Here is a 55,613-nt window from a genome sequence, read left to right as displayed (position 1 = left end):
ATATAAATCTTCATTAAAACGTTTAAATGATCGTTTTTTAAAAACATTAAAATCATCATTAAAAGGTTTAAATTTTCATTAAAACGTTTAAATCTTCATTGAAACATTAAAATCTTCGTTAAAACGTTAAAATGTTCATTAAAACTATAAATTTTTCAGTAAAACGTTTAAAAGTTCATTTTTAAAAACGTTAAAAGGTTCATTAAAACGTTAGAATTTTCATTAAAACGTTAAAATGTTCATTAAAACATTAAAATGTTCATTAAAATGTTAAAATCTTCATTAAAACTTTAAATTCTTCATTAAAACGTTAAAATCTTCATTTTTAAAACATTAAAATGTTCATTAAAATGTTAAAATCTTCATTAAAATGTTAAATTCTTCATTAAAACGTTAAAATCTTCATTTTTAAAATGTTAAAATGTTCATTAAAATGTTTAAATGTTCATTAAAACGTTAAAATCTTCATTAAAACGTTAAAATGTTCATTAAAACATTAAAATCTTCATTAAAACGTTAAATTCTTCATTAAAACGTTTAAATGTTCATTTTTAAAAACGTTAAAATGTTCATTAAAATGTTAATTTCTTCATTAAAACGTTTAAATGTTCTTTTTTAAAAACGTTTAATGGTTCTTTAAAACGTTAAAATGTTCATTTATTGAAACAAGCAGTCTCCTTCTGACATCATAAAGAAACAAGCAGTCTCCTGACATCATAAAGAAACAAGCAGTTTCCTTCTGATATCATGTAGAAACAAGAAGAAACAAGCAGTCTGCCTCTGACATCATAAAGAAACAAGCAGTATCTTTCTGACATCATAAAGAAACAAGCAGTCTCCTTCTGATATCATGTAGAAACAAGCAGTCTCCTTCTGACATCATAAGGAAACAAGCAGTCTCCTGACATCATAAAGAAACAAGCAGTCTGCCTCTGACATAAAGAAAAGAGCAGTCTGCCTCTGACTTCATAAAGAAACAAGCAGTATCTTTCTGACATCACAAAGAAACAAGCAGTATCCTTCTAATATCATGTAGAAACAAGCAGTCTCCTTCTGACATCATGTAGAAACAAGCAGTATCTTTCTGACATCAAAAATAAAAAAGCAGTCTCCTTCTGACATCATAAAGAAACAAGCAGTCTCCTGACATCATAAAGAAAAAAGCAGTCTGCCTCTGACATCATAAAGAAACAAGCAGTCTCCTCCTGATATCATGTAGAAACAAGAAAGATATGTCTGATATATATCAGAATATGTATATGCTTGTTGAATATAAATCTTCATTAAAACGTTTAAATGATCGTTTTTTAAAAACATTAAAATCATCATTAAAAGGTTTAAATTTTCATTAAAACGTTTAAATCTTCATTGAAACATTAAAATCTTCGTTAAAACGTTAAAATGTTCATTAAAACTATAAATTTTTCAGTAAAATGTTTAAAAGTTCATTTTTAAAAACGTTAAAAGGTTCATTAAAACGTTACAATTTTCATTAAAACGTTAAAATGTTCATTAAAATGTTAAAATCTTCATTAAAACGTTAAATTCTTCATTAAAACGTTAAAATCTTCATTTTTAAAACATTAAAATTTTCATTAAAATGTTAAAATCTTCATTAAAACGTTAAATTCTTCATTAAAACGTTAAAATCTTCATTTTTAAAATGTTAAAATGTTCATTAAAATGTTTAAATGTTCATTAAAACGTTAAAATCTTCATTAAAACTTTAAAATGTTCATTAAAACGTTAAAATCTTCATTAAAACGTTAAATTCTTCATTAAAACGTTTAAATGTTCATTTTTAAAAATGTTAAAATGTTCATTAAAATGTTAATTTCTTCATTAAAACGTTTAAATGTTCTTTTTTAAAAACGCTTAATGGTTCTTTAAAACGTTAAAATGTTCATTTATTGAAACAAGCAGTGTCCTTCTGACATCATAAAGAAACAAGCAGTCTCCTGACATCATAAAGAAACAAGCAGTTTCCTTCTGATATCATGTAGAAACAAGAAGAAACAAGCAGTCTGCCTCTGACATCATAAAGAAACAAGCAGTATCTTTCTGACATCATAAAGAAACAAGCAGTCTCCTTCTGATATCATGTAGAAACAAGCAGTCTCCTTCTGACATCATAAGGAAACAAGCAGTCTCCTGACATCATAAAGAAACAAGCAGTCTGCCTCTGACATAAAGAAAAGAGCAGTCTGCCTCTGACTTCATAAAGAAACAAGCAGTATCTTTCTGACATCACAAAGAAACAAGCAGTATCCTTCTGATATCATGTAGAAACAAGCAGTCTCCTTCTGACATCATGTTGAAACAAGCAGTATCTTTCTGACATCAAAAATAAAAAAGCAGTCTCCTTCTGACATCATAAAGAAACAAGCAGTATCCTTCTGACATCATAAAGAAACAAGCAGTCTCCTGACATCATAAAGAAAAAAGCAGTCTGCCTCTGACATCATAAAGAAACAAGCAGTATCTTTCTGACATCATAAAGAAACAAGCAGTCTCCTCCTGATATCATGTAGAAACAAGAAAGATATGTCTGATATATATCAGAATATGTATATGCTTGTTGAATATAAATCTTCATTAAAACGTTTAAATGATCGTTTTTTTTAAAACATTAAAATCATCATTAAAAGGTTTAAATTTTCATTAAAACGTTTAAATCTTCATTGAAACATTAAAATCTTCGTTAAAACGTTAAAATGTTCATTAAAACTATAAATTTTTCAGTAAAATGTTTAAAAGTTCATTTTTAAAAACGTTAAAAGGTTCATTAAAACGTTACAATTTTCAGTAAAACGTTAAAATGTTCATTAAAACATTAAAATGTTCATTAAAATGTTAAAATCTTCATTAAAACGTTAAATTCTTCATTAAAACGTTAAAATCTTCATTTTTAAAATGTTAAAATGTTCATTAAAATGTTTAAATGTTCATTAAAACGTTAAAATCTTCATTAAAACGTTAAAATGTTCATTAAAACGTTAAAATCTTCATTAAAACGTTAAATTCTTCATTAAAACGTTTAAATGTTCATTTTTAAAAATGTTAAAATGTTCATTAAAATGTTAATTTCTTCATTAAAACGTTTAAATGTTCTTTTTTAAAAACGCTTAATGGTTCTTTAAAACGTTAAAATGTTCATTTATTGAAACAAGCAGTGTCCTTCTGACATCATAAAGAAACAAGCAGTCTCCTGACATCATAAAGAAACAAGCAGTTTCCTTCTGATATCATGTAGAAACAAGAAGAAACAAGCAGTCTGCCTCTGACATCATAAAGAAACAAGCAGTATCTTTCTGACATCATAAAGAAACAAGCAGTCTCCTTCTGATATCATGTAGAAACAAGCAGTCTCCTTCTGACATCATAAGGAAACAAGCAGTCTCCTGACATCATAAAGAAACAAGCAGTCTGCCTCTGACATAAAGAAAAGAGCAGTCTGCCTCTGACTTCATAAAGAAACAAGCAGTATCTTTCTGACATCACAAAGAAACAAGCAGTATCCTTCTGATATCATGTAGAAACAAGCAGTCTCCTTCTGACATCATGTTGAAACAAGCAGTATCTTTCTGACATCAAAAATAAAAAAGCAGTCTCCTTCTGACATCATAAAGAAACAAGCAGTATCCTTCTGACATCATAAAGAAACAAGCAGTCTCCTGACATCATAAAGAAAAAAGCAGTCTGCCTCTGACATCATAAAGAAACAAGCAGTATCTTTCTGACATCATAAAGAAACAAGCAGTCTCCTCCTGATATCATGTAGAAACAAGAAAGATATGTCTGATATATATCAGAATATGTATATGCTTGTTGAATATAAATCTTCATTAAAACGTTTAAATGATCGTTTTTTTAAAAACATTAAAATCATCATTAAAAGGTTTAAATTTTCATTAAAACGTTTAAATCTTCATTGAAACATTAAAATCTTCGTTAAAACGTTAAAATGTTCATTAAAACTATAAATTTTTCAGTAAAATGTTTAAAAGTTCATTTTTAAAAACGTTAAAAGGTTCATTAAAACGTTACAATTTTCAGTAAAACGTTAAAATGTTCATTAAAACATTAAAATGTTCATTAAAATGTTAAAATCTTCATTAAAACGTTAAATTCTTCATTAAAACGTTAAAATCTTCATTTTTAAAATGTTAAAATGTTCATTAAAATGTTTAAATGTTCATTAAAACGTTAAAATCTTCATTAAAACGTTAAAATGTTCATTAAAACGTTAAAATCTTCATTAAAACGTTAAATTCTTCATTAAAACGTTTAAATGTTCATTTTTAAAAATGTTAAAATGTTCATTAAAATGTTAATTTCTTCATTAAAACGTTTAAATGTTCTTTTTTAAAAACGCTTAATGGTTCTTTAAAACGTTAAAATGTTCATTTATTGAAACAAGCAGTGTCCTTCTGACATCATAAAGAAACAAGCAGTCTCCTGACATCATAAAGAAACAAGCAGTTTCCTTCTGATATCATGTAGAAACAAGAAGAAACAAGCAGTCTGCCTCTGACATCATAAAGAAACAAGCAGTATCTTTCTGACATCATAAAGAAACAAGCAGTCTCCTTCTGATATCATGTAGAAACAAGCAGTCTCCTTCTGACATCATAAGGAAACAAGCAGTCTCCTGACATCATAAAGAAACAAGCAGTCTGCCTCTGACATAAAGAAAAGAGCAGTCTGCCTCTGACTTCATAAAGAAACAAGCAGTATCTTTCTGACATCACAAAGAAACAAGCAGTATCCTTCTGATATCATGTAGAAACAAGCAGTCTCCTTCTGACATCATGTTGAAACAAGCAGTATCTTTCTGACATCAAAAATAAAAAAGCAGTCTCCTTCTGACATCATAAAGAAACAAGCAGTATCCTTCTGACATCATAAAGAAACAAGCAGTCTCCTGACATCATAAAGAAAAAAGCAGTCTGCCTCTGACATCATAAAGAAACAAGCAGTATCTTTCTGACATCATAAAGAAACAAGCAGTCTCCTCCTGATATCATGTAGAAACAAGAAAGATATGTCTGATATATATCAGAATATGTATATGCTTGTTGAATATAAATCTTCATTAAAACGTTTAAATGATCGTTTTTTTAAAAACATTAAAATCATCATTAAAAGGTTTAAATTTTCATTAAAACGTTTAAATCTTCATTGAAACATTAAAATCTTCGTTAAAACGTTAAAATGTTCATTAAAACTATAAATTTTTCAGTAAAATGTTTAAAAGTTCATTTTTAAAAACGTTAAAAGGTTCATTAAAACGTTACAATTTTCAGTAAAACGTTAAAATGTTCATTAAAACATTAAAATGTTCATTAAAATGTTAAAATCTTCATTAAAACGTTAAATTCTTCATTAAAACGTTAAAATCTTCATTTTTAAAATGTTAAAATGTTCATTAAAATGTTTAAATGTTCATTAAAACGTTAAAATCTTCATTAAAACGTTAAAATGTTCATTAAAACGTTAAAATCTTCATTAAAACGTTAAATTCTTCATTAAAACGTTTAAATGTTCATTTTTAAAAACGTTAAAATGTTCATTAAAATGTTAATTTCTTCATTAAAACGTTTAAATGTTCTTTTTTAAAAACGTTTAATGGTTCTATAAAACGTTAAAATGTTCATTTATTGAAACAAGCAGTGTCCTTCTGACATCATAAAGAAACAAGCAGTCTCCTGACATCATAAAGAAACAAGCAGTTTCCTTCTGATATCATGTAGAAACAAGAAGAAACAAGCAGTCTGCCTCTGACATCATAAAGAAACAAGCAGTATCTTTCTGACATCATAAAGAAACAAGCAGTCTCCTTCTGATATCATGTAGAAACAAGCAGTCTCCTTCTGACATCATAAGGAAACAAGCAGTCTCCTGACATCATAAAGAAACAAGCAGTCTGCCTCTGACATAAAGAAAAGAGCAGTCTGCCTCTGACTTCATAAAGAAACAAGCAGTATCTTTCTGACATCACAAAGAAACAAGCAGTATCCTTCTGATATCATGTAGAAACAAGCAGTCTCCTTCTGACATCATGTTGAAACAAGCAGTATCTTTCTGACATCAAAAATAAAAAAGCAGTCTCCTTCTGACATCATAAAGAAACAAGCAGTATCCTTCTGACATCATAAAGAAACAAGCAGTCTCTGACATCATAAAGAAAAAAGCAGTCTGCCTCTGACATCATAAAGAAACAAGCAGTATCTTTCTGACATCATAAAGAAACAAGCAGTCTCCTCCTGATATCATGTAGAAACAAGAAAGATATGTCTGATATATATCAGAATATGTATATGCTTGTTGAATATAAATCTTCATTAAAACGTTTAAATGATCGTTTTTTTAAAAACATTAAAATCATCATTAAAAGGTTTAAATTTTCATTAAAACGTTTAAATCTTCATTGAAACATTAAAATCTTCGTTAAAACGTTAAAATGTTCATTAAAACTATAAATTTTTCAGTAAAATGTTTAAAAGTTCATTTTTAAAAACGTTAAAAGGTTCATTAAAACGTTACAATTTTCAGTAAAACGTTAAAATGTTCATTAAAACATTAAAATGTTCATTAAAATGTTAAAATCTTCATTAAAACGTTAAATTCTTCATTAAAACATTAAAATCTTCATTTTTAAAATGTTAAAATGTTCATTAAAATGTTTAAATGTTCATTAAAACGTTAAAATCTTCATTAAAACGTTAAAATGTTCATTAAAACGTTAAAATCTTCATTAAAACGTTAAATTCTTCATTAAAACGTTTAAATGTTCATTTTTAAAAATGTTAAAATGTTCATTAAAATGTTAATTTCTTCATTAAAACGTTTAAATGTTCTTTTTTAAAAACGCTTAATGGTTCTTTAAAACGTTAAAATGTTCATTTATTGAAACAAGCAGTGTCCTTCTGACATCATAAAGAAACAAGCAGTCTCCTGACATCATAAAGAAACAAGCAGTTTCCTTCTGATATCATGTAGAAACAAGAAGAAACAAGCAGTCTGCCTCTGACATCATAAAGAAACAAGCAGTATCTTTCTGACATCATAAAGAAACAAGCAGTCTCCTTCTGATATCATGTAGAAACAAGCAGTCTCCTTCTGACATCATAAGGAAACAAGCAGTCTCCTGACATCATAAAGAAACAAGCAGTCTGCCTCTGACATAAAGAAAAGAGCAGTCTGCCTCTGACTTCATAAAGAAACAAGCAGTATCTTTCTGACATCACAAAGAAACAAGCAGTATCCTTCTGATATCATGTAGAAACAAGCAGTCTCCTTCTGACATCATGTTGAAACAAGCAGTATCTTTCTGACATCAAAAATAAAAAAGCAGTCTCCTTCTGACATCATAAAGAAACAAGCAGTATCCTTCTGACATCATAAAGAAACAAGCAGTCTCCTGACATCATAAAGAAAAAAGCAGTCTGCCTCTGACATCATAAAGAAACAAGCAGTATCTTTCTGACATCATAAAGAAACAAGCAGTCTCCTCCTGATATCATGTAGAAACAAGAAAGATATGTCTGATATATATCAGAATATGTATATGCTTGTTGAATATAAATCTTCATTAAAACGTTTAAATGATCGTTTTTTTAAAAACATTAAAATCATCATTAAAAGGTTTAAATTTTCATTAAAACGTTTAAATCTTCATTGAAACATTAAAATCTTCGTTAAAACGTTAAAATGTTCATTAAAACTATAAATTTTTCAGTAAAATGTTTAAAAGTTCATTTTTAAAAACGTTAAAAGGTTCATTAAAACGTTACAATTTTCAGTAAAACGTTAAAATGTTCATTAAAACATTAAAATGTTCATTAAAATGTTAAAATCTTCATTAAAACGTTAAATTCTTCATTAAAACGTTAAAATCTTCATTTTTAAAATGTTAAAATGTTCATTAAAATGTTTAAATGTTCATTAAAACGTTAAAATCTTCATTAAAACGTTAAAATGTTCATTAAAACGTTAAAATCTTCATTAAAACGTTAAATTCTTCATTAAAACGTTTAAATGTTCATTTTTAAAAATGTTAAAATGTTCATTAAAATGTTAATTTCTTCATTAAAACGTTTAAATGTTCTTTTTTAAAAACGCTTAATGGTTCTTTAAAACGTTAAAATGTTCATTTATTGAAACAAGCAGTGTCCTTCTGACATCATAAAGAAACAAGCAGTCTCCTGACATCATAAAGAAACAAGCAGTTTCCTTCTGATATCATGTAGAAACAAGAAGAAACAAGCAGTCTGCCTCTGACATCATAAAGAAACAAGCAGTATCTTTCTGACATCATAAAGAAACAAGCAGTCTCCTTCTGATATCATGTAGAAACAAGCAGTCTCCTTCTGACATCATAAGGAAACAAGCAGTCTCCTGACATCATAAAGAAACAAGCAGTCTGCCTCTGACATAAAGAAAAGAGCAGTCTGCCTCTGACTTCATAAAGAAACAAGCAGTATCTTTCTGACATCACAAAGAAACAAGCACTATCCTTCTGATATCATGTAGAAACAAGCAGTCTCCTTCTGACATCATGTTGAAACAAGCAGTATCTTTCTGACATCAAAAATAAAAAAGCAGTCTCCTTCTGACATCATAAAGAAACAAGCAGTATCCTTCTGACATCATAAAGAAACAAGCAGTCTCCTGACATCATAAAGAAAAAAGCAGTCTGCCTCTGACATCATAAAGAAACAAGCAGTATCTTTCTGACATCATAAAGAAACAAGCAGTCTCCTCCTGATATCATGTAGAAACAAGAAAGATATGTCTGATATATATCAGAATATGTATATGCTTGTTGAATATAAATCTTCATTAAAACGTTTAAATGATCGTTTTTTTAAAAACATTAAAATCATCATTAAAAGGTTTAAATTTTCATTAAAACGTTTAAATCTTCATTGAAACATTAAAATCTTCGTTAAAACGTTAAAATGTTCATTAAAACTATAAATTTTTCAGTAAAATGTTTAAAAGTTCATTTTTAAAAACGTTAAAAGGTTCATTAAAACGTTACAATTTTCAGTAAAACGTTAAAATGTTCATTAAAACATTAAAATGTTCATTAAAATGTTAAAATCTTCATTAAAACGTTAAATTCTTCATTAAAACGTTAAAATCTTCATTTTTAAAATGTTAAAATGTTCATTAAAATGTTTAAATGTTCATTAAAACGTTAAAATGTTCATTAAAACGTTAAAATCTTCATTAAAACGTTAAATTCTTCATTAAAACGTTTAAATGTTCATTTTTAAAAACGTTAAAATGTTCATTAAAATGTTAATTTCTTCATTAAAACGTTTAAATGTTCTTTTTTAAAAACGTTTAATGGTTCTATAAAACGTTAAAATGTTCATTTATTGAAACAAGCAGTGTCCTTCTGACATCATAAAGAAACAAGCAGTCTCCTGACATCATAAAGAAACAAGCAGTTTCCTTCTGATATCATGTAGAAACAAGAAGAAACAAGCAGTCTGCCTCTGACATCATAAAGAAACAAGCAGTATCTTTCTGACATCATAAAGAAACAAGCAGTATCCTTCTGATATCATGTAGAAACAAGCAGTCTCCTTCTGACATCATAAAGATACAAGCAGTCTGCCTCTGACATAAAGAAAAGAGCAGTCTGCCTCTGACTTCATAAAGAAACAAGCAGTATCTTTCTGACATCACAAAGAAACAAGCAGTATCCTTCTGATATCATGTAGAAACAAGCAGTCTCCTTCTGACATCATGTAGAAACAAGCAGTATCTTTCTGACATCAAAAATAAAAAAGCAGTCTCCTTCTGACATCATAAAGAAACAAGCAGTCTCCTGACATCATAAAGAAACAAGCAGTATCCTTCTGACATCATAAAGAAACAAGCAGTCTCCTGACATCATAAAGAAAAAAGCAGTCTGCCTCTGACATCATAAAGAAACAAGCAGTATCTTTCTGACATCATAAAAAAACAAGCAGTCTCCTCCTGATATCATGTAGAAACAAGATAGATATGTCTGATATATATCAGAATATGTATATGCTTGTTGAATATAAATCTTCATTAAAACATTTAAATGATTGTTTTTTAAAAACATTAAAATCATCATTAAAAGGTTTAAATTTTCATTAAAACGTTTAAATCTTCATTGAAACATTAAAATCTTCGTTAAAATGTTCATTAAAACTATAAATTTTTCAGTAAAACGTTTAAAAGTTCATTTTTAAAAACGTTAAAAGGTTCATTAAAACGTTACAATTTTCATTAAAACGTTAAAATGTTCATTAAAACATTAAAATGTTCATTAAAATGTTAAAATCTTCATTAAAACGTTAAATTCTTCATTAAAACGTTAAAATCTTCATTTTTAAAATGTTAAAATGTTCATTAAAATGTTTAAATGTTCATTAAAACGTTAAAATCTTCATTAAAATGTTAAAATGTTCATTAAAACGTTAAAATCTTCATTAAAACGTTAAATTCTTCATTAAAACGTTTAAATGTTCATTTTTAAAAACGTTAAAATGTTCATTAAAATGTTAATTTCTTCATTAAAATGTTTAAATGTTCTTTTTTAAAAACGTTCAATGGTTCTTTAAAACGTTAAAATGTTCATTTATTGAAACAAGCAGTCTCCTGACATCATAAAGAAACAAGCAGTCTCCTGACATCATAAAGAAACAAGCAGTCTGCCTCTGACATCATAAAGAAACAAGCAGTATCTTTCTGACATCATAAAGAAACAAGCAGTCTCCTTCTGATATCATGTAGAAACAAGCAGTCTCCTTCTGACATCATAAGGAAACAAGCAGTCTCCTGACATCATAAAGAAACAAGCAGTCTGCCTCTGACATCATAAAGAAACAAGCAGTCTGCCTCTGACATCATAAAGAAACAAGCAGTATCTTTCTGACATCATAAAGAAACAAGCAGTTTCCTTCTGATATCATGTAGAAACAAGAAGAAACAAGCAGTCTGCCTCTGACATCATAAAGAAACAATCAGTCTGCGTCTGACATCATAAAGAAACAATTAGTCTCCCCCTGATATCATGTAGAAACAAGATATATATGTCTGATTTATATCAGAATATATATATGCTTGTTGAATATAAATCTTCATTAAAACATTTAAATGATCGTTTTTTTAAAAACATTAAAATCATCATTAAAAGGTTTAAATTTTCATTAAAACGTTTAAATCTTCATTGAAACATTAAAATCTTCGTTAAAACGTTAAAATGTTCGTTTTTTAAAAGCATTAAAATCATCATTAAAACGTTTAAATTTTCATTAAAACGTTAAAATCTTCATTAAAACATTAAAATGTTCATTAAAACAATAAATTCTTCATTAAAACGTTTAAATGTTCATTTTTAAAACGTTACAATTTTAAAATGTTTAAATCTTCATTTTTAAAACGTTAAAATGTTCATTAAAATGTTAAAATCTTCATTAAAACGTTAAATTATTCATTAAAACATTAAAATGTTCATTAAAACGTAAAATCATGAATAAGCACTGCATTCTGTGTAGTCCTCCTATAATCATGGTTGTTTTCATAGGGTTTCTGTTTATTGTTGGTTTAGCCCAAATTTTGACTAGATGTAAACCTGATCTGTGTCAAAATTGATTAATATGCAAGAGTACTTTTTATATTAGTATATTTTTTTTATTCTAATACAATTTAGAGTTCAGTGATTGAGGAATCCTCTGAGGAAGAGTTTGAACCTCCTATTGCATCCTCAAGACGTGGTGCAAAAAGGAGATGCCCACCATCATCTCAAAGCCATGGTGCATCCAGAGGCCGTGGTGCGTCTAGAGGCCGCGGTGCATCCAGAGGCCGAAGAAGTGTGAGACGCTCAGCTGTGGACCTTGGAGATGAAGATCTCTCTCGAGTTCGGAATCTTTGTTCCGAGCGAATAGACTTTGAACGTGTAAGCATAACAACATTACACTAAATTATCCTAAAAACTGTTGCTGTAGCATCTCTTTCCACTTTTGTAGCAACACATACAGAACCTGAACCCTCAGCAGGCTATTGACATCCTTACCATGGTGCTGGACAGACACTGGTGTTCTCTTTGATGTACTTGCCCTCTCTGGTCCACCTGCCACAACACCTCCAACACCCAATCAACCTTCATGGTGTGTATGCTCCCACTGCAGAGAAAATTGGGTCAGATGGTCAAAATCAAACATTGTTAAAGTTATTCTACATTTAAATTTTGCAGACTGTGCCTTTAAATGTTCATTTTTTAAAAACAATAAAATCATCATTAAAAGGTTTAAATTTTCATTAAAACGTTTAAATCTTCATTAAAATCTTCGTTAAAACGTTAAAATGTTCATTAAAACTATAAATTCTTCAGTAAAACGGTTAAATGTTCATTTTTTAAAAATGTTAAAATGTTCATTAAAACATTTAAATGTTCACTAAAACATTAAAATGTTCATTAAAACGTTAAAATCTTCATTAAAATGTTTAAATGTTCATTTTCAAAAACGTTAAAATGTTCATTAAAATGTTTAAATGTTCATTAAAACGTTAAATTCTTCATTAAAACGTTTAAATGTTCATTTTTAAAAACATTAAAATGTTTATTAAAACGTTAATATCTTCATTAAAATGTTTAAATGTTCATTTTTAAAAACGTTTAATGGTTCTTTAAAATGTTAAAATGTTCATTTCTTGAAACAAGCAGTCTCCTGACATCATAAATAAACAAGCAGTCTGCCTCTGACATCATAAAGAAACAAGCAGTATCTTTCTGACATCATAAAGAAACAAGCAGTCTCCTTCTGATATCAAGTAGAAACAAGCAGTCTCCTTCTGACATCATAAAGAAACAAGCAGTCTCCTGACATCATAAAGAAACAAGCAGTCTGCCTCTGACATCATAAAGAAACAAGCAGTATCTTTCTGACATCATAAATAAACAAGCAGTCTCCTTCTGATATCATGTAGAAACAAGCAGTCTCCTTCTGATATCATGTAGAAACAAGCAGTCTCCTTCTGATATCATGTAGAAACAAGCAGTCTCCTTCTGATATCATGTAGAATCAAGCACTATCTTTCTGACATCATAAAGAAACAAGCAGTCTCCTTCTGATATCATGTAGAAACAAGCAGTCTCCTTCTGATATCATGTAGAAACAAGCAGTGTCCTTCTGATATCATGTAGAATCAAGCACTATCTTTCTGACATCATAAAGAAACAAGCAGTCTCCTTCTGATATCATGTAGAAACAAGCAGTCTCCTTCTGATATCATGTAGAAACAAGCAGTCTCCTTCTGATATCATGTAGAAACAAGCAGTCTCCTTCTGATATCATGTAGAAACAAGCAGTCTCCTTCTGATATCATGCAGAATCAAGCACTATCTTTCTGACATTATAAAGAAACAAGCAGTCTCCTTCTGACATCATGTAGAAACAAGCAGTCTCCTTCTGATTTCATGCAGAATCAAGCACTATCTTTCTGACATCATAAAGAAACAAGCAGTATCTTTCTGACATCATAAATAAACAAGCAGTCTCCTTCTGATATCATGTAGAAACAAGCAGTCTCCTTCTGATATCATGCAGAATCAAGCACTATCTTTCTGACATCATAAAGAAACAAGCAGTATCTTTCTGACATTATAAAGAAACAAGCAGTCTCCTTCTGACATCATGTAGAAACAAGCAGTCTCCTTCTGATTTCATGCAGAATCAAGCACTATCTTTCTGACATCATAAAGAAACAAGCAGTATCTTTCTGACATCATAAATAAACAAGCAGTCTCCTTCTGATATCATGTAGAAACAAGCAGTCTCCTTCTGATATCATGTAGAAACAAGCAGTATCTTTCTGACATCATAAAGAAACAAGCAGTCTCCTTCTGATATCATTTAGAAACAAGCAGTATCTTTCTGACATCATAAAGAAACAAGCAGTCTCCTCCTGATATCATGTAGAAACAAGATATATATGTCTGATATATATCAGAATATATATATGCTTGTTGAATATAAATCTTCATTAAAACGTTTAAATGTTCGTTTTTTTAAAAACATTAAAATCATCATTAAAACGTTTATATTTTCATTAAAACAATAAATTCTTCATTAAAACGTTTAAATGTTCATTTTTAAAACGTTAAAATGTTCATTAAAATGTTTAAATGTTCATTAAAACGTTAAATTCTTCATTAAAACGTTAAACTGTTCATTAAAACGTTAAAATGTTCATTAAAACGTTAAAATGTTCATTTTTAAAATGTTAAAATGTTCATTAAAATGTTAAAATCTTCATTAAAACGTTAAATTCTTCATTAAAACGTTAAAATGTTCATTAAAACGTTAAAATGTTCATTTTTAAAACATTAAAATCTTCATTAATACGTTAAAATCTTCATTAAAACGTTTGAATGTTCATTTTTAAAAACGTTAAAATATTCATGAAAACTTTTAAATGTCCATTAAAATGTTAAATTCTTCATTAAAACGTTTAAATGTTCATTTTTAAAAACGTTAAAAGGTTCATTAAAATGTTACAATTTTCATTAAAACGTTAAAATGTTCATTAAAACGTTAAAATGTTCATTAAAATGTTAAATTCTTCATTAAAACGTTAAAATCTTCATTTTTAAAATGTAAAATGTTCATTTATTGAAACAAGCAGTCTCCTTCTGACATCATAAAGAAACAAGCAGTCTCCTGACATCATAAAGAAACAAGCAGTCTGCCTCTGACATCATAAAGAAACAAGCAGTATCTTTCTGACATCATAAAGAAAACTTTTAATGTTTTTAAAAATGAACATTTAAACGTTTTAATGAAGAATTTAATGTTTTAATGAACATTTAAATTTTTTGATGAACATTTGAACGCTTTTTAAAAATGAACATTTAACCGTTTTAATGAAGAACTTAACAGTTTAATGAACATTTTAACATTTTAATGAACATTTTAATGTTTTATTGAAGATTTGAACATTTTAATGATGATTTTAACGTTTTTAAAAACGAACATTTAAACGTTTTAATGAAGATTTATATTCAACAAGCATATGCATATTCTGATATATATCAGATATATCTTGTTTCTACATGATATCAGAAGGAGACTGCTTGTTTCTTTATGATGTCAGAAGGAGACTGCTTGTTTCTTTATGATGTCAGAAAGATACTGCTTGTTTCTACATTATATCAGAAGGAAAATGCTTGTTTCTACATGATATCAGAAGGAGCCTGCTTGTTTCTACATGATATCAGATGGAGACTGCTTGTTTCTACATGATATCAGAAGGAGACTGCTTGTTTCTACATGATATCAGAAAGAGACTGCTTGTTTCTACATGATATCAGAAAGATACTGCTTGTTTCTACATGATATCAGAAGGAGACTGCTTGTTTCTACATGATATCAGAAGGAGACTGCTTGTTTCTACATGATATCAGAAGGAGACTGCTTGTTTCTACATGATATCAGGAGACTGCTTGTTTCTTTATGATGTCAGAAGGAGACTGCTTGTTTCTTTATGATGTCAGAAGGAGACTGCTTGTTTCTACATGATATCAGAAGGAGACTGCTTGTTTCTACATGATATCAGAAGGACACTGCTTGTTTCTACATGATATCAGAAGGACACTGCTTGTTTCTACATGATATCAGAATTAGACTGCTTGTTTCTTTATGATGTCAGAAGGAGGCTGTGGCAAGCCAAATGAGCATTTATTCCGATATCAGGATATCAGCCAGAATTGTCATGAACATGTAAGCCATTTCTGTCCACTAGTTAACTAGTTAGACATGTTTGTGTCAACTAGTTAAATATCGAGGGTAAAAATGTGCCCACTAGTTAACTAGTGACAGCAGAAATGCGCACTAGTTAACTAGTGAACACATTTAGGCTTCAGTAGTTAACTAGTTGACACAAAAACTGCTCACTAGTTAACTAGTAAAAGCAGAAATGCATACCAGTCAGCTACTTGAAGGTATTTGTCTCACTAGTTAACTAGTGAGGGTCAAAATGTGCACACTAGTTAACTTGTGGTAGACATAAATGTGCACTAGTTAACTAGTGAACACATTTTGGCTTCACTAGTTAACTAGTTGACACATAAATGGCTCACTAGTTAACTAGTAAAGACCAAAATGCATACCAGTCAGCTAGTTGAAGGTTATGGTGTCTCACTAGTTAACTAGTGATGGCCAAAATGTGCACACTAGTTAACTTGTGGTAGACATAAATGTGCACTAGTTAACTAGTGAACACATTTTGGCTTCACTAGTTAATTAGTTGACACATAAATGGCTCACTAGTTAACTAGTAAAGGCCAAAGTGCATACCAGTCAGCTAGTTGAAGTTTTTTTGTGTCTCACTAGTTAACTATTGATGGCCAAAATGTGCACACTAGTTAACTAGTGAAGGCATAACTCCTAACTAGTTAACTAGTTGGAGTAGGTCAGTGCCACTAGGTAACTAGTGAACCATTAATGGCTCACTAGCTAGCTAGTTGATGGCAGCAGGCTCACTACTTACATAGTTGATGCATCCATTGTCCAAACTAGTTAACTAGTGAGGACATAAATGTATACTAGTAAACTAGTTCAATTCTACATTCACACTAGTTAGCTAGTTGCGCAGAATTCTAATTAGGAGGCGGAGAATTTCTCAAATTAAGACTCTCTATTGGCTCCCTGTGTCAAAATAAAATATGACAACCAATCACAGTGCGGAATTTCGTAAAATCGCACCCCAAACATTTGCATGCGGCACACAAGTTAACATGCTGGCCAGAGGAACCTCAGCTAGTGAACTAGTAGTGGCTTCAGTGTGACACTTACATGTAAACTTGTGAAGGCAGAACTGCTCACTAGTTAACTAGAGAGGGTACAAATGTCCACTAGTGAACTAGTGAGGTGCAAAATAAGTGTCACTAGTTCACTAGTGGGTCCCAAAACGCCCACAAGTTAACTAGTAAGGTGCGGATATGCTCACTAGTTAACTAGTGAGGTGCAGATTTGCTCACTAGTTAACTAGTGTGCCCTAAAGCGCCCACTAGTTAACTAGTAAGGTGCAAAAAAGCATCACTAGTTAACTTGTAAAGTGCAGATAAGCTCACTAGTTAACTAGTGGGCCCCAAAATGCCAACAAGTTAACTAGTAGGGTGCGGATTTGCTCACTAGTTAACTAGTGAGGCACAGATATGCTCACTAGTTAACTAGTGATGTGCGGATTTGCTCACTAGTTAACTAGTGAGGTGCAGATTTGCTCACTAGTTAACTAGTGAGGTGCAGATTTGCTCACTAGTTAACTAGTGCGCCCTTAAGCGCCCACTAGTTAACTAGTAAGGTGCAAAAAAGCATCACTAGTTAACTTGTAAAGTGAAGATATGCTCACTAGTTAACTAGTGGGCCCCAAAACGCCAATTAGTTAACTAGTAGGGTGCGGATTTGCTCACTAGTTAACTAGTGAGGCGCGTATATGCTCACTAGTTAACTAGTGAAGTGCGGATTTGCTTACTAGTTAACTAGTGAGGCGTGGATTTGCTCACTAGTTAACTAGTGAAGTGCGGATTTGCTCACTAGTTAACTAGTGAGGTGCGGATTTGCTCACTAGTTAACTAGTGAGGTGCGGATTTGCTCACTAGTTAACTAGCGAGGTGCAGATTTGCTCACTAGTTAACTAGTGAGGCGCAGATATGCTCACTAGTTAACTTGTGCGCACAAGACGCACACTAGTTGCTGTTTTTGGAGCAATCTAGTTTACTTGTTATGTAAAAATGTGTTCTTACTAGTTAACTAGTGACACATTTACCTTCACTAGTTAACTAGTTGACATATTTGGCCTTTCTAGTTCACTTGTAATGGGACAGGAAGCACTCACTAGTTAACTAGTGAGCATATCTGCATTATAATTTTTTCTCAGTAGCTTATAGAGGGCAAACTGAGCCTTACATGTTAAGTAGTGAACACAAAACACTGTCACTAGTTAACTAGCTGCAGAAAAATGCCCCTAAAACTAGTAAATTTGTGGAATTTGAATAAATACACACTTGGCTGGCATTCTGTGTAACATGTTAACTAGTTCGACCGCTGTACTGCTCACTAGTTAACTAGTGAGCAAATCCGGCCTTTACATGCAAATGAAGAAATGCAGAACAGCAATGTGATTGGTCCATTTAGGACTGAGAAACAGAGAAAGTATGGCGGACTCTGTTCAGGCTGTTCTAAGAGAAAATTTGATAAACTAAGATCGTTTGAGCATATAAATATGTTTTGACGACATTTGTGGCGAGAAAGTTGTGGTGTATTGCTGTAATCTTTGTCCAGTTAACGTGTACAGTCTTTAGTTTTCAGTTATTAGTCTGAAAAAGCCTGGAGGCAGAAGGCAGCGGCAGACAGCATGTCTGTTTCTGTTGACAGGAAAGTGCAGAAACTCCACAGAAATCTCCGTCAGATATATTGTTTCACATTTGTACGGAAGCGACAAGTTTATAATAATAAAAAAGGCTCTATTTTACATACGTTGCTGTAAAGCCTGCCAGCACTCATGGTGTTTTGAAGGTATGAATTTGCAAACAGATTTAGCATCCAGTTCTGGTGGTCTAGTGACTAACACGTTCGCCTGCAATGGTGATGATTGCGGGTTCGATCCTGGTTCGTATACTTTAGTTTTGTACATTATTTCGCTTCTTTTCTTTTGCATAATTTTTGTATTTATGTCAACAAGAAACAAAATACATAACGGATTAGTGGGCAGAGTCACACACACACACACACACGCACACACACACACACACACACACAGAGAACATGAAAATAAGTAATTTATGAGTATGAATCTGATTATTGCCGACAGTCGATATTTAAGCATGTGTGTCCCCCTTCCTCAATCCATCCTCGCTGCAGCTCCTCATCGGCACAGCACAGCAGGCTTTCTCTTGATCCAGAACTAGCGGGTGGTTATCAGAACCACCAGAATCTACAGAGCAGAGTTCTGAAACATGCTCACTTCGAAATTGATAATGTCCGCGGCCATCTGCTGCACAATCAGCTGCTCGCATCGCGGGAAACATTGAAAACAGCTTCATGAACTGAGACACAACAGGGTCAACATCGACAATAAAATCCACAAATAAATCTAAATAATTAATGCTATTTCCGTCTTATTCGTTGAAATATACAAATAGTAGATCATAAATCTAGAGCAGAAAAAGCTGCTGCAGGAAGCAGGGTCTGTAGTTATTCATGCACCAATTCATCAATGTGATTATTGATCAAGATCAGGTAAACTGATATTAATGTTGCAACATTTCATTTGATCATCTGAATGATACCATAAAACTGAATGACCTGTTGAGTCTCTGCATTTTCAGGTATTTACTACGGAAAAAAAACAACAGCAGGCAGCAGCAGGACTCCCCATGTTATTTCTCGGGTTGCTGGCCCGCGGTCGTTGGGGCCGCTGCGGTCAGCTCTTAGGTAGAGCCGGGAAGCCCTCGTTCGGCTGCGTGGGCTGCTTCACCGTGGACCAGCTCCCAGCAGCCGCTGGTCGGGAGAAACGCTCTGGCTGCAGCTCCGATCAGACCCTACCAACACCTCGCCACAGACAGCACCGCATTAAAAGCCCACAATTACGACCCGCTCCCCAAAGTTACAGTTCTCAAGCACTGATGAACACATACATAACCCACAACAGCTATGAAATGTCTGTTATTTACGGCAAAAAGGAGATATTTGTCAAGCCGACGTGCCAATGTTAACCGCAGTTGGCTTGGAAATGTGCTGATTTTATTATTTTTGTCAATTAAAATCCCCCTTGTTTGCTGTTACGTTTTACGAAAACGTAATATTAATTAAAGCACGCTTTAGTGATCAGCATGTAAAGCAAAGAAGAAATGTGAACATTTCAACCCATTTCGAACCAACCAGTAATATGATTTCTTAACACGGTGCAGCGGCAGCATTTAAAAACCAAAATATAGTTTTTACTCTCCAAAAAAAGGAGAAGACAGTCACGGTGCAGCAACCCATTTTAGTCCATTAATCTCCACAATAAATATCCAGACAGAGAATTTCTACGGCCTCGCTGTAAACTCCAATGTCACCCAGGACCGGTCTTAAAGAGACAACGCGCTTAAAGGGAAAGTGTGTAGATTTCTGGCAATAGGGGGTAGTAAATACCAAAGTCACTGCAAACAAGCTGTATTTTTTGTTCAAGTGAGGACCTTACTAACTAATGCTCATAAAGCCAACAAAACCCTCTGGACTCTAGCTGTAACTCTCAAATTAGGATATGAGATTAATGACTCTGGTTCACGCTCCAATACATTAATTGTTTCAGAAATGCATCTTTTTATGTTGAGTGCCATCCGCCAAATAACACACAAGAAAAGGAAGAAGAAGAGTGTTGTTGCACAGTTTTCAAAGGAGTCAAAAACCACCAGCAAAACCATAAATACAGCTAAATAAACATAGAATCCAACATGGCGTCCTCCAGAGAGTCGGACCCTCACCTGTGTATTTTATTACTATGAAGGGTACATGAACTGATTAGGAACACAAGGTCATAGGGTCAAAGGTCAAGGTCGTGTGAGGTCATATATATATCAAAAATTGCCTGAACGGGTTGAATGATTTTCACCAAATCAGAGGTGATAGCTCCCTATCAAAGGTAGATAAACTGATCAGGTCACAACCTCATAGGGTCAAAGGTAAAGGTCGTGTGAGGCCGTATATATGAAAAATTGGTTTTTGTGTGCAATATCTTCTGAACAGGTTGAAATACTTTGACCAAATCGCAGGTGAGAACTCCCTATCTAAGGTAAATAAACTCATGAGGTACAAAACCTCATAGGGTCAAAGGTCAAGGTTGTGTGAGGCCGTATATATGAAAATTTGGCTTTTGTGTGCAATATCTCCTGAACGGGTTGAAGGATTTTGACAAAATCAGAGGTCATAACTCCCTATCAAAGGTAAATAAACTCATCACATACACAAGCTCATAGGGTCAGAGGTCAGTGTCATGAGAGGTAATATATATGACCAGTCAGGCATATCCCGCGACGCTCTGCGTCGATTTGCGGGGCTTTCTTGTTTCTACAGAGTTTATGTAGGGTGCTGCTGGTTTGGGGTGTTATGTCAGCAGGCAGAGTTTAGGAGTCTGACAGCTGTGGGGAAGAAACTGTTTCGGGACCTGGTAGTCTTAGTCCATAGGCTCCTGCAGCGCTTCCCAGAGGGCAGGAGGGTGAAGAGTCCATTCGATGGGTGACTGGAGTCTGATGGTTTTCCCTGCCCTTTTCAGACACCAAGAAAAGAGGAGAGTAACTTTATTTTGTTTGTGTGATTTTATTTTGTTGTGTGACTACTGGTTGCAGTTCCCTGTTCAATTGATTGGTGTTCCCTGTTAAATTAAAAAAGAAAAAAGTCTAAAGTTTTGTTTTGACTGGAGATAACTAAAAAAGGTTACACTGTCTTCTGGTACTAGCTCAAAATAACAAGTGGTGCTCGCTGCAGAACCACAAAGGCGGAGCTGCACCAGAAGGTGGAGCTGCACCAGAGTCAGCCCCGCCCATTCCAGAATCAACCCTGCCCATTCCATCAGAGTCAGTCTAATTCCTTCCAGTTGTCAGACTTGATAGCATTCTGGAACCAAAGAGGGTGTTGTAGCTAAAAAATGCGAGATTGAGGACGGAGTTGAGAAGTTAATTGAACAGTTTTTGTAAAGGTTCCATATAATTAAAAATCTAACTTTTGGAACTTTTAATCATGTTATATTGTCATTTCCTCATAAGAAACACGCCAAAGCCATTTTTAGCCTCATTCATGTATTTTCCTCCCATCTCAGCTTCAATTTGGTCTCCTCCCCCGAAGCGGGTCTGGTCTTGGTTCTCAAATCTGGATATTCTGTGAATTTTCTGACAAATTATTTCTGAAATGACTTTTACTGAGACACCGCCAATTTTATAGTTTACAACCTCTTTTCTTCATTTCTAGCTACACTTGCCAGTACTATGTTTACAACAATTTACTGGTATACCGTTTAACATATAATGTGTTTTTTTATTTATTTATTATTTATTCGTTTATTTAGCCAGTGTGAGTCCATTTGTGAGCAGAGTTTTAGACTTTTAGAGACATAAATATTTTGCTGAAAATAAACATTACAACTAAAATATAAACAAATTAAATGTTTCAGCTGGCTAAATAGACTGCTGACGACCCCACCGAGAATCGAACCAGCATCAGCTGAGGGGAAAGCAAAAACAAACTCAGACAATTTTACCACTAGACTGCCAGAGCCCATTTGATAGACTGATGTGCTGTTATGAAAAACTTTTGTTAGACCAGCTGTAGGCAGATATTCGCTAAAAGAAACCTTTTCATTTCGAGATATATTCAGTCTTTGTCATGTAGCAAGTTATATTTATCTTGTTTAATTGGAGCATAGAACATAGCATTAACGACTGTAAACTAGTAACAGCCGTAATTCATGTGGGTCAGGTCAGTTTGCGATAAAGTTGAAAACAAAAACGGAAGTCAGTGGGCTAGGCTGAGTTTGCGTGAATGGGCGGGGTGCAGCTCCGCCTTTGTGGTTCTGCAGCGAGCACCCTCTCCAAAATAACCACAGTTTTTTCCCTCAGTGTCATTTGATCTATTTCTTGGGAAGATGGATGGATGGATGGATGGATGGATGGATATATATATCAATAATTATTTTTAATATAGCCTTTTTCAATACCAAACTTTCAATACCAAACAAAAATGAACTACAATAAAATAGATAACTGGCACACTAAATTCCAATTCTCCTCAATGGGACTTGAACTCGCCAACTGATCTCCCTTACACGACACCAAACGAGGTGCTTTACTTGATTTGGGAGGGGGGAATTAAAGCAGTAAAACAATAAAACTTTGAACATTACAACACAAAGAGAAAATAAATAATGTTACTGCAATTGCAGAATGCCATCTGCGGGATTCGAACCCGCGGCAATGACCAACCAGTAGGTGTCAAACCATGACTAATGAGTGCAAGCCTTGGCACTCAGGGGCACCCATCAGTATGTGATTGTGAGGCCACAGCACATACATTTTAGACTGGGTGGGATTCTTATACCCAACAGGAGTCTTCTGCCCGCCTTCTCATTAGAATATGCATAATTTGTGTTTCAGGCACTAGTTAACTAGTGAGCTGCTGCACTGCCACACATGTAAACTGGTGAAATTTCAATTGTTCCACTAGTTAACTAGTGGACAAAAATGGTCAGCTTGTATGTGTTTTAGATGTAACTAGTTAACTAGTGAGCAAATCCGCACCTCACTAGTTAACTAGTGAGCAAATCCGCACCTCACTAGTTAACTAGTGAGCAAATCTGCACCTCACTATTTAACTAGTGAGCAAATCCGCACTTCACTAGTTAACTAGTGAGCAAATCCGCACCTCACTGGTTAACTAGTGAGCATATCTGCGCCTCACTAGTTAACTAGTAAACAAATCTGCACGTCACTAGTTAACTAGTGAGCATATCTGCACCTCACTAGTTAACTAGTGAGCAAATCCGCACCCTACTAGTTAACTAGTTGGTGTTTTGGGGCCCACTAGTTAACTAGTGAGCATATCTGCACTTTACAAGTTAACTATTGATGCTTTTTGCACCTTACTAGTTAACTAGTGGGCGCTTAAGGGCGCACTAGTTAACTAGTGAGCAAATCTGCACCTCACTAGTGAGCATATCCACACCTTACTAGTTAACTTGTGGGCGTTTTGGGGCCCACTAGTGAACTAGTGACACTTATTTTGCACCTCACTAGTTAACTAGTGGACATTTGTACCCTCACTAGTTAACTAGTGAGCAGTTCCGCCTTCACAAGTTTACATGTAAGTGTCACACTGAAGCCACTAGTTCACTAGCTGAGGTTCCTCTGGCCAGCATGTTAACTTGTGTGCAGCATGCAAATGTTTGGGGTGGGATTTTGCAAAATTCCGCACTGTGATTGGTTGTCATATTTTATTTTAACATAGTGAGCCAATAGAAAGCCTCAATTTGAGAAATTCTCCGCCTCCTAATTAGAATTCTGTGCAACTAGCTAGCTAGTGTGAATGTAGGCTTGAACTAGTTTACTAGTATACATTTATGTCCTCACTAGTTAACTAGTTTGGACAATGGATGCATCAACTAGGTAACTAGTGACCCTGCTACAATCAACTAGCTAGCTAGTGAGCCATTAATGGTTCACTAGTTAACTAGTGGCACTGACCTACTCCAACTAGTTAACTAGTTAGGAGTTTTGCCTTCACTAGTGAACATGTGGACACTTTGAACTGTCACTAGTTAACTAGTGAGACACAAAAACCTTCAACTAGCTGACTGGTATGCATTTTAGCCCTTACTAGTTAACTAGTGAGCCATTTTTGTGTCACCTAGTTAACTAGGAAGCCAAAATGTGTTCACTTGTCAACTAGTGGGCATTTCTTCTGTCACTAGTTAACTGGTGTGCACATTTTGGCCATCACTAGTTAACTAGTGAGACACAAAAACCTTCAACTAGCTGACTGGTATGCATTTTGGCCTTTACTAGTTAACTAGTGAGCCATTTTTTGTGTCACCTAATTAACTAGTGAAGCCAAAATGTGTTCACTAGTTAACTAGTGAACATTGCCGTCTCCCACTAGTTAACTGGTGGGCTCATTTTGACCCTGACTAGTTAACTAGTGAGACACAAATACCTTCAACTAGCTGACTGGTATGCATTTTGGCCTTTACTAGTTAACTAATGAGCCATTTTTGTGTCAACTAGTTAACTAGTGAAGGTCAAAATGTGTTCACTAGTTAACTAGCGTGTACAGTTTGACCCTCACTAGTTAACTAGTTGACCTGTTGACAAGATATCAGAATTAATGCTCAAGCGGCTGGCCAAATTGGGCAAAGTTAACAAGTGGGATTTTTACATTCAGTAGTCAGCTAGTACGAGTTTTTGTACCTTACTAGTTGACTAGTAAAAACTAAATGTGTTTTAACTAGTTAACTAGTGGACATTGATTTGTCCACTAGTTAACTAGTGAACACACTGAGCAATACTAGTTAACTAGTAAGATATGAAACATTTTACCTAGTTAACTAGAGAGAATTTAGGCCTTACTAGTTAACTAGTTGGCATTTAGGCTGTCACTATTTAACTAGTTGACACAAACATGTCTAACTAGTTAACTAGTGGACAGAAATGACTTGCATGTTCATGACAATTCTGGCTGATATCCTGATATCAGAATAAATGCTCATTTGGCTTGCCTTAGGAGACTGCTTGTTTCTTTATGTCAGAAGGAGACTGCTTGTTTCTACATGATATCAGAAGGACACTGCTTGTTTCTACATGATATCAGAAGGACTGCTTGTTTCTACATGATATCAGAAGGAGACTGCTTGTTTCTACATGATATCAGAAGGAGATTGCTTGTTTCTTTATGATGTCAGAAAGAGACTGCTTGTTCCTACATGATGTCAGAAAGAGACTGGTTGTTTCTGTATGATGTCAGAAAGAGACTGGTTGTTTCTACATGATATTAGAAAGAGACTGGTTGTTTCCTTATGATATCAGAAGGAGACTGCTTGTTTCTACATGATATCAGAAGGAGACTGCTTGTTTCTACATGATATCAGAAAGAGACTGCTTGTTTCCTTATGATATCAGAAGGAGACTGCCTGTTTCTACATGATATCAGAAGGAGACTGCTTGTTTCTACATGATATCAGAAGGAGACTGCTTGTTTCTTTATGATGTCAGAAGGAGACTGCTTGTTTCTACATGATATCAGAAGGAGACTGCTTGTTTCTACATGATATCAGAAGGAGACTGCTTGTTTCTACATGATATCAGAAGGAGATTGCTTGTTTCTACATGATATCAGAAGGAGACTGCTTGTTTCTACATGATATCAGAAGGAGATTGCTTGTTTCTACATGATATCAGAAGGAGCCTGCTTGTTTCCTTATGATATCAGAAGGAGACTGCTTGTTTCTACATGATATCAGAAGGAGACTGCTTGTTTCAAAAAATGAACATTTAACGTTTTAATGAACCTTTAAATGTTTTTAAAAATGAACATTTAAACGTTTAATGTAGAATTTAACGTTTTAATGAACATTTAAACATTTTAATGAACATTTTAACGTTTTAATGAACAATTTAGTGTTTTAATGAACATTTTAACGTTTTTAAAAATGAAGATTTTAACGTTTTTAAAAACGAACATTTAAACGTTTTAATGAAGATTTATATTCAACAAGCATATATATATATTCTGATATATATCAGACATATATATCTTGTTTCTACATGATATCAGAAGGAGACTGACATGACTGAGGGGAGTTTCCTGACCCAAGACATGCAGAATGATTCGGAGACAGAGGTAGGAAAAAAGATACAATTTTATTTCTTTTAACTGAACTAAAGAGGCACCACAAAATGTGGAGATGGGTAGCAAAGGCGCAGAGCACTCTTTCCGGTGGCCGGGGTCTGTAGGATAGACAGAGGTGAGGATCTTGTGGCTGAAGTGGAATAAATTCTTCGGAGGAGTCTTACGGTAGGAAGCTGGCTTTGATGTCTGGGCAGATCTGGGGTGAGCTGTGGCAGAGGTGTTGGTACTGAGGAGTGATCCAAGAGGTGAGCGGAGGAGAGCGGTGGGGTCCACCAGGAGGAGGGAGATCTGTAGCACGGTTCCAGATTATGGCTGAGGTTGGATGAGGCAGGTCTGAAGATGATCCTGAGGAAAGCAGGGCGAATGATTACTACGCTCATTAAGAGCACAAACACCATCTGTAGCTACTAGGACTGAGATAACAATAACTGTAGCGATCTATAAACTGTGACAAGAACTGTAGCTTGTACTAAAAGGCAAGACAGAACTACCCAAGTTGAGTAATCTTCCAGCGAGGTGAAGTGATCTCCCAGCTCCTTATAAACCCTGGCAGGTGATGGGAAACACACCGCAGCTGGCCACTCTCCGGCACCGCTCACCTGCAACGACTTGGTGGTAATTAGTTGAATGTGCAGACTCACCCCAGATCCTGACAGAGACTTCTTGTTTCTTTATGATGTCAGAAGGAGACTGCTTGTTTCTTTATGATATCAGAAGGAGACTGCTTGTTTCAAAAAATGAACATTTAACGTTTTAATGAACCTTTAAACATTTTAATGAACATTTCAACGTTTTAATGAACAATGTAATGTTTTAATGAACATTTTAACGTTTTAATGAACATTTTAACGTTTTTAAAAATGAAGATTTTTGTTTGTTTTTGTTTGGTCTCTTTTTGTTTGGTTTGTTTTTGTTTTGTTTGTTTGTGTTTGTTTTGTCTCTTTTTGTTTGGTTTGTTTTGTAACATTTTTGTGTTTGTTTTTAATCTGTGTATCATTCGTTCTTTCTATTTTCGATTGAAAACAAACAATCGAAAAAGGAGAAATGGATTTGTTTTTTTGTTTTTTGTTTTACAAACGGATTTAAAAAAAGAAAAAAAGTCGTATTTTTCGTATTTTCTATTTTAGTCTCGGATCAAATATGAGAAATGGAAAAACGGCCGCAGGACCGATTTTGATTTTAATATTTCATCATTTGGGATTACGTGACCCGGAAGTTGAGTAGAAAAGTGCGTGTACCCTATTTTGGTGACATCGTCAACATGGCAGCACTAGAAACACACACTAATTTGATTACGAGTTTATTCAACACCGGTTTGACACACGCACAAATCGCCCACACGCTGCAGCAGATGAACATCCTACCGTGCTCAGAAATGAGCGTCAGAAGATTCTGTGCTCGGCATGAGCTAAAGAGAAAAAGACAAGTGTCGGACCAGGCATTAGAGCGAGCTGTGGCTGGATCGATTTACGAAGTAAGTTTATTATCAGATTTCTACTGTTTATTTACCAAAACATTCAGTTAAATGTATAATTTCCTGACAGACTGGACCCTCATATGGCCGTAAGTTCATGACTGGCTATCTGTCATCAATGGGGCTGCATGCAGGAGAAGTTCGGGTTGGAAGAATCCTAAGGGAGCTCCATCAGCCCTACCATGAATTCCGGCGTGAGCTATGATACTTAAATTAATGCAGTTGACAGAAAATTGAAACGTGGCTGTAAAATTACATACTAAATTAAGTACTGAGACTGACTAATAACATTAACTTGAAATGAACGCCCCATTGGGTGCTGGAGAGCAAAACAGCGTTGCTGCCATATTGGACGGGTCTCATCACTCTCCAAAGTCTATTTATCATATTCATGTCATATTAGAGCGAGCAACTAGGCCTGTTTCTGTGCCACCTACGGTTACAGCAACTGGCGTACAATAGAAAAAGGGTCATGTGGGATTACTAGTGACTTTTCTAGCCTACCTGATAGGATTTTATTTAAATAATTTTAAGTATATTTATATTTTAATTATCATGCCATATCATGTGTCTGATTTTGTGAAAAAACATTATATAATGTGTTTTTTAGCTGTTTTAAGCACCTTCCTCAGTAGAAATGAATGCACTGAGGGTGAATGGAGGCCCATCAAAAATGGCAGCAGGCCACTACGGCTGCTCCAGTCCACGGGGCATCTATGTATATATGTCTGTGGGTTTGAAAACAACATGTAAATTAGAGGTCTGCAACCTACAATCCAAATAGGCATTCCCCCATCCAGTCCACCGAAACTGGTTTGGAGCTGAAACAGTTACAAGACCTTCTGAAAAGAGACCATTTATATATTTTGATAAATATCTGAAAGAGGATTGGGGAAACATTAAATAAAAAAAAGAAAATTTTCTTAGATTCATGACAATAAAAAGAGTATTATGAAAAAATGGAAAACTTGGATGAAAGTCAGACTGCCCCGCCTACATACAGTGCACAAAGGCCAAAAATAAGCTATTTGTTATTTTAGAAAAACCACAATTTTGATTTTTAAAGAAGAAAAAAATCCAATGTTTTTTTTCTTATGTGGAAAATTGTAATACTGGTACTGCTTTCGAGTTTTGCTGGTATAAATTATACAACTGTGCTCAATCCAAGGGTGAACAAAAAAATTGCAATGTTATAACTATTTCCTGTACAACAGTTTCTAAACAAGTGTTGTTTGTAAATGTAAACATTGATTATTTAAAAAAATTTCATGAAGATTGTTAGCTAATATGGAAAATATGGGAGTTAGCATTAATTGAAACTATTTTTTCACATAGGGTGCTCGAAATTTGAATCCAGTTCCCTATCATGCCGAATATATGGGTCATAAACTTATGAGGCCAGAACAGTCTCAATAAGAATTAAGTCACACAACGTTTTCCACAAATGCACACGTTCATTCGGAAATCCACATTCTGTGTTTCACAAATATAATTCGGAGGAACACAAATGCACACGCTCATTCGGAAATTCACACTCTTTGACTCATAAATATAATGTGAAAAAATAAGTCACGCAACATTTTCCACAAATGCGCACGCTAATTCTGAAGTTCACACTCTGTGGTTCACAAATATAATTTGTAAGAACACTTGTAATATAAACTCAGATCATGCGAATTGCTGAACGTGCATTTACGAACAGCTTCTCATTTGTGAACCTTTCTGCGTTTGTGAGTGAAATCTGTGTGGTGCATTCACGGACAGCTTCTCATTTGTGAACCTTCCTGCATTCGTGAGAGAAATCGGTGTGCTGAATTTTGAGACTCTCCTAACGTCGCAGGTCAACAAACGTCACCATTGGCTAATGAACCTGTCAATCAAATATATGCTTCTGCCAGGGCTGTTCGCTTTCAGCCAATCATATGGCTCCTTATGTCACAGAACAGATCTGCTGTGCGCATGCGCATTGCAATTCACACGGCAGAGCAGGATGGACCGGTCACGATCTGTGAGTAATAGTTTTATCTTATTCCCTCGTTGTAATTGATGCAATGTTATAGAATTATGAGTAGAAGCGTTCTTCATGATCAAGTAAAATGTTTTATGTTAAATTCAGTCCAGACGTTACGTGAAGTCTGGTCCATTCTTCATCTAGTTTAACATCAAGCTAAACTCAAGTGAACATTTGTTTAGTTAGCGTATCTAGGTACCATTTTTTTAGGCCACGGTTGTCAAACTCAAGGCCTTGGTCTATTTTTATTTGCCCCGCGAAATCAAATATCAAATATATAATATTAAACTGGCCCGCCGGGCGATTTTGCTAATAAGACTACTAATCCCATAGTGCTTTGCGGCGTTAGCGCGCGAGACGAAGCAAGCCCTCTTTTATGTTTACATCATTAGCATCCATGCTAGTCGAATCAGCGTGTGCAGCGTTACCCTCAGTCTTAAACAACTGAAGATACTCCTCTAAGCACCCAGTTTACTCAGCGAGTTTCCGACTTTGAACGCCTAGAAAGAAGGTATCTGGCTGGAACAGGTGACCATCAGAGTGGAGCGAAATGAGCTTGAAATATTTAATTGTCATGCACTTTTTCTGCTCCAAAGCATGAACGTTAATAACTGAGATATTTTCATAGAAGATAATTGCTATTTTTGGTTTTCACAGATCTTAACTTATTTAATTATCTAACATGTTATTGTATGGCTGTTGTACCTTTCATTTGGTAATTGATTGTTTTGACCCCTATAAAAATGTGTCATATGAGAGTGTTTGTGCTTGAATTACATAGATCATGTACCTGAAGGTAGCTGACAACAACCGAGCAGACACCCACCTTGCCTTCTTCAGTGAAGCTGTGAATGAGCATGGCTTTCCTCTGAGGTATTCATGTTATTCCCAACTTTACCCTCTGTTACCCTGTTACAAATCTGCTTTTGCCTAAAGTGTGTTATTGACCAAAGATAACATGCCATTTGAGGTCATATAGTAAAATCTATGGGGGGGTTGAACATTTCCCTCTTTCAAAAAAAATTTCCCCAGCAGAGGGTTAATAATGCCACATTGTTTACTCACTTAGTAGCAAGGTACATAAGGAAATTTCTGTGAGACTCAAATTGATGTAGATTGTTATAGATGTGCATTAAAAATGTTTGAAGCAAGATTCTAATGTTTTTTTTTCATGGTGAGAGGAGATCATGGCGGAGAAAATGTAGGTGTTGCAGAATTAATTTTCTCAGTTCGTGGAACTGACACCAACAGCTTCATTGCAGGAAAAAGTGTACACAATCAACGGTGAGTTTAACCTAATTTGGAAGCTTTGTGTCTGTGCGCGCGTGCCTGTGCCTGTTGACCTGCCCAGGGTGTACCCTTCGTCTCACACTTTGACTGCTAGAGATAGGCACCAGTCCTCCTGCGACCATTCAAAAGATAACTCAAGTTGAAAACGGATGTATTGACATGTAAATTTGTGTGTATATTATAATTTTCTTTTATTTAATCCCCCTCCAAATCCAGGATCGAGCGCCTGTGGCGTGATGTCTTCATGAGTGTTACTGGTCTATATTACAACATCCTGCACTCTCTGGAAGACCAAGACTTGCTCGACATCAGTAACATCCTTCACATGTTTTGTTGCCACTGTATTTTCTTGTCTCGCATCCAGGCCAGCCTGGATGTCTTTAGAGATGCGTGGGACAACCATCCAATCAGGACAGAGGAAAACATGACACCAAATCAGCTGTGGCATCTGGGCCAGGCTCTGAATCCTGTTTCTGATCCAGGGGCAAATGTATGTTCTGTTAAAATGACTGATCACATGTCAAGTTGATCCTTAACTAAAAATCAAATGTTCAACACTTTGATAATCTACCTCTGCACTATGCTTCTTGGATTCAAGACAAAATGGCTGTTGAAATTACAGTTCTGTTTGTGTGCACCTCTACTGAAGTGGACACTGTCAACTATAATGTCATGACATTACAAAGTCATGACACATCTGCAAGTTCAAAATGCAAGGCATTAGACCTTCCAGATGTGATATTCTCACTGCTGTTTTAACATAAAATTTGCCCATTAATTTAAAAAAATAATAATAATTTATGAAATAATGGAGATGCTAGGTTCTGCCTGACATCATTGATGTTAAGTAATTGTTAAAAGGTCATGATAGGGCTTTATTAAATGTGTTTTCTTGAGATTCATTATGCACAATGCTCATACACACTTTCTTTTTCCAGGGTATACCGACACCAGAGATTGAATGGGAGGAGAACGGATACATGACTGAACCTCATCCTGGGATCAGTGTCCCTGTACTGGACAGTCCTCTTTCAGATCATGAAATGCTGGAACTGCAGGACAGCATTAATCCATTGCAACATTCAGACTCTTTTGGAGTGGACATATATCTTCACACTGTCCAGTATGTTGAGAACTTACTTGAGGCTAGATGATTACATGTGTGAAGAAGGAAGGAGAGAGAAGGTAGGGAGTTAGGAAGAAAGAAAATAATTAATGAGACAGGAAGGAAGGAAGTTAAAAAGTGAAGGAGTGGTCCATTTTAAGGTTAATGTACTGTATATTGTTATTCAATGGATTTGCCTTTGTAAATATGAAATGCTAAAGGATAGACCCCAAAATAGATGTCTAAATTCATTTATAGTTGTGTATTTCCTTAAAGTCTTTGTCAGCCTGATTTATTTTAGACCAGGAATGTATTTGAAAAGGCTGCTGTTCACTTCATCTATGCTACAATTCTTCAAAATGTAAATGTGCTATCATTGCTAGTGTTGGTTTAGTAACATGCATCTTCCTGTGTATCCAGCTCTAATAAAAACATTTAAAGGTGAAGCACCTACTTATCAGGAGATCCATTTATTTTTACATGTTATTGTTTGAATTTTGTCTCGTTTCATAACTTTTGCTCAACATTTAAGGGGAACTGTTACCCTGCGATCATCTTCATTACACTTGAAAACTTGTACTATACCTCCGTCCGTCTACTTATTAAATGGAATAACATGACAAGATTCTATCTACTGGTTTTTTGATCAAGGGATGATTAGGTGTTGTGAGAAGATTCTCTATGCTTCTGAGTCTGTGTTAAGTTGCAACTGGACACACATACCCACACACAGTTTGTTCATTTGTTCTCAGAATGAGAATAATGTCTTTTAGAGTTAAAAAGTTATTTTTTTTCTTGATGTCACTGAAGGCTGTGTTAGAAATATACGCAGCTCATTAAAAGGAAAAGTAACTGATGTAACCAAGAGCCTGAACACAGGAGAATAGAGACACCTGCCAAGATAAAGAGCTGGAGCTTTTGCTCCTTTTCAGAGTCACTCCCATGGAATAGGCCTGATGATTTACTAGCTTCTCTTACCTTCTCTGCAGACAATGTTTAATATGAGCTTCAAGAGGTCTCTGCCCCTAATGGGGTTTGCTTTCACTTAGTAAAAATGCATAATTTTTCTGAATAAGATTAAGAGGCCACCCATATGGTGGAGCGTTGGTAATGTAATGTAACCGGTTAGATTTGTGTCCGACTTGATGCCAACTTGCTCTGACGTCATGCATACGTAGGCAACGATAACCACTTGAGATCAAGGCGGCTGCAGATTTTGGAGCAAGGCGCTGCAGTTGTTCTCCCTCGGCTGCAAAACCTAGGGCATGACGGGAAGCGCCTGGCTCTCACCTGATCTAAGATCTGATTGGTTCATATTTTGATCCAATCATCCAGTGGTAGAACATGAAATGTTAGTTGGTCACATGTATTCTGTAAATCATGTAACGTTGATGATGACAACTATATAGGTCATAAAGAGAAATGTGTTTTGTGTTCTTTTGTCACGTTTCCTATGAGCACACTGAAGCTATAGCTGACAACCTTTACTTATTATTACAGTCATGTCTTCATATACAATATATGATATCCACGAGCACGTGAGGATGTGTTTCAGCTGCTAACAGGCACCAGAATTAAAATTGAAAATTGAACAAGTGTGAACGCTAACGCGATATCTTCATCCATCATCACCCCCGAGCTACACATGCAGGAAATTGTGTCCGACTTATGCGCACAGCAGATCTGTTCTGTAACATAAGGAGCCATTGGCTGAAAGCGAACAGCCCTGGCAGAAGCATATATTTGATTGACAGGTTCATTAGCCAATGGTGACGTTTGTTGACCTGCGACGTTAGGAGAGTCTCAAAATTCAGCACACCGATTTCTCTCACGAATGCAGGAAGGTTCACAAATGAGAAGCTGTTCGTGAATGCACCACACAGATTTCACTCACAAACGCGGAAAGGTTCACAAATGAGAAGCTGTTCGTAAATGCACGTTCAGCAATTCGTATGATCTGAGTTTATATTACAAGTGTTCTTACAAATTATATTTGTGAACCACAGAGTGTGAACTTCAGAATTAGCGTGTGCATTTGTGGAAAATGTTGCGTGACTTATTTTTTCACATTATATTTATGATTCAAAGAGTGTGAATTTCCGAATGAGCGTGTGCATTTGTGTTCCTCCGAATTATATTTGTGAAACACAGAATGTGGATTTCCGAATGAACGTGTGCATTTGTGGAAAACGTTGTGTGACTTAATTCTTATTGAGACTGTTCTGGCCTCATATAAACTACACCTGGACCAAAATTAAAAGCTGGTGATGTTTGGTGTGACGCACGTGTTGGCCGTTGATGGCTACAGCAGCAAGATTGTTGCAAATTCCACCATGCCAGTAAAAAACAACCTTGTCATTTATGAGGAAATATACAGGTAAATATATTCATAGCTACCAGTGGAACAATTAATAATTTCTTACTCTTCTGTATTGTCTTTTCAATATCGACATCTTTGTTTTGAGTCTGTAAATTTCAGTTCAGTCATGTAAACATTGTTTATTCCAGACCTGCAGTCATGAACCATGGTATGTGGGATCAAGTCAGGGTTGACCATGGCAGAGAGTTTTATCTGTGTCTTTACATGCAAGAAAAACTGTCGCAACATAGGCGCAACCTCAGCAGGCCACCATACCTCCAAACCACATCAACAAGGGTGAGATTTTAGTATTATTGAAATGCAAATTAGCAACTCACAGTTAATCTTACTACAGTAGACTACTACATACTGTGACTGCTATTTATATAAGGTCTTTAGTTTAAATGCACACTTTTGTACATTTATTCCTTCAAACGTGCATTTTCCTACATAAAAATCATACCTTGATTTGTGTGTGAGAGACATAATAAGATACCTTTCGTCAAACTTTTTGACAGGTCTATTGTTCTTTGACCTTTTAGACCTTTCAGTCCTATTGTTCATTTTGACCCTTGACCTTGCCCCCCTTTCCTATCATTAATCAAATGGACAGGTGTATTGTTCAATCTTTGCCCCCCCTTCCGTATCATTAATCAAATGGACATGTGTATTGTTGATCGTCCAGATGGCCTAGACCCCCCACGCCGCATCATCAATGGCGTATTGTTGAGCGTCCAGATGTCCATGATCCCCCACGTCATAGGCTAATGTGTGTAATGGTGCGTGAAGTTTCTTATTGTGTTACCCCAGTGGTTCCCACAGCCCCCTCCCTTCTGAGTGTAATCCTATAGTGGATAACTCTTTAAAAGCTCAGATCTGTCCGAATGGTGAAAAGCCGAGCTCTAAGAAAAAATGATGAACCACGAGGAGATGCATGAAGCACCAAGCCGCGATGAAAAGGTGCCTACTACATCTGACGCTTCAACTTCAACTCAAAAAGTGAAAGAAGAGAGCGTGGATACGCCGCTGTCAAAAACCATGCTTTGTGAAAAATCCATCGCTATACATCAGATGCCGGCTGGAATTGGAGCTCCCCGCAAATCTACATTCTACATCTGCAGAGTGCAGGTTCCTCCTTTCGGTGGTAAAGAGCTGGGTACTAACGGATTCATCACCACCGAGATACAACACCAGTCCGAGGTCCAGATCGCTACCATCACCACCACCGCCGAGATACAACGGCAGTCCAAGGCCCGCATCGGCACCACCGTGTTTTCCAGAGGATAACCTACCACGACTCCCCACCATCATGGAGGTTCCGGAGAACGTACCATTCAGGCCCTGGGTCGATGGGGCTGATCCACCTTTGGTGATATCAAACCCTGACCCGCCGCCAGGTCATGAGGAGGAGGAGGATGTGCAACCCCTCGACATCCAGAGCACCGATGAGGAGCCTCACCGTCTGCCTGACTGGGTGTTTTCAGAAGACAAAGTAGACCGTGTGAATATGGGTCTTCTTCACTTGGTCAACATGGCGATCAAAGCTCACTTACCAACCATCTGCCACGGATGCAAGATCGATCACCCCAGTCAACGGCAACACGAATGTCTTTACGTAGCTGAAAATGAATTATTTTACAATTTTCACTTTACGGACATTATTCGCAGGGTTTTAACACCTAAACTGATTCCGGCTCTTCAAAGTTTTCTCAGTCTGCATGGCTTCCAGCCTCTGGACACTGAGATTCTGTTCACCATGGCTGTGACGCAGTTGCACGGATTCAGGGCTGTGATGCCCATTCACAAAGACATTTTTCCTGTCCAAAGCTGACCTGGACGCGCTGTCCGGGGTGGTGATGGAGTGAGCGAGCTGCGGATGGTCTCTTCTACAACTTTATTATTATATTTGACGACAGTATGATTAGATTTTAGTTCTGACTAGTGTTTAGATTATATTTGACGACAGTATGATTAGACTGTGTGATTTTATTCATTATATTTGACGGCTGTTTTTAGTTCTGACTAGTGTTTAGATTATATTTGACGGCTGTTTTTTACAGTATGATTAGACTGTGTGATTTTATTTGATGACTGCTGTTTTTACAGTATGATTAGACTGTGTGATTATATTTGATGACTGCTGTTTTTTACAGTATGATTAGATTTTATTTCTGACGGTAGCGTCATTAGATTTTAGTTCTGATTAGATTGTGTGTACAATTTATGAAATAAAAAGAACTAATGAAAACAATTATGCATCATTTTTGCCAACCATTCATCAGAGATGGAGGAGGTAATGAAAAAGGTTTATTTTACACCAGAACATCAGGGTAGTTACGGTGGTGTGGAAAGGTTTAGAACCGGTTTACAACAAGATATTGGGGAGAAAGTTTCATCGGATAAGGCTCGCGATTTTCTCTCAGAACAAGACGCCTATACACTTCACAAACCTGCAAGAGTTCATTTTCCGAGAAATAAGGTTTTTGTCTCAGGGCCGCTAAAACAGTTTCAAGCTGACTTATGCGACATGCAGGCCTTGTCAAAATCAAACGACGGCTTTAATTACCTATTAACCGTCATAGATGTATTTTCAAAGAAAGCCTATGTACGAGCCCTGAAAAACAAATCGGGGAAAGATGTTACAGAAGCTTTTGCTTCAGTTTTCCGGTAAAGAATTTTTTAATAAGAAATTTGAAGCCCTCATGAAGAAACACGAAATTGTGCATTTTGCCACAGCCAGCAGCGTAAAGGCCAGCGTTGTGGAGAGATTTAACAGGACTCTAAAAGGTAGAATGTGGAGATATTTCACAGCCAAAAACACCCATCGCTACATAGATGTGATTCAAGATTTGGTGAAAGGTTATAATCATAGCTACCACACTTCTATCAAAATGGCCCCCTTTGAAGTTAACACGGAAAATCAATGGCAAGTGTTTCGCAACCTTTACGGGACCACCGCACCGAAGCCTGCAAAGAAAATGAAGTTTAACAGGGGTGACGTTGTGAGAATTTCCAAACTCAGAGGTGTTTTTGATAAAAAATATGAGCAGAGTTTCACGCACGAGCTGTTCACAGTGGACCAGTGTCTTCATCGAGCACCGCCGGTTTATAAACTCAAAGATTTTGATGGGGAAAAAATTGAAGGGTCATTTTATGAACCCGAATTGCAGAAAGTAAACTTATCGACCGAACGATCCTTCCACGTTGAAAAAATTTTAAAGCGCAGAACTTACAGAGGCCAGAAGCAAGTTTTTGTTAAATGGCTTGGCTGGCCTCAAAAATTTTCCAGTTGGATTAAAGCCTCAGACCTGCACGACGTTTAAAAAACAGATACAATAAAAAAATGGATCTGAGACAAGAGGAGGGTTTTTATATCACATTGCCCTCTAACGCCAGTAACGAAGTGTTTAAAAATAACACGATTGCCAGTTACAGAACCGATCTAGCCCGTCACATCAATCTCAATGGCAGGTGGCAAGTGGGACTGTCTGAAATCACTTACGTGCACTCGTGGTTTAATTTACCGAACGATCGTGCGTTTGTTGAATGGCGACGAGTGAAAGAACCTAAGAAAATCAACAGAGCTCCGATTACTCCCGGATATTATAAAGCTATCCAAACACTTAGAATGGAATGTGAGACTGCTATGAGAAAGATTGATCCTGATTTCTATCTCATTCACAGATTCCCCGACCCCATTCTCAAATATCAGATCGGCGATGAAATAGAATTTAGATTTTTAGCGCCTCTGGCCTATCTGTTAGGTTTCAACGCGGGTGAGTGGTTGACGCCTGAAGGTACTTCAGGCCTCGATGAACCGATCAAATCGGCGCCTCACCCACCCGATTTAACAGGCGGTCTATATCAATTTTACTGCTACACGGATGTCGTGACCGAGCAGTTGGTCGGCGACGTCTTTGCGCCTTTATTACGTACGGTGAAAGTTGAAGGGACCTTCGGTCACACGGTCACTCATGTGTTTAATCCTGTGGATTACATCAGCGTTTCTACGAATCATATAGAAAGCATTCATATCGAAATAAAATCTGATCAGAATGAGCCGATTCACTTCTTATACGGAAAAACAACGGTGAGGCTTCATTTCAGGCCGCACATCAGAGAAATACAATAATATAACGCTCGTGAAACAGGGTGAGAGAGTCAGTTACGCTCGTACGTCTTGCAAACATGATTTATCACCTGCAGAGAAACGATCCCAACCGTTTTATGAATTATTACGTCACTCAGGCCGGTCATGGTTTACCAGGTTTTAGCGGTGTTCCTTATATGTACGGACGTGGCTTTGGATCGATATTTTCAAGACTGTTTCGATTCATTTCACCTTTTGTTAAAAAAGGATTTGCTCTGGCTAAACCGCATCTCAAAAAGGCCGCTACAGGAATCGTGTCAGATGTGTTGACGAGAGCCGTCGGTAAAATCAATGACCCTAATGCCCAAGAGGGGTCAGGCCTCATGGTTCTGTCGAGGCGTGTTCGCAAAAGACCCCCCGGCAGGCGTTTAAAGACATCTACATCACGAAGCGACCGGCGCATCAACGCTCCAGTTACAAAAAGCAAGCAAAAGAGGAATAAGTCTCGTCAGACGGGCTCTGATATTTTTTAATCATGTCACTGCTCCACAGCAAATCGTCAGAATGTACGCTGAGTGAACTGGATCTCTTCACCGTACCCATGACTCAGTTGTCTATCGAAGATAAGATCTACAGCGAAATTTTACCCATAGCGGCCCTGACGGACGGCGGGCCTGTAGAATTTTTTGTCCCCGGAGATGGAGAAAAATATTTGGATTTAAACGACACTCTTCTATTTTTGCGGGTGAAAATTACAAACGATGACGGCAGCCCGCTAGATGATGGTGCTGCCACCGGTCTGATTAATTACCCGATAAACACGATTTTCTCACAATGTGACGTGGTTCTCGGCGATCGTCTGATTTCACAGTCCAGCGCCACGCACCCCTACAGAGCGATCATCGAAACCCTGCTGAACTTTTCTGAAGCGAGTTTGAATTCTCAATTCAGCGCGGGATTGTTCTTCAAAGACACCGCAGGTGCGCACGATTCCACCGTTGTAATTAACGGACGCAATTTAGGCCTTAATCAACGAGCGACTTTTACAGAAAACTCCAGAGAAGTGGATCTGATAGGACCCCTGCATTCTGATATATTTTTCTGTGAAAGACTTCTTTTAAATTCTGTCGATCTCAGAATTAAACTGACACGCGCGTGTGATGCTTTTTGCCTGATGGGGGCGCGTGATTCCACCTACAAGCTGAAACTGCTGGGTGCATCGCTTTTTGTGAAGAAAGTTAATATTTCACCCGCCGTACGTTTGGGTCACGAGTCTGCTTTACTAAAAGCAAACGCCATGTACCCGCTCTCACGCGTGACCGTCAAAACTTATTCCATTCCACAAAATTCGAGGATATGTAATCTGGAGAACCTCTTTCTCGGCGCCATTCCTAAATATATCGTCTTAGGATTAGTGGATCACGAGGCTTACACAGGACGTAGAGATCTTTCGCCTTTTAATTTTCGCCACATGAATGTGGAATATCTGGCGTTGTCCAGAGACGGAAAACAGATTCCATCGAAAGCCTTTCAACCTACTTTTTACCAGGGAACATCGGTCAGAGAATTTTATAATCTGTTTACAGCCACTTCAAGACAATTGAAAGGTTTGCCTCTATCGATTAATAGGTTGGAATATCAACAGGGGTATACACTCTTTGCCTTTAATCTGAACACAGCGGATGACTCGGAGGCGCTTTCAACCGTTTCCACCGGCAACCTGAGGATGGAGATGCGCTTTGGAGAACCTCTGAGAGCCACGGCTACACTCATTGTGTATGCGTGTTACGACTCCATTCTGGAGATAAACTCAAAGAGAGAGGTATTGGTGGATTATTATTAATGGATAATCACGAATTGGACGGCATATTATCGAACCTGCTGGGAGATTATTTTGGTGGCGTGTACGCGTCTGATCAGCTGTCTACCGTCCCAAAAAACATTCGACTACCGGCCTACTTTGTGGTAAACACTCATCCTGTCCATTTACCCGGTGAACACTGGTTGGCGCTAGCTGTGGAACAAAATGGCCTCGGGACATTTTTTGACTCTTACGGTCTATCGCCTGAATTTAAATATTACCCTGAAAACATCCTGAATTTTCTAACAGAACGTTGTTCACGAATACAATATCAGGATCGTCAGCTACAGAGTTTTGCATCCGACCGTTGTGGCCAGCATTGTGTTTTTTTTCCTGTGTCATAAGGCTTGTGGACTTTCTCTGAAACAAATTCTGTCTAAATATCATAAAAATGTAGATAAAAATGATGCTATGGTTTATCATTTTGTTAAAAATTTTTCAAATTGCATCAAACGTCATGATGTATACTTCACACAGGTGAATTGTACTCTTGAAATGTTTAAAGAATGTCACGGACTGTGAAATTTGTTTTGAATAAAGTTTTATTGAACAAACAAGAGAGTTAAGGTGTAAAGCTGATCCATTTCTTCATAGTGGGGACATCGCTCCAGCTTGGTGATAAAATGATATTTCTCCTCGTTTTTTTCTTTTTTTTCTTCAAAACACCGTCTTCAGAATCCGGAAGCACAACCCCTCCGTTCCTGAGTTGCGTAATCTGACGTTTCGCTAGCGGATTGGACACGATAGATAAGGGCACATTTTTTTCTACTAGAGTTTTTAGGAAAGGAGTCCAACCCGTCGGTTCTGATTGTGGATGTTTTTTTAACGGGTTGCTGATGCTTTTAATCAAGTCAAGGATGTGTGATCCTTTCTGCACATCGCCTTTATATTTAAATTCCCCCGTCGGAGTCCAGTTTAATCGTGTCATTTTCAGCAGGTACTCGGCGTTTTTTCTTCCGCGTACAGGAAGATTCTGTAGCGTTTCATTAATGAGTGTGTCAGCTGCTGTTTCTACAGCTGACGTAGGCTCAGCCGTCACAGTGGGCGGTTCAGTGGGAGGTGCACTTTCGTGTAATCCGCTTCTCAACAACTTTAAATAACGCTGTAGCAGCGCATTGTATTTTTTAATTTTCTCATACGGCGTTAATCCCGTCTCCTGCATAATTAATTTCATTTCAGAGTCAAGATTCTCTTCAGCCACGTCCCGTATCGTAGGTTTAACAAGCTGACGTAATTGTTGGGGGGTCACCATAAACATTTTTTGAGAAGCCATTGTTTATTTCCTTATTAAGCCACCTATCAGTTCACCTATCAAAGGCGCAGCGGCTGCTAAGAGTATGGGTAGAAATCCGCCTTTCTGGCCGACTAAAAGCTTCTTTTTTTTTTAAAGGCTAGTTTTGTTATGAGTCAACTGCCTGAGCACCGTTCTGCTTTTAGACAACTTTTGAAATTGACGCGGTGACAGACGTATATTTCCCTTGATCACGTTTAAAGCTATCTCGCACAAAGCCTTCAGAACGTCCTCGGAGCACCCTTTTAAAAACTCCTGACGTTGGCGAGGCTTCATACGTGACAAAGCACGTAGAATCTTGGCGTTGCGTTTTATCCGGGCTGACATGGCTCTGTTTTAGACAAATACACCGCAGTGAGCTGACCCGGAAGTAAACTCGTACGGAGACGGAAAGATTCTGGCGTTTCCGCTTTTAAATCCACAATTAAATAACCGTACGGTTCTGACGTAGCGTCTTGAAAACTCTCCATGAAATATCTTTTTTGGGTAGGATATATTTGATTTGCTAAAACATTGATTTGCAATTTGTCTCGAGGGTTTTTAAACAAAATCAAATAATTGGTGTTTAAGCTGATGGAACGACTATGTTTTCCTTGATGAAAAACATTTTGAGTGATTAAAATGACGCTCATATTTCTGTGATGTCTCAGCTGGGTAAATAATTTTAGCACTCCAGGATGGCTGGACGTTTGAGACATCATGTCATCCAAGATCACCAAGTGGTTTTGACCCGATGGAAATAAATCATCATCCTCGAATGAAAGCGGGAGACCTTGAATGAATCTAATACTTTTATTACAAAGATCATCATACATAGGTTGATAAGATGTAAAAAACCACACGATGTTTTTTGGCATTTCAGTTAAACATTGCATACAATTTTCCAAAATACTTTTTACAAAAAAGGTTTTTCCACAGCCTGACGGACCAGCAATTTGTGCACTGAATGGAGATTTTAGTCTAGCGTCAAAATCAGTTTCCATTTTTAATACCCAAATGGTTCTGTACTGCCGTCAGCAAATAACCTCCGCTTATCAAAAATCACACGAAACCTTTTCACAAATGAAACATTCGAGAGAGTGAGGCCTTTTTTATCCCTCTTGACGATCTCCTGCCGAGTTTGCAAAAATCTCCCCCTTTCTCCAGCGACGTAGCCCTCCACCAGCAGCGCCAAGCTGTCAAAATTGATGTGATCAGATGAAATGAATGACTCTGTGATACCCTTAGCCTTTATCACCACCTGCTGGCGGTCCCGGGTTTTTAAGCATACGTTTTTGGACCGGCTGAAACAAATTCCGTGATGGAATCGCCGTGCAGTTCATCGGTTAAATCCCCCAGCAGCGGTCCTGTTGGTAAAACACACTCATTCTCTTTGACAGAATAAATTATAGAATCTGTATCGTAATAAATGACGCGATTTCCCAGTTTGTTCAACGCATTTAATAATTTCAATCTGGCAAAAATTGTGGTGAAAGCTGCGATAAATATGTTGTTGCTTCTGCCAGGAGTCGTTAGGCATTTTTCTGTCAAACTGTGCTGCACCAGAACGGCTCCTGAAGTGACAAAGCTGAAGAATTTAACTTTGTATTTCCCTGAAAACAGAATGACAAAAAATTCATCAGGTTTTTGAACAAATATGGTTTGTACAAGATCATCTCTTTGGCCAAACTTTCCCCAGAGTGAATTGAGACATAATTTTGAAATGGCACGCTTAGCAGGATTGTGCTGAATCTTAGACTCATCTAATTGTATTCCCTGATGAAGCTCATAGTCCTGAATGTATTTTCTTTTCGACTCATCGTCAATCAATCCTTCAGGAAAACCAGACGCTTGTTGTTTCTGCTTCAAAAACGTGTTAATGTAACCTGCAAACACATCTTTACAGCTTTTCTCAAAATCCCAGACTTCAATCATTTTCACCAGACGGTAGCCTGACTGCAACGCGTAATTGAACTCTACACTCACCCAAACGCCCGTCAAAGCACGTTGAGACGCGCTGTGTGAACAAGAATCAGATTGATTATTCATTTCAGCGCATGTACGACATAGTGTAAAAACAAGTTTACCTTTGGATGTTTTAAAAGGCAGAACAGGGAAAAACAGTTTTCTGGGTGGCAAAACGACAGCTTTAATCAAGCCAAAATAGTGACTCGGATCTCTGAAATTTTTAACATGAATTTTGGGATGGCCTATGGGATAAGTCTGTGTGGCGTTTACATAAGGGTACAGACTCGTAAAATCCACATAGTGGATTTTTTCACCGCTCTGAGCCGAATGCCTCAGCCGAACCGGACAAGTTCTGCCTCCATACAGGGCTTCACGAGGTGAGAGAGGAGCTGGCGGTGGGTCAAATCTTGAGACAAACTGTTTCACGTCCGGATCAGTTTTTACCATCTCCTGCCAATCATGTTCCCAAATGACATTCATTTTTAATCGATGCACAGTTTCCAACGACTGAAGCTTTTTGACGGTTTTGTCATAAATTTCACCAAAAGTGATTTTTCTCAGAGGACATATGGATGACTGTAAGAAACATTTTGGACAGCCGTGGAAAAAAACAACCCATATACTCAAACCCTTGTTCGACGCCTGAAATCACAGCATATCCGTCGAGATAAAAATCTCCCACTTTATACTCCCCCAAAGGCGTTAAAGCGTGTTGAATGTCTACATTTTGACTGCGTGAAACCCATTCCAGCCACACGATGCTTGAACTTGAAAATGGTTTTTGTTGCGGTCGATAGCCGAGCGGACAAGGAATGGCCAATGTGTCTGGTTTTAGGAATTTTGATCTAAACACGCGCATGCAAGCTGAAGCGATCGTGACAGATTTCAGCGGGTCGATACCTGTTTCATTAAAAAACTCCTCTCTGAAAATACCGCATGCTTTACGCAGAATTTCCACATCGTTTCTACAATAAAACACGGCCTCCTTTCTGAAATCAAACAGCTGCTGTTTAGACACATCGGTGTACCATTCTAAAAATATTTTTTTATGCTCCGGAGACATTTGTTCAAACCCATAATGGCTGACATCTGGATAAGGTCCTTTATAATTCAGATGTTCAAGCGATGAAAATCTGTGAGGAAAATAACCTTTAGTTTTATCTGTAAAGCCCAAAGCAGCTGGAAGGTTGGCTAATTTCATCATGAGAAAACTTAAGGAGTCTATGAATCTCAGCCCGAAGTCTGGATCGTGAAAACTCAGGATTTTACAGCCTTGCATGAGTATATTTTTGGGAACAATTTTTAATTGACACAGCTCTCAAAATTATATAAGCATCAAATTCACGCGCATTGTGTGCAACAAATGTATAATTGCTGAATTTAGGACGACGCATCTGCATAATAAAATCTTTAATGCAATCTAAACCAAATTTCTCCCAAACGTCGCCTGAATCGGATTTTGCACAGATTAAAAAAGGTGTATGCACACCGTTCTGATCCGTAAACGTTTCAGTGTCGTAATAAATAACCTTTTCCGTTAAACCGTCATCTTTTTTTTCAAGCTGAATAAAACAGCGATGATCATCCGTGACCACCGACTGTTTGCAAACGATGCATTTGGTCGCTGAGCAAACGTGCTGTGAACCATTTCCACCCATGGCGATGTAATAAGTTTGTTTACATATGGTGCATTTTTTAAACATTTCGCAAGGAGAAACTAACCTGTTTGCTTGAGGCCTTAAAACAGGTGTTTTGTGAGTTTGAAAACATATTACATTTTGGCATATTCGATTACAATCAGAACATGTGATGAGAGACGTTTCTGTTCGTTTGCATAAATCGGTATTACACACGCGACAGAACCATTTACAATGATGTCCGTTCATGTTATTATAAGGAGAAAAGCACCATGAACAAAAATATTTGGCTCCTAAGAAACCTTTAATATTTTTTATGCCGTAATAATGTTGATTCAGTAGCAAAATGAACAACGGATTTGACCGATCGCTAAAATCTGTTTCAAATTTAGAAATGATTCTGTCGGATCTGTAAAAAATGATTATTTTTCTTTGAACAATATTTTCAAATCGAATCACGTCGCTAAATGAAACGGTTGATTGCTCCTGAAGCCCTGCCTGTTGATGAATATTTTTAGCCACATTCAATAATTCTGTATCTCTCGCTGAGGGATTTAACAGTCCGGCTATGCTTAGCGCAAAACACAACGGCTGATTGGCCTCTGGAGGGCAAATGAGATGGTTTCGTTTTTTATTGACTAATTCGTGATCCAGAATGGTTTCGATTTTTCGTTTCCCACCGCCGGAAGGATTATTTATCACTTGCAGTCTGAAATTAAATTCGTTGTCGGCCTCTAATGCTTCATTTGATTGGACTAACAGATCCAGTAAATACTGAAGCTGATTTAACATATTTGATCCGTCATAATTAAAATTAACGTGGTGCGTCGTGTGCAAAGTATTAATTTCAAACTGGACTCTATCGTTGGGACGCGCATCTGGCTTCCTCTTTCAGCAAACCTGTTTAATATTTCCATCAGATTAATATAAAACTCGGCTGGGTCGTTGATTGCTTGAAAAGACACTCTCTCTCTAATTTCACGCTGGTTAAAAGCTGCGTTTACGCTCCCTCAGATCTGCCGGTGTTCTATTTGTCTCAAAATTTCATCTACAGCTTGTGGAGATGGCTCATCTGAATTTGCTAGTATTTGATCGATCTCGTTTACGCGCTGCCGGTGTTCTATTTGTCTGAAAATTTCGTTTATTGCTTCTGATGAAGGCTCATCTGAATTTGCTAGTATTTGATCGATCTCGTTTACGCGCTGCTGGTGTTCTATTTGTCTCAAAATTTCGTTTATTGCTTCTGATGAAGGCTCATCTGAATTTGCTAGTATTTGATCCTCGTTTGAAACGGCTTGGGATGCTAAAATCTCACTATCTGAAGCTAATTCATCTACTTCACTCAGTCCGCTTACATCAAACCAGTCAGTTAACACCAAATTATCAGAATTTAATAGAATTTCTTCGGCCTCCTCCACTGAGGGATTTTGGCTGGCTAAAATTCGATCTAACAAATCCGTTTAATTCATCATCTACTTCAAACAAATCTGAAAGGTCATCAAACCAATTTTCACTCATGATACAAAAGACATTAAAAACCTACTAAAAATGAAGAAAAAAAATCTGCGTCGTCCTTTTACAGAGCCAGAACTTGCTGGACCACATTCACCAGGCCGGAGTTCACTTGCAGGAGCAGGTAGCCAAGCTTCATCCTGTTTGATCTCTGCAGTGGCGTAAATATGCCCCGCTTCTTCTTCTTCAACCGTTTTTCTGATGAAAAAATAAATAAAAATAAATAAAATGAACGAGCTTTTAATAAATTATATATATAAATTTAACTTACTCTGTACAGGTGCAGGAGGTGGGGCGTTCTCTTCGTCGGTCGTGGGTTGTTCTGAAAGGATAAAAAACATCATCTTTTTTACTTCAAAATTTAATATACTCTGCGGAGCTTTTTGTGAAACAGCTTACCGGCTGGCTGCTCAGGAGCACGTTCAGCGGTTTCAGAGTCGCTGTCGGATTGTTCTGAAAGAATAAAAACAAGGAAAAATATGAACGAATCATCTTTGAAGTAAATAACCACCTTTTTATATATCTCTTACCCTGCGCAGGAGAAGGGGGAGGAGGAGGAGGATGAGGTGGTGTGGGCGGAGATATTGAAGCGGCTGGCGGATGTTGTTCTGAAAGGATAAAAAACAACGGTAAATGTGAACGAGTCATCTTTGACTTATTAATCAGTTGTTTTTTATCGTTACCATCCGTCTGCGCATGAGAAGGGGTTGGAGGTGGTGGGGGGTGAGATATTGGGGGTGCGTAGGCCGTCGGCCGTTGCTCTGGAGAATAAAAACGATAAATATGAACGACACATCTCTGACTTATTAATCGCTATTTTGTAATCACTTACCAGCTTCGAGGATCGTTTGTGGTGTGATGGTCCTGTAACGAACAGCTTTCGCGTTCGCATTCGCGTGTGATCTGACGGTCTGGCTGGGCTGATACGAATGTAAGACGGTTCGGCTGGTGGATGGAGGCGTGGTTGGGTAAAAGTTATCACTTCCGGGGTAAGGTTGAACCCCCTCCTTTTCTGTAAAATGAGATATTTCTCAGCTGAAGAAAAGAACGTTACGTATATATTTATAAAATCCACTCACTCAGATTGTCGACCGCACGATTAATTTTAGACAAATCATCCAGGTGAAAAGGTACCGGAGTTTTACAAGTTAATTCCTCAATAGGAATTTCTTCCCACTCGCCGTCCGATATGACAATAGCGTCTGAAAATAAAGATGTTAAACCAGAAAGAGAAAAAAAGATTTGCGTCTTAAGTTAAAAACTTACCCGTCATCTTAGCTTGTTACACCTCAAATCACGACTCCGAAAATGCGTTTTACATTTTATACAGCTGTTTAAAAAAATCTTGAATAGAAAACGGTTGCGATTGGTCGAAAAAAAAAATGTTTATAAACAATACATAGTCATTTGCTTTGTTGTATAGGTAGATAAATGTCTGAATGGGTGTTTAGTGTTGTGTGTGTGTGTGTGTGTGTGTGTGTGTGTGTGTGTGTGTGTGTGTGTGTGTGTGTGTGTGTGTGTGTGTGTGTGTGTTTAACTCGTATCCATTGCTTCTTCAAAACTCCCCGGAGCATAAATAAAAAAACCTTTACGATCCAAAAAATAATACCGGACCGGTTTTGTACCGGACATTTCTTCCTGAAATCGCTTATGTTTCCTTAATAATGTATAAAATGTACCAGCTCCTTCACTCGTGTGTAAATCCGTTTACGACATGCATGTGCCTTAGTTTAACTATTCTGAGAGGTATGACATTAAAGGTTTGACCAGAGGTACGTCTGCTCTGAGACTTTACTAATCCACCCCTCCCAAAAAACAAACCTCATAAACAGCTTTTTATTTATTTCAGCTGTTATAGGTCCTACAAAAAAGGATCAAATCTTTTCTCTGAGGCAGGAAGCAATGTGTGTGTGTGTGTGTGTGTGTGTGTGTGTGTGTGTGTGTGTGTGTGTGTGTGTGTGTGTGACAGTGAAAACAAAAAGTCACAAAATGTGACACTAAAGGCAGGAGGCGATGGTTAAGCTTTCACTGCTGATGATGACGAACCAAAGATGCTGTTCACCTAAATAGCTCTTTGAAACAATAGCAAGTCATTTGCTTTTGTGAATTGTTTCCGTGACGACTTGGTTCAGCCAGTTCTTTGTTTTAAAACTTTCCCGCCACCTGCAAAAAAAAGGAAGTCAATTGCTTTTGCGTGTTGTTTCCGTGACGACTTGGTTCAGCCAGTTCTTTGTTTTAAAACTTTCCTGCCACCTGCAAAAAAAGGAAGTCAATTGCTTTGTCAGAAGTCGCTGGCCGTGCAAAATTGTTTAGAATGAGCTTTAAGAAAGCTCAACAGATCTTTGTTGAACCAACTTCCCGCCACTCTTTCAAACAAACCCACCTGCAGAACAATACAGAGTCATTTGCTTTGTGAGTTGTCGACTAAAAGCGTCACGCTGAGGTAAGGATCAACTTTTATTCTTATAGGCTTGAGTATGCAGGGTGCTTTACAATAGAACCATAAATGGTTTAGGATGGCAAACCATTGCTTTTCTGAAGTGAGAGAAATGTTTGAATGGTTTAGTCAAAGACAAATGTTTGAATGTAATCCTTTTTACTTCTTAGAGAAGTGTGTGTGTGTGTGTGTGTGTGTGTGTGTGTGTGTGTGTGTGTGTGTGTGTGTGTGTGTGTGTGTGTGTGTGCTTACAGCCATTAATTTGATGTGCTGCTGGACATAGAGTTTAACACAATAGTTTTAGTTCTGGTCAAAAAGTGTCAGTGAGCTGCATGTAAATATTTACACATTTAAACACAAAGTTTAAGACTGAACATACAAAATCCAAATATCTAATATTTGGGAGAAAAGCACTTTGTGAACATCTGCCAGATGGCTGAGTCTCGAGAGCAAGCAAGCAGACCCACCCCATTCTACAGTCAGATTCTTTAACTTTGAGGAGATCTGCAACCATTTCATAAGTACTTGACCAGCGTGTGGGGCTGTCATTCACAACAGTTAGGCCGCACTCATCCACTGTCAGTGAGCCATGTCATGTTTGATATAAAAAGTCCATGAGGTTAGACTGATATGGTGTGCCAGTAAGGGCTGGTAAATGCATTATAATGGCTGCAGCGTCAGACTGATGTGGTTCTGCTCACTGGTGAGGCTGGCCTTCTTTTTCTTGCTTCTCTGCATTTGCAGTACAATTTAGATGACAAAACTTTCTGTGTGTTGAATTTAGGTGATGAACATATCTGAGAGGTAAGACATTCCTCTTCCTCGCAGCTTGGTGCTTCATGCATCTCCTCGTGGTTCATCATTTTTTCTTAGAGCTCGGCTTTTCACCATTCGGACAGATCTGAGCTTTTAAAGAGTTATCCACTATAGGATTACACTCAGAAGGGAGGGGGCTGTGGGAACCACTGGGGTAACACAATAAGAAACTTCACGCGCCATTACACACATTAGCCTATGACGTGGGGGATCATGGACATCTGGACGCTCAACAATACGCCATTGATGATGCGGCGTGGGGGGTCTAGGCCATCTGGACGATCAACAATACACATGTCCATTTGATTAATGATACGGAAGGGGGGGCAAAGATTGAACAATACACCTGTCCATTTGATTAATGATAGGAAAGGGGGGCAAGGTCAAGGGTCAAAATGAACAATAGGACTGAAAGGTCTAAAAGGTCAAAGAACAATAGACCTGTCAAAAAGTTTGACGAAAGGTATCTTATTATGTCTCTCTTGTGTGTGTGTGTGTGTGTGTGTGTGTGTGTGTGTGTGTGTGTGTGTGTGTGTGTGTAAAAGTGGAGTTGAGCTTGTAAATTTGCATGACAAATAATTATGATTCTGAAAAAAAGAATAACAGTTACATTTTCTCTTGTTAAAATTGCAGTTTTTTTGAATACTTGATTTGAATTTGTAATCAACAGAACCTTCGAGTGGAAAGGTTGTGGCCAGAGGTGAACAATCGTGTTAACTACCCCCTGAAACAGGCTTTGGTTCACCTGCTGGACCAGGAAGCTGTGAGCCTGGAGGACAACCTGACTAGATTCTGCATATCAAATTTGACATGTCAAGTAAGCCAAATAGGACAACGGAGTTGTTCAGTCATGGAATGCACACAGGATCCCAGGTATCTTTAACTTTGTATTTACAACTCTTTAAGATACAATAGAATATAAACTTTCCACACTGTCCCTTTGTGGGGACATTTTGTTACAACAGCAAAGCAAATTTACTGTGCAACATTAGAGGTATATTGATCATTTTCATTCCAGGTACATCCAACCTAAATTTGCTTGAATCTGTTTTTTAGGCCATGGGATACCCAATGAACTGTCAGAAGACCGCTGTCTTACTGAAGTCTCTGAGGAGCTGCTGCCATGTGCATCTGTTGTTGCAAACATGTATGAGCAGGACTTGGGATCCTCACTTACTTGGGTGTCTACTTTTGGAACAGACCCGTTTTCATCTGAAGAGGACAGAATCCATGCAGAGCAGGACTTTGCAATTGACTACCCTGACATGTCTCTTCTTTTTAATCACGTGGTTAATGGTGACCATACTCCTTTCCAGGATGCATTGATCTCCTTAATGAATGTGACTGAAAGATATGTCTGAGAAAATGTATTAGCACTGCTTTCTTGCAACTTCTGGTGTCGTCCAGTAACTCAATTAATTGACCATTTTTTCAAAAATAAATTTTTACAACTGAAAAATCAGGATGTATGTAACAGTTTTACAATTCTTCCAAAGCTTTAAGTTATTTGAAATGAGCTAATAAACATTAATGTTAACTGTCTGGCATCACTAAGGTAACCCCCCCACCCCCCACCCCCCCTTTACCTCTTTACCACACATACTATTTTGGTCTAATTCTTATTTGAGCATGAGCCTTAGAACAGAAATGTCATGTGCTTGATGATTAATTTGGAACATACCAAACAGGTAAACAAGTCTTTATTGTAGAAACAATTCCCAGACAATTGCAATTATAAAAATATATGAGAACTTTCAATACAATCATTATGTAAGATAGTGCAAACGAGGTCATTTAGCTTGTAAAAAATTAGGTAAAAACAAAGTCACCAAGCAAATCGTTCATAGTTCAAGTTAAAAGTGCTTTCCATGTATTAATGAACAACATTCAGTGAAACAGGGAACAAAGAATTGCTTAAAATAATGCTTTAAGCTCAATATTACTGCCAGAGTGCATTTCCCAATGCAGCCAGGGCATCAGAGAGTCCAGTGACTCTTACTGTGTTGATGCCAAACTCATCTGCTCGACATTTTGGGCAAAACGCAGAATTTTTCTTCCACTCTTCAGCGCAGGTCAGGCAGCCAATAAGGCTTTGGCAGCATGTTGCAACAATGGGCTCAACCACAGGGCCTGCAAATTTGGTTAGAACAGTTGTAAAACACAATAAATACAATTCGTTTTTTAATGGCAGGACACTGTGCTCTAAGTGCTCAATAAGCAGCAGATAGTATGGAAGTAACCCTGAAATCTGCAAACAAAAGACAAAATCCTTTTTTTTTTTTTTTTTTGTTAATTACCTTTGCAGACAACACAGGCAAAGGCATCTTTAACAGCTGCTGCATCGGCTGCTCTCAGGGACACTGCTGTGCTGCGGTTGGAATTAGCCAGCTCCATCAGTTCCCGGATAGTAGTCGACACTTCTCGAAGCCCCTGTGCTGCCAAAATGACCTCCTCAATTTGATCGTACACAGCATCAAGGCCATTATCATCTCGCCGGCTGAAAAGCAAGATAAACATACATTATAACCTACTTGTTCTCAATAACATACTTGTAAAGTTACAGTCCAACACTGAAATGAAATTTCTGCATTTGACCCATCCCCGTGGGGAGTGGTGAGCTGCAGCTGCACTCAGGAACTATTTGGTGGTTTAAAAGTAGAATAACTGTGTTAGTCATATTGTTATGATGCAGCCAATATTTTAAATTCAGAGTTTAAAAGTCTGGCTGTTGTAAATACCATTGATCTGTCAACCTAACTAGCTAATTTGATGTAGCGCCTTCTAAGAGTCCTGGAACCCCCCAAGGCGCTTTACAACACAATCATCCACCCATTCACACAAACATTCACACGATGGTGGGGATGAGCTACGATGTAGCTACAGCTGCCCTTGGGCGCACTACAGAGGCAAGGCTGCTGAGCACTGGCGCCACCAGTCCATAAGACCACCACCAGCAGGGTTCAGTGTCTTGCCCTAGGACATGACAACAGCGACAGACTGAGCGGGGCTAGAACCTGCAACCTTCCGATAACGGGGCGAGCTATTAACTCCTGTGCCACTGTCGCCCCACCAAATGAACCACAGTAATCCAAACTTGTGCATGAACTTCCAGAGATGAACTATTTTGGCAAAACCATTTTCACAAAGAAGAAACTTACTTACAAAATGTGCAGTCTAAATTCACACCAAATGAAATTCCTGTGTAAATACCTCAGCTTCCTCTTTTTACTTCCTTGTAACTGCAAGAAGTCTTCCTCTCTCACAGCCAAGACTTTCCTTGCATTTTGCTTCCAAAATGCTGATCATGTAAGTAAAATGGTCAATTCAGTTCACAGCACATTAAATTTTTTCTTCACAGAAATTAGTGTTTTTTTTTTTTACTAGGAGGTTTAAAATGTTCATTTACCTCTGGTTCCTTCCGTTTCCAAGATTTTGTTTCCCTGACCATCAGTAAGGATAATTAACTCCTCTTGTTCAAGGGCCTCGTTGACTTTTCTGGTGATGCCCACTACAGAAGCTTCAAACTCAGAGAAACACACCGTCAGGGTCTTGCTTGTTTCCAATCTGCCATCAACAAGTTCAGCGATGAAGATAGTCCTGATAATGACAATAATTTTATTACTCATATAATCCTGAAATAGAGACAGAATAATAAAAATATTAATATTAATAATAATAATTTTTATTTATAACGCACTATACATTGGACATCAAATCTCACAGTGCTACAAAGATCAAACAAGTAACAGATAAAAACTAATTAAAACAACAACAACAAAAAAAGTTCACAGACACTTAAAAATACGCTTTTCTAAAAAGGAAGGTTGTCAGTTCCCTTTTAAAAACATCGACGGTCAGGGGGGCTCTGAGGTGTTCAGGAAGAGTGTTCCACAGACACGGAGCAGATGCTGTAAAAGTTCTGTCGCTCATGGTCTTAAGCCGTGTCCTGGGCGCAACCGAGAGGTGCCGTTGGCCTGCTCTGGTCCGGGTAGCGGTGTGTGGGGAAAGAAGATGAGTGAGATATATGGGGGCCGCACTGTGCAGACAGTGGTGGGTGTGCAGGAGGATCTTGTATTCTATACGAAGGTGTACAGGGGGCCAGTGGAGGATGGGGGTAATATGCTCATGTTTCTGCACCCCCATTAGGACCCTGGCAGCACTATTCTGGACAAACTGGAGCTTTTGGAGGCTCCTGCCAGGTATTCCCAACAGAAGTGTGTTACAATAGTTCACCCTGGAGGAGACAAAGGCGTGGACAATCATCTCTGCGGCTGAAAGGGAAAGAGAGCAATGCAGTTTGGAAATGTTACGGTGATGGAAAAATTAGGTTTTGCAAATTGAGGTGACATGGTTGTCAAAAGAGAGTTCTGGGTCAAACTTGACCCCAAGGTTAGTAACAGAGGGAGAGAGGGGAATAGTATTGCCAATGAATGAAACAGATGTAACAGGAGAAGAGCAGAGTTGGTGGGGTGTTCCGATTTGAATGGCTTCTGTTTTAGAGCCATTCAGCTGCAGAAAATTTTGATTCATCCACGCCCTGATCTCCTCAGGGCAGGAGGTGGTGGCAGAGAGGGAGTGATGTGGAGAACATATTTTGTGTGTGTGTGTGTGTGTGTGTGTGTGTGTGTGTGTGTGTGTGTGTGTGTGTGTGTGTGTGTGTGTGTGTGTGTGTGTGTGTGTGTGTGAGAGAGACTTAAGTAGTAATAATACACGGCAGTGGGTTTGAATGCTTACACCTCTGTAACTACATTTACAAAACATTCTACAAATTAGTTTTCAGTGTCACATGCAGCAGTCACATTTGTAAAAAATATACTAATGTAGTTCAGCAATCCAAAAATGCACACATCCTAATGCCCTTAATCCAGTGTGTTCAGTTTCATAAATCTGGTTACCTTTGGAACGTTTTTGCAACAGTCACTCTAGGAGATGGTCTTGCAGACGACGTGGAAGCTCCAGCAGTACTCTGTGGTCGGTGGAAGGAGAAGCGAGTGGGGTTGTAGGATGCAGGCACGCTTGATGACTCCTCCATGCCTTCTCCATGAACTTCGTAATGCCCTCTCACTAAGAGGTCCAATGTACTGAAGCGTCCGTCATTACCAGGAAAAATGGCTACACTGCTGTCATCAGTAATATACAGACTGGTGCAATGAACCTTTGAAATAAGTAAAAAGTATTTAAAAATGTTCTCTGCACAGCAACGTCAGTAAAACGCGTTTTAGAATAAAAGGCTACCTGGAAGATTCTGTTAATCTTTTTGGTCGTCATGTCTTCTTCCTTTAGAGTCAGCCGTTTTGTTCCTTTGAACAACACATAACTGTCCATGTTGGTTGGTTTGCTGGTCGGTGAATCTGACG

At 37.1% G+C, this 55,613-nt stretch overlaps 2 long non-coding RNA genes and 1 other non-coding gene across 3 annotated transcripts; 1 reads left to right on the top strand and 2 right to left on the bottom strand.

Moving 5' to 3' along the window:
* Nucleotides 1-26,418: 26,418 nt before the first annotated feature.
* On the bottom strand, nt 26,419-27,074 carry LOC139062273 (uncharacterized). The gene is made up of 2 exons (XR_011515849.1): nt 26,591-27,074; nt 26,419-26,524 (listed from the first exon to the last, which is right to left on the bottom strand). It is a non-coding gene; the product is annotated as an uncharacterized lncRNA (long non-coding RNA).
* Nucleotides 27,075-27,635: 561 nt separating this feature from the next.
* On the top strand, nt 27,636-51,715 carry LOC107374363 (uncharacterized). The gene is made up of 5 exons (XR_011515669.1): nt 27,636-27,900; nt 27,971-31,691; nt 32,140-34,962; nt 50,927-51,129; nt 51,313-51,715. It is a non-coding gene; the product is annotated as an uncharacterized protein (transcript).
* Nucleotides 51,716-52,298: 583 nt separating this feature from the next.
* Nucleotides 52,299-53,647, bottom strand: LOC139062082 (uncharacterized). Its single transcript, XR_011515671.1, has 3 exons — nt 53,467-53,647; nt 52,554-52,753; nt 52,299-52,386 (listed from the first exon to the last, which is right to left on the bottom strand). It is a non-coding gene; the product is annotated as an uncharacterized lncRNA (long non-coding RNA).
* Between the last annotated feature and the right edge of the window lie 1,966 nt (nt 53,648-55,613).

The sequence above is a fragment of the Nothobranchius furzeri genome, chromosome 12 (genome assembly GCF_043380555.1).
Source record: "Nothobranchius furzeri strain GRZ-AD chromosome 12, NfurGRZ-RIMD1, whole genome shotgun sequence".
In the NCBI taxonomy this organism is placed as follows: Eukaryota; Metazoa; Chordata; class Actinopteri; order Cyprinodontiformes; family Nothobranchiidae; genus Nothobranchius; species Nothobranchius furzeri.
The sequence above is the reverse complement of the archived record's forward strand: the minus strand, read 5'-3'. Positions and strand labels throughout refer to the sequence as shown.